This window comes from Gigantopelta aegis, chromosome 1, assembly GCF_016097555.1.
Source record: "Gigantopelta aegis isolate Gae_Host chromosome 1, Gae_host_genome, whole genome shotgun sequence".
Taxonomy (NCBI): Eukaryota; Metazoa; Mollusca; class Gastropoda; order Neomphalida; family Peltospiridae; genus Gigantopelta; species Gigantopelta aegis.
This window is the reverse complement of record NC_054699.1, coordinates 14,175,352-14,237,273: the sequence shown is the minus strand read 5'-3', so window position 1 is coordinate 14,237,273 and position 61,922 is coordinate 14,175,352. Positions and strand designations below refer to the sequence as shown.

The 61,922-nt window shown below is 37.5% G+C and overlaps 1 protein-coding gene across 1 annotated transcript; it reads left to right on the top strand.

The window, feature by feature from the left end:
- Positions 1–2,422: 2,422 nt before the first annotated feature.
- LOC121368441 (macrophage mannose receptor 1-like) lies at positions 2,423–35,286 on the top strand. Its single transcript, XM_041493207.1, has 8 exons — positions 2,423–2,476; positions 9,030–9,120; positions 11,645–11,815; positions 13,521–13,683; positions 17,879–18,087; positions 24,244–24,408; positions 27,641–27,832; positions 34,988–35,286. Exons 1-8 carry the CDS (start codon positions 2,423–2,425, stop codon positions 35,197–35,199), a joined length of 1,257 nt encoding a protein of 418 aa, XP_041349141.1. The 3' UTR covers positions 35,200–35,286.
- Positions 35,287–61,922: the final 26,636 nt, after the last annotated feature.

Sequence of the window (61,922 nt, the reverse complement as noted above, 5' to 3'; positions counted from 1 at the left end):
TATCGTTATTATTGTTACATCTGACCAACGTTTTGGCAGCTTCCCGTTATCTTTCTCGGGGGATTGCAATTGTCAAAGCAACTACGTAATGAGAACTGCAATCCCCCGAGAAAGGCAGCGAGAAGCAGTTGAAAAGTTGGAAGTATTTTGTAACGTGTTTGATGAGATATATTTTTTTAAACCCGGTTTGGGAGTTCCGTACTGTATGTTGTTATTGTGGTTATTGTTATTGTTGATATTATATAATTGATATTTTTGTTTGCTGACACCAGAATGTTTTGAACTGAATCGTTGAACGATTCGAAACTTATATTTTATTGGAATTCGTCGTATCCAAATCACGCAGTTGGCCAATGATTTGAGATCCGATTGAGGTAATGACAATTTTAACTTTATTCCTTTGTTTAGATACACGTATAACTGTATGTATTTTTGAAAAAAATGCCTTAGTGTTAAATAAATGTATTTTTGATGGCGCCATGTTGTTTGGTCTCTCTCTCTCTAGTCTATATGTAGTATATACATGTACCCCCCGCTCTCTCTCTCTCTCTCTCTCTCTCTCTCTCTCTCTCTCTCTCTCTCTCTCTCTCTCTCTCTCTCTCTCTCTCTCTCTCTCTCGCTCCCTCCCTCCCTCCCTCCCTATCTCTCCTCTCCAGTTTGGGCTTCTTACAAATATTAAGACGACCAGAAACACATTGAATATACAGACACTGATATTCTAAACAAGAGCATATATTTAATATGTAAGTTTAATGGTACACATATTTTATTAGTCGGAAACATCTTACAATGCCGCAAACTCAGGAATGTCCCTTTAATTCCAATGCCACAAATGTCTGATAATCTTGAATGAATACATAACGAAGATATGGCTCAGGACAAAGATGCACCTTTATGTACAGTAAACCACGAGAAGTAGGTTACAGTGACCTAGTAATGATATGCGACACAACTCCATCCCGAATTGTGTGGTTTGATGATCCTGCATGGATGGATACCTAAAACAATACAAATTGACAGACGGACGGACGGTTGGACATACGGACAACGCCACTTCATAATACGACCTGTAAAATATTGGCGTTACTAAAGGGGGCACTATTTGAAATGTGTTCACACTTACTCGAGTTAAACTGGTTTGACTATACTGGGAATGTCGAGCGTTCACTGTGCAACGGCTATACCCAAAATAATAGAAAAGAATAGATGTTTAAGGACACCCCTAGTAGTCTGGTCGTTGAAGGCGAAAAAGTGGTGGAACTTGGGGGAAAATAGTACAGAACTGATTTTCGTATTATTAGAAGTGCTGGGTTTTGTAGAACATCGTATCCAAAATCTGCTAAAATCCGCTTTGGGGAATGTTGTTTTATAAACGTTTATATATTAAGACATTTTAGGAAATATAAATAAAAATATCCAAAGTGACTTTACGTGTGACGTCATTTGACCAGTGCGCAGCGATTGAAAATACAATGGTAACTAAATGTATCATCGTCCCTTCTGGGGCATAGGCCACTGATTACAGTTTTTCAGAGTTGTCTGTCCTGGGCTCTGGTTTCAAGCTGCCTCCAGGTGTATCCTGTCTTCTTGGTGTCCACCTGGAGGTCCGTTCGACATGTGTTCTTTGGGCGGTCTCTTTTTTCTTCTGCCGTGTGGGTTCCATGTCAGAGCCTGCCTGGTGATATTCGATGTATGACCAACCATCCCCATCGTCTTGTTTAGAATATGTACACACACACACACACACACACACACACACACACACACACACACACACACACACACACACATACACACACACACACATATATATATATATATATATATATATATCATGTATTTCTGATTACTAGTATTGTAATTAAATATGGACCTACTCTTTTTCTCTCCCAATTGACAAACTGAAACAACGTTTGAAATGGCACTTAAATTATTCGACAATATAATTCTTTTAAACATTTGGAAACATAGTAGGCCTGTTATACTATTACAATCTGTTCATAGTGGGAACACAGCACATTTGATGGATAAAACACAGGTTTTGCATCTATAGTATTAGTAAACATAATATAGGATATACAGTACTATTGATTGAGCTAGAATATGGCAAGGTTTAAGTTCATTGCATTGACGACACAGTACCGACACGTTAAAACATAATATTATGCACATAGATTTTCAGCTGTGTTCAGAAAGAAAAGAAAGAAATAACAAAAGTCTTCATTCCAGAGTCTATTCATCTACGGTGACACCCATGGGAAGGTAAACCTTAACGTCTATTTAAATAAATATAGTCCTAAATTAGCAAATTGGCTATTGAGAAAGTTTTAGTATTTGGTCTAAGAAAACAAATACAACATACAGCCGACATAGTTGCGTTGTTTATGATGGGTATGGGTATGAGAAGGTATGTCAATAATAGATGACGAGTACCCGAGTAGAATTAGAAAAAGGTGTAGCTATCGAGAGCATGGAGGTAAATCTAGTATCCGATTATATATGATAGGTGATATCATGAACAGTTTATGATATGCTAAATCCATGGAGGGAGTATCATCAAGCAAAGAATCGTTTGAGCCCCAGAATCTTCCACCAACCGAAAGTTTACTGGCTCATCTACTGGGGTAAACACACAAGCAATGGCTTGGACCCTAAGCGATGGTGTCAAAAATGTCAATTACGAGAGAATTGGATGCAGTATCAGAGGGTTTGCTGGTGTGTTAGAAATAATGTGTGCTCTTATCGCAAAATTGTGTAACAGTTTACGATTATGCCATTCGTGACTAAGGTGGTGCAAGATCTCTGGACATATTGTTTACTTAATAAATTATTTGGAGTCGACATAGTTTCTGCAGATTGTAGACAGTACGAAGGATATGACTCCGAATCTGTCAAAGAATATATATTGTATAAACTATTTGTATGTTTGGACACATCAAACATAAAATATTGGCTGTAAATTCAGTTGAAGAATAATAAGACTTCAACATATATAGATTTGGGGGCACAACTCAAAAAACAAACAACAACCACAACAAAGAAACACAAAAACAAATAACGACCACATAGTATTCCAAAGTACACCAACCAGACACGGATATCAATTTCGTAATGGGTGTGGGGTAACACTAATATAATGTAGTTACGTTTGGTGGCGTTAAAGAAGTCTTCTCATTTTATATAAAAGACAAAATTAATTTTTTACCCCCTGTCCAAATCCCGCACCTGTTAACATTTCCCCCAAAACACAAATATAGTATACATGTTTCTGCACCCACTAAAATGAAATTAAACTCATTATATGTTCATCCATTGATCTCTGTAACACTTTGAAGGCCAGGGATAAGATATACACTTGAATCCGCGCCTGGTGAAGTAAATTATTTTATAACTATAAATAAGTTATTTTCTAGATACATTCAGCCATATATTAACGGATTATGATGCTAAACACACAGTTTTTAATACTTGTGCTTAAGATTCCAATCCGCATAAATTAAGTGTGGATTTAGTTAGGTCCAGCCTAAAAGGTTGGGGGGGGGGGGGGGGCAGGCGACCTGTTACCCCTAAATATATTCATGTGTCACTTTCTTCAGGTTTAAAAAAGAAATCATCAGGTTTGCGCTTTTCTGCGTTGGTCCATGCGCCCTTATTGCCTTCGCCCTCCCCCCTCCCCAAATATATCCTGGATACGCCCCTTCGGCCAGGTCATGCCTGTCCACCCCATTGATGACGAATTGAATTTTAACAACATTGTCTCTCGCTCATATTTAGTACCAATATTCCAGTTAACAGATGTTCTGGGGCCTCATTTCATGCCCGGTTACCCCTTCCATAAACCATGACTCCGCCCCTGAAAACAAGTAGGGAAGCATAAAACAAATGGAACTACATTTCTACACGGATAATAATTAATATCATGATTCCGACTAGTGTATTGAGTTCCACGTATATAGCCTTTGTATTCATTCAATGTGGTAAAATGTGTTGAGTGCGTCGTTAAATAAAACATTTCTTTCTTTCTTTCATTCAATGTGGTAGTCTCCTAAGACTGAGCAACGTCCTTAATAGTATACACAATTACACTGGAATAGTACTATATAGGGCAAAAAACCAATCACTTCTAAACAAAATTCACCCAAGCGGATTTTGGAGATGTTGTTCTACCAGAACATACGCTTCGATTGATATAAAAATAATTTCTATACCATTTTTTCTCCCGGGTCAAACCCTTCATCGACCAGACTATAGCTATACCAACATAAGATGAAAGTGTAGTGATCCAAGACATACAAACAGAAAGGGACTACGAGTCTATTAGGCCGTTGCTAACACACTTACTGCTATTTTGACTCTGTCGTGACTGTCACTTCCACCTTATACTAGATTAACTAAAACAGAATCGGCTAACATTTGGTAATTCTGTCACGTAATCATCTGAGGAAACCCACTACATTTTTCTAAAGCAGCAAGGGATCTTTTATATGCACTTCCCCACAGGCAGGAAAGCACATACCACGGCCTTTGACCAGTGGAACGAGAAAAACCCAATCAGCTAAACGAGTCCACCGAGGCACAGTGTTTTAGCTATACCGGCATATTGAACGGATCGCGTTCACACTTAAATGTTAAACTGGTTTAATTTATACCAGTTTAGTTAAACTAGTTTAAAAATGTAAGCGTGAACGCAGCTTATATCCATTCATTGACTGCAGGGGCGGGACGTAGCTCAATGGTACAGAGCGCGCCTGATGCACGATCGATCTAGGGTCGATTTCCGTCGGTGGGCCCATTTGGCTATTTCTTGTTCCAGCCAGTTCACCACAGCTGGTGTAACAAAGGCCGTGGTATGTACTATCCTGTCAGAACTGTCTCTGGGATAGTGCATATAATTTAAGATCCTTTGCTGCTAATAAAAAAAAATAGCCCATGAAGTGGCTACAGCGGGTTTCCTCGCTCGTCCTTAACAGGAATTCCGACGCCATATAACGGTAAAGATCCCTTGCTGCCTGTCGTAAAAAAGAGTAGCCTTTGTGGCGACAGCGGGTTTCCTCTAAAAAACAGTGTCAGAATGACCATATGTTTGACGTCCAATAGCCGATGATAAGATAAAAAATCAATGTGCTCTAGTGGCGTCATTAAATAAAACACACTTTACTTTACTTTTATATAACGGTAAATAACATGTGTTGAGTGCGTCGTTAAATAAAACCTTTCGATCCTGATTAATAGTTAATTCGAGAAACATAACGAAACATTGATTAAAGTGTGTCTGCTGGTATCTATGTTGCGGTTTGTCAACACATCAGTAAAGCGCAACTATTCTCGAAGGTGAAGAGTTTTACAGTCTGATTTCAGAATCAATTCGACTGAAGATGTTTTTCTTTTTTAATTTTGTTTAAAAAAAATAAGCTTTATAAATAATTTTATTTAACATTAAGCATGATGCAGTTTGTCCGCAACAGCAGCAGTAGCAACAGCACCAGCACCAACAGGAAAAGAAAAACACGAGGAAAAAGCCAATAATTATAAGATGAAAACCGTGGATTTTGTGTCAGTTTTCTGTATGAATGTTTTGTTGCACATCAGTGCTTCTCAACCTACCTGTACACATCTGGAAAACTCGAGAATAAGGAATAAAGAAATAATGGACGTAGGCATAGACATTATAGAGCACAGCTCACTTGTAGATTGTGCGGCGGAATGCAAACTCCGTAACAAAGGCAAATCATTCAGCTTTCAGCGTTCTAATGGAAGATGTAAACTTTTTGGAATTACAATCGAACAAGCCGGGAGCTCAGTTGCAACACAGGTTGGAGCTGTCATACACAATATTGTGGCCTGGCCTTCTGTAAGTATAACTGGCTTCAACAAAAATAAGTAATATAGACTGGCCTTCAATAATTAGCAACATTTACCATAATAACAGTAATATAACTAATAAAGAGAATCGGCTTTCAGTAAAGACCACATCTACAACAGTAAGTAATATAGAAGAGAGAAAGAGAGAGAGAGAGAGAGAGAGAGAGAGAGAGAGAGAGAGAGAGAGAGAGAGAGAGAGAGAGAGAGAGAGAGAGAGAGAGAGAGAGAGAGAGAGCCTACGTTTTTCAAAGAGTACAAATAACCTTCAGTAAATATCAACATCAACAACAATTGCTTAGCTTGACCTTGCCAGAGGAAGGCAATGGCAAAGATGTGCAACGATTCTGGAGTTCCATTCGGAGTAAATTACCGAAACCACACACAAAGACGAGAACTGTGTCTGACAGACAGTCGCTGTGATCATGTCAGGTTACATTACTCTTAGACACAGAAGATTAATTGGCATCTCCGCCATCAGCTGTATCAGAAAATTCATTGGTATTAAAAAATGGAATACTTGTTTAATGGGAAAAAAGAGGAAACGAATATTTTTAAATGACACTTTAGCACATATTTTAAGAGAATGACTGTTTACTGTGTAACATAAGGTTATTTTGACACTTGATTGAGAGAGAGACGGAGAGAGAGAGAGAGAGAGAGAGAGAGAGAGAGAGAGAGAGAGAGAGAGAGAGAGAGAGAGAGAGAGAGAGAGAGAGAGAGAGATAGAGAGAGAGAGGCAACGTTTTCCTATGAATAACAATACCCTTCAGTAAATATGAACATCAACAACAATTGTTGTTAGTAAGTAATAACTTAAGTGAATAATAACTATAATATAAGTAATATTAACATCTCCAAGTATAACTTTATTAGCCGAAGTAATATTGAGGATGAGCTTAATTAAATATCAATATCTACAATAATAGCTTCATATACTTATTATAGATAATTTGACTTAAATGGTTAAATACATGTCTACATATACAGTCATTAGTGACACATATTTAATATATTCGAGTGGTCTGCAAAAAGCCCTATTTTTTTTAGCGAAGAGCATGTTTTTGTTCTTAATTTGTTTTTTTCTTGTTCTGTATTATTCCGGTCAATCTGATTTTTTCAGTATATCTCAATGGCTATTTGGTAAAATTGTGGTGGAACATACGGGCGCTTATTCTCTAATAGGCATGAAAAGTCTCATACGAATTTGCTTAATGTAATAATGTAAATAATGAATTTTGGCAACTAGGTAAATTTACTTTCTCATAAAAATATTGTATGGCTTAAAACTCCTGAAATTTGGCAGTGTGATAGAAATATGGCTTACATAATAGTTGACATAATACGATTTTGCGTATAACGACCACTGGAATTACGCACGCTACACAATATTTCAGCTTTTTGGCTGTTTTTCTTTTAATTCAGCGATTTCTTCAAAACGCTTGCAATGATGTGACTAACAGTTTGCTATCAGTCAGACTCTGGCCCTTTCACCGTGATTTCGAGCTGATTGTAATAAATGACCATTTTGGATTTCGGTGTTTTCCACTGAAAGAGATATATCTCCAAATTTAAATCGCTGCCATGGAGATCTTTAAAGGTAACGTGACCAGCTTGTCCTACCAAATAAACATAATAGCGTGAGTGAGGTAGTCCGACAAAAACAAACATGGCCGCCGGGGATAGGTTAATTAATGACGTCATAAATTTAAAAGTTGCTAAATTTTGCTTCTTTTTTTTTGTTCCTATCAGTAATATATGTTTCTCATTAAACAATTAGAGCAAATTCCAAATTTTTGATTTGTTATTGAGACTTGTTCAAAAGTAAAACGTATTGACGTAAATTGCAAAATGTATTTTATTTATCATTTCCCTCCCCTATATTTGAAGCCCTATAAGTATACTTTTGTTCAGAATACAACATTGGTATTTCCATTAATAGTATTCCAGGCATACAATACTCCACATGGATATTTCCATTAATAGTATTCCGGGCATACAACACTCCATATGGATATTTCCATTAATAGTATTCCGGGCATACAACACTCCATATGGATATTTCAATTAAGAGTATTCCGGGAATACAACACTCCATATGGATATTTCGTATTTGGTACCAAAGTTGAGAAAGACTGATTTGTTAGTGCCCTCCAAGACCACACATATAACTTATTATTATTATTATTATTATTATTATTATTATTATTATTATTATTATTTAAAATAAACTACCAGGGTTCCATTTACAGAATATGACATTAAATTTGTGTGTCTGTGCATAAGTGTACGAGGGATGGGGGCGGGGGGGGGGGGGGGCAACTGCCCCGCCCAAACCTAGAGAAAATCCGCAAAGTCGGGCAAAATGAGCTGTCCTGAACACTTTTCATCATGTATTTCCATCATTCTAACATAATATTAGGTGTAATTCGTGATGATTCGATTGAAACCCTATATAGCTGTTTGGCAGTAATGTTAAAATGAATACATGTTGTAATGGAGATTCGGGCTCTTTTGTTTAATTCGGGCAAAAATCGGCCTGCCCTCCTACAACAATAGGAGCTCGTACCCCCCCCCCCCTCTTTCTCTCTCTCTCTCTCTCTCTCTCTCTCTCTCTCTCTCTCTCTCTCTCTCTCTCCCTCCCTCTCCTCTCCCTCTCTCTCTCTCTCTCTCTCTCTCTCTCTCTCTCTCTCTCTCTCTCTCTCTCTCTCTCTCTCTCTCTCTCTTGCTCTCTCTCTGTCTCTCTTTCTCTCTCTCTCTTGCTCTCTCTCTGTTGTATGTGTATGTGTGCGTGTGCGTGTATGTGTTCAGGATATATTGATTTTTCTATTAATAATATATTGCGAATAAAGCACTCCGTATGGATGTTTCGTAGTTTGTACCATATTTGTGAAATTTCCCGACTGCCTTCTAAGACCACGCATGCAACTTATTTTAGAACAATATTTTTTTATAAAGGTTTAGTGGGATACTGAATTAAAAAAGCTACACTTCAAAACTGATCAGTCATTCCTCATCCTTAGCAACAGTGCAATCAGAGTAGATAATTGTCTTAAGGGTTTTGTGGGATGCTGAATTCGAAATTTCATATTTGGATAATATTAGATAACAGCTAAAAGACCGTTTCATCGCTGCTTTGTAGCTTTAATTTATGATTGTTTGTATTTTAGAGAATAGCCGGACCTTGTGCGAACCACAACTGTCTCAGCACTGACATTTGTGAACCGACCAGCCAGTCTTCAGTGCAATGCGTCACAGTCTGTAAGTACAATGACGGTTCCAAAACGTTTTAGAAAGGGAGAGATCTAGTGGACTATAATATGCTGCCTGAAATGCTGGTACGAAAATTGATAAAAGAACAGTTCTGAAAATCAAAACACAGAGAATACTACATGAATGGCCATTAGATGCCATTTACCATATTAGTGGCGTCGAAAGTGTGTGTGTGTGGGGGGGGGGGGGGGGGGGAGGCGCGCGCGCACACACGCACACACACGTGTGTGTTTCTGTGTGTGTGTGTTTCTGTGTGTGTGTGTATAAGCCATCGCTGTTTCTACTGGATCAAGAAAAGAAATTGTTTTCGTCTTTGAAACACATGAAAAGTGTTCTTGCTATTAGACATATTGATTTTCATCTTTCATTATTAAAAGTATTTTGTTATAAACTGAATTAGTTTCAAAATAATCATACGAAGATCACATATTAAGATATATCTATACAAGCCTCCGTCAAAATGGTGTATTGGCAATGTCATGACTACTACCATTAATCAGTGAGGTATTTACCAGCGTTACCTTTGTAAAATTGATTTATTTCTTGTGCAAAATATAAAGGGTACACACTTAATGCTTCACATTGGACACGTTCCCTTGAGACAGTTTCTGCTAATCACTTATTGATAATACGAGAATAAACTTGAATTCGCGTCATGCATAATCCCTAGCTACTGTCAATGACAACTTATCTTCAGTGTGAACTTTTTGCGTTTTGTAAATCAACTCCGGAATGGATTGAATGCGTGGTGGGTGCTGAAAGGTGTGTAACGTTTAACAAGTTCATCTACAATTTTTAAGGAGGAGGTTCAAATAAATTCAGTGTATTGATTTTCCAATAACTGGATGTTTTGGAAACATCGAAATTCAAATGGTGTTCTATGCACCTATTGTCCTCTTGGACAACATGTTGCCATGTTTGTAGGTACTTTTTTTCTTCTTTTTATATTTATTTATTTATTTGTTTTGGGGTGGGGGTGGGGCGGGCAGCAGATGTTTGGTCAAATTGAACGAAAATGCCCGAACCCGGATAACAATGTTTATCTCTACGCATTTACATGATGAAAAATATCAGACCAGCTGATTTATCCCGAATATCGCTATCGTTTTTGGATTTGCTCCAGAAGTTGGACTGGGTAACATATTAACGTGCCTATATTCAATTAAGGTTCAAGCACGTCTCTCCCGGGCACAATATCTGACTTCGGCAGTGAGTTGGTCTGGGGCAGAAGGAAGGGGGAGGGGGTGGGGGTGGAGTAGAGTTGAAAATGGGCAGACATTTGAAAATAGCAATTAGTAAAAGAGCTAATAGAATTTAAAAAAAAGAAGATAAAAAGTTACAAGCCGAATATTTATATAAATTAGAGCATCTTAGAAGGGCAGTCCAAAAATAAATAAGAGAATGAAGAGAGGATTGGACTATTTAATAATATTTAAAAAAAAGAAGTAATTTCGACATAACGTTTTTGAATGATGGTCAATAAATTTAAAGTCCGATATATATGTCCACGAGATTGGCCTCGTTAAGGCGGTTAGCGTGCACAGCTTGTAGGAAACCCCTAGATTGATAGTCATTAGACAATGAAGGTGTAGTGCTGTGCTGAAATACAGATCTTAAGAAGCCGGATCCGTCTGAACGAGAGAGACTCCAGCAGTTGCGCAAGCAATCTCGTACGTTTATGCCCCTAGATCTGCACCTGTAAATACTTGCAGAGTGAATTGGCGGTGCAATTAAGACATAAGTGAACACCTTCCTTCTCGTTGTTAGAGATGAATGTTCTTAAATCAATACTAGACAAACTTTTCACGCAACGAGTTGTAAAATGAATGGTATAAATCAGCCACGAATATGTTAAGTCTCTTTCCAACCAATATACAGTTATCGTGGGATTGTGGTGAAATGTTTTGTCAGTGCAAGTAGTTATAATTCATGCCGGGACGTTTGAAATCACACGAGGGGAAGCTTGCTGATAATGTTTTAGTTTGAACCGTTATGGACAAACCATGGAAACAGTGTACACTATTGTCAATAGTATTATAATAAAAAGTTAACGTTTGTTTTGTTTAACGACACCACTACAGCACATCGATTTATGAATCATCGGTTACTGGATGTCAATCATTTGGTAATTTTGACATATAGTCTTAGAGAGGAAACCAGCTACATGTTTCCATTGGTTGCAAGGGATCTTTTATATGCACCATCCCAAAGACAGGATAGCACATGCCATGACCTTTGATATATCAGTCGTGGTGCACTGGCTGGAACGAGACTAGCCCAGTGGTAACACCGACGGGGATTGATCCTTGACCGACCGCGCATGAAGCGAGCGCTTTACCACTGGGGGAAGGCCCGCTGTGTTATAGTAGTGGGAGATATATCTGATTTTAACTGGAATGCGTTTAGAAACATAGGTTTTTTAATAATAATTATTATTGACAGATAGAAGGAAGATAAGTGAAAATAAAGTTATTTATTTTGTCTTTATAAACTGTGTTATTTTATCCTCCAGACTGTCCATCCATTCCAAATGTTCTGCACGCTAAAGCCGACTTTATCACAACCTACGAGACGACAAAAGTAGGAAGTGAACTGTCTTACACGTGTGATATTAACTTCCACCCAGTAGGTAACAGAACCTGTATCCCAAACGGAACATGGTCTGACTTCAGATGTGAACCTGGTAAGTGTTCATGCATTCTTAATTTACTTTACTGTCTCAGGACTGATATATCAAATGGACGTGATATGTGTTGGCAAGTCTTCTGGATGATGCATATAAAAGATCCCTTGCTAAACAGGTAAAGTATGTTTTGTTTACCGACACCACTAGAGCGAATTGATTTATTAATGATCGGCTATTGGATATCAATCATTTGGTAATTTTGACATAGAGGAAACTCGCTACCTTTTTCATTAGATGCAAGGGATCTTAAACAGGATAACACATACCACGGCCTTTGATATACTAGTCATGGTGCACTGGCGGGGATCGAAGATCTATTGCTAGGTAACGAACACTTATTTATAAACACATACTAAAAGCATGTCTATGTAGGGCTATATAGTTGTCAAGGTGTTCTAGTTAAGACGCCTGTAATACCCGAAGCAACTATTAAAATACATGGTGTCTTTAATTGCTCGTAATGGGGGACGTAGCCCAGTGGTAAAGCGATCGCTTGGTGCGCCATCGGTCTGGGATCGATTCCTGTCGGTGGCCCGTGGGCTAGTTTTCGTCCCAGTCAGTGTGCCACAACTGGTATATCAAATGCCGTGGTATGCGCTATCCTATCTGTGAGATGGTGCATATAAAAGATCCCTTGCTACTAATGGAAAAATATAGCGGGTTTCTTCTCTATGGCTGTGTCAAAAATGACGATATGTTTGACACCCAATAGCCGATGATTAATAAATCAATGTGCTCAAGTGGTGTCGTTAAACAAAACAAACTTCTTAATTGCTTGTAAATTATTATTATGGCGTTGTACTAATTGGGCTAATAGGCAGCTCGCCAACGTAGTAGAAACCATCTTCATGATTAGGTACTAGACGTCAAAGTACCAATTAACTAATTGTAATTAAGGTACATAGGAATAAATAAATATATAAACTTTACTGTTATATAGCTGAAAGTATAGCACTGTGATAATATAATGACGTTAGCATCTGACAAACAGTCGGTTACTGGGTCAAAATATTTGCAAAATTCCGCGTTGAAATGAACGATGCAAAAACCATACAGTTGAAAATCTAATCCAATGTAAACTAGTCGAGTGACAAGTGATTAGCTTCAAGTATCATGTTATGCCATTTCATTTCAACTTGTTTTCGTGCTTATATCCAATTTAAGGTTCAAACACACTGTCCTGGGCACACACCTCAGTTATCTGGGCTGTCTGTCCAGGACAGTAGGTCAGTTGTTAGTTGTTAGTGGTTAGTCGTACACCTTACCCATTGAGTTATTAAATCTCGTTCTGGGTGGTAGCCAGTACCGGGCTGCGAACCCAGTACCTACCAGCCTTATGTCTGATGGCTTAACGACGACACCACCGAGGCCGGTCGTCAGCTTTTGGGAACCGGTACCGGGCTGCTAACCCAGTACCTACCAGCCTTATGTCCATTTGATGTCAAACGTTTGGTAATTCTGACATGTAGTCATCAGAAGAAACCCGCTACATTTTTTACATTAGCAGCAAGGGATTTTTTTTTATATGCACTTTGCTACAGACAGAAACGCACATACCATGGCCTTTGACCGGTCGTGGTGCACTGGTTGGTAAGTGAAAAATATCATTCGGTTGAATGGATTCACCGATGTGGTTCGATCCCGCGACACAAACACCAGATTCTATTTCTCTGGATAATTAGAAGATATGTTTTATTTGTAGATGTCTGTCCTGCTTTTTGTGACCCATCTCAAAACAAGTGTTACTCCATCTTTTATGATGAGAACAAAACATGGACTGATGCCCTAGCAACCTGCGCGGTCAATGGATCTCTGGTTGATATAAAAACACGCTCGGATTACAGTTTCTTAAACAAAACAGTGCGGTGAGTATGTCAACGGTACAATTTACTTGTTTAAGGTCTGTCATGTGGAGACTTTAAACTGGCCAAACTAGTTTTGGGGGATTCGGACGAAGTTTGGAGTTTCATATGGAGTTTCTGGTGGTGCAAAAACAAAATAGAAAAAGGGTCCACTTGGTTCATATTCGAACCCCCCCGGTTTAGATCACGCTTCGCCCCTGGAATGCATCTTTTTTTTTCTTCACATTACCTTATTCAAAGATACCATTTGGACCAAGATAATTATTTTGTCTTTCAGACTTACACTGGTGTCAGTGACGCTGATAACTACTGAGTTTGCATCCTATTACTGATGTAACTGAAAGTCCTGACCGTAGGCCCTTGGTTCCTATAAGGAGTAGTCTTAGGAACCGTAGTTATAACCAGTTTCATATATGAGTTTTTTATCTAGGACTTGTATTCTTACCAGGACTTAAATTCCTAGGAATCCAGGGGAACGTCTATCTCAACATCCACTAACAACCATATATCTCGTTCAGTACGTAAATTGATTCTTTCTCCTCACCCATTAGCAACTGCAACCCTTTCCAGTATGGCGAACAATTGAATTGTCTGTCACTAAAGCTCGCTAGAAGGATTGACTTTCTTGAGACGAGAGACCGGCCTCGGTGGCGTCGTGGCAGGCCATCGGTCTACAGGCTGGTAGGTACTGGGTTCGGATCCCAGTCGAGGCATGGGATTTTTAATCCAGATACCGACTCCAAACCCTGAGTGAGTGCTCCGCAAGGCTCAATGGGTAGGTGTAAACCACTTGCACCGACCAGTGATCCATAAATGGTTCAACAAATTCCATGGTTTGTGCTATCCTGCCTGTGGGAAGCGCAAATAAAAGATCCCTTGCTGCCTGTCGTAAAAAAGAGTAGCCTATGTGGCGACAGCGGGTTTCCTCTAAAAAAACAGTGTCAGAATGACCATATGTTTGACGTCCAATAGCCGATGATAAGATAAAAAATCAATGTGCACTAGTGGCGTCGTTAAATAAAACACACTTTACTTTACTTTTTCTTGAGACGAGAGTCAGAAAAACCACCTTCTAAAAGACGAGTCCCAGATATATTTTTTGGTTAAATGATACTGATAATGTTATTATAATTATTATAAAATTCACTACATTTTATTTTTTGGTACAATGACGTCACTCCTCTCAGCTGATATATGTTATGTCACTAAAAGGAATACAAGCTGTGTACGAGGAAATGTATGAGTATGGAGATATTTGGCTAACGAATATTAAGCAGGAATTAGATACGCTTGGGCTAAGTTATATGTGGAAATCGACCCATACCCATATCTGTTTTTATTACATAATTAAAGAAAGAATATTTGATGTATTTAAACAAAAATCCTACAGTTTAATAACAGCGTCGCCAAAAGGATCACTATATAAACACTTAATAAAGGAATATCAATTACAAACATATCTGACGAAGCCAATTGATTCACGTAATATAAAAGAAATAACAAAAATGAGAATTTGTGCACACAGGCTAAATATTGAAGCTGGTAGGTACAAAAATATCGAGAGAACAAAAAGAGTATGTACATTATGTAATATTAATGAGATTGAGGATGAGTTTCATTTTATTCTTCAGTGTCCACGATACGAAACTTTAAGAAATAGATTTATTAAGAAATACTACTCCAAGAACCCCAGTGCTTTTAAACTAATACAGCTATTGTCAACTAGAAACAATAAGGAGATAAATAGCCTTAGCAAATACTTACTACAGGCGAACAGAATGAGGGATATGCTATTACTACAAACAACTTAATATACTCTTCAAAAGAAGAAACGCAAAACCACATTGTCGTAACATTTGGAGAATTGATTTCATTATTGAATGGTGAGTCCTATAATTACCAAATGTTGCAGGATTGTTCACAATTCACTCTAGTCCATTGTAAGTGATAGGACACACCACCAAGGTCAAGGTCATCTGGAGTCAATACCGGGTGTGGCCTCCGCGTGTGTTGACAACTGCCTGGCACCGCCTGCCCATTGAAGCAACCAGAGTACGGATGACGTCCCGGGGGATGGTGGCCCACTCGGCCTGCAAGGCTGCTGCCAGCTCGGGCAGTGTCTGGGGCTGTGGTTGTCGCTGTCGGAGGCGTCGGTCCAACTCGTCCCATAGATGCTCAATTGGGTTCAAATCCGGTGATATCGATGGCCAAGGAAGGACATTAATGTTGTTGTTCTGTAGGAAAGCCGTTGTGAGACGTGCTGTGTGAGGCCTGGCGTTGTCATGTTGGAACACTGCGTTGGCGTTGGCCATAACTGGAACGATGTGTGGCCGGAGGATCTGGTCAATGTAGCCCTGTGCATTCAGGTTGCCCTGCACGTGGACCAGGTCAGTTCTGCCAGTGTGTGAGATGGCTGCCCACACCATGACACTACCCCCGCCGAATCTGTCCACTTCCTGCACGCAGTTTGCCGCATAACGTTCACCACGACGCCTATACACGCGACATCTTCCATCATGACATCGGAGCAGAAATCGGGACTCGTCACTGAACCACACCTGTCTCCATCGCAGTTGAGGCCATTGTCGATGAATCTGGCACCACTGCAGTCGGAGTCGACGGTGTTGTGGTGTTAAGATGACACCTCGAACTGGACGTCTGGCACGAATTCCTACCTCACGTAGGCGGTTCCGTACGGTCTGGTCGGATATCCTGCGCAAACCTGGTATTGCTGCGGCTGTGGAGGTGGCAATAGTCAATCGTTCCCGAAGGTGGCGTACCCGGATGTAGCGGTCCTGCCCGGGGGTAGTGACCCGTGGTCGACCGGATCTAGGGAGGTCACGTGTTGATCCATGTTGCTGGTAACGGTCCCACAGTCTGGAGATGGTGCTTGGGGACACATGGAATGCCCTGGCAACGGCCGTTCTGGATTCGCCTGCGTCTAGTCGGCCGATGGCATTGTTTCTCTGCGGTTCACTGAGACGTGGCATGTCCTGGATTGTCAACTGTCGGCCAGATACAGAGGCCAGGCAAGCGAACACCCTGCACTTTTATACTGTCGGTGTTCATGTTGCACGTGCAGACAACGCACGTGCAGTGGTGACATGGTTTGCACGTGGCTGCGTTTTTGCGAATATTCACATTTTGGAACTTTATTGTACAGTAGCTGCGTTTTATCGAATGTAACCGTGGGAATGTGTTTGGGACATGCAATGACCTTATATTCACAAAGCATGAACCGGTAGGAAACATAAAATCGGAGTTATAACCCATTTGTACCCTTTTGCGTTTCTTTTTTTGAAGAGTATATATCTATATTTGTGTAATCCATATTGCCGATTGTTTATATATAGATATAGATGGATTGTTTTATCGGTATATGTGTATGTATTTATGTAAGTCATTCTTCACCATTGTTCCGCACTATTGTACATAATATTGTATTTCATTGTTATAATGCTGATAAGTTGGAAAACTTAACGCAATAAAGAACTTGAACTTGAAGTTGAGCGTTACATAGTACGTGACGTCAGGTACTACCTTTACCTTTGACGTAATCTACAGATTGCAACGGCCGTCTAGCTACTAAACGACAAATTGACCAATGAAAAGGGCGCATTGCACTCGAGAGGACGTGTGCTAGACGGTTTTTCTAGCACGACTTTCTAGCACTATTCTACTGGTTGACTGAACAAGAAACTATCGTTCTCTCCTGTTTACATCAACCAAGCATTTGTCTCTCTCTTAGACCAAGCATATCTTTTCTTTCCTATTATACTAACCAAACACACCAGTTCGCCTATTATATTAATCAAACATACCTGTTCTCTCAATGGGTAGCTGTAAATCCACTACACCTAACATCTAACATCTACAACTGACCCGGAGCCCAGATAGCTGACTTGTGTGCCCAGGACATCGTGCTTGAACCTTAATTGGATATAAACACGAAAATAAATTGAAATGCATGAAATAAACAACCAAACAAACAACAGAAATCAAAATAAAACAAAACCCAACATCAATCCCCACAAACATCAGTAAAAATAAAAGAGAAAGGGGAAAAAAAGCCCCCAACAAAAACAAAACAAAACAACAAAAACAAAACCAAGCATACAAAAAACAATGAAACACCATCTAAGTTAGACCACCTCGTCATTTATTATTTATTTTGTGTTTGTTTTTTCTCTGTTTGTAGGAGAGGAGAGATATTTTGGATTGGCCTGAATAACATCAATGACGTCGACGCTTGGACGTGGACAGATGGAAGAACCGTCAGTTACTCAAACTGGGGGACGTCCTCTCCTGACCCTAGCAAACACTGCGTGACCTGGGACAGTACTAGCGGGAAATACCAGAGCAGAGATTGCAACGAGGGACACCTGTACATATGCCGAATTTATCCGGGTAAGTGCTAAAAGCACGATCATCACTGGCTCAGCCAGGGCTCTGATATTTAAAGATATCTTAACGCAACGATATCGAAAACAGCCATTATTAATTACGAGTACATTGCACAATGCGTTTTGTCATAATTAAAATTAATGCATATTATACTGAACTGTCAGTATAGAAGTTTACACACACGTTACTATCAGTATAGAAGTCTACATACACGTATATTGTCAAGATATGAACTGTAGTGCTGCAACGATAAACCCTTTAACCGATGTCACATATAATTTGCACTCACTTGCATTTACACTCTCCAGTCAACATTTTACGTAGGATAAGCACTCCCCAGTGTATATCACACATGCAATAAACACTTCACAGTCTATATTATATGTATAATATGCACTCCCCAAGGCACCAAAACATTCTTGGATGCCCTTGCAAATTTATAGAATAAAAATTATTAATAATAACTCATCTTGTATGGCGATGCCAGAATCTCTCTACCAACTCCTTGCATCCCTAACCTCCGATTAATAAAACATGAATGGATAAATACAGTCAAGGCTGGTCTAACAGCCACCTGTATATCTGTATATAACGGCCATCTGTACTAAACGGTCATTTTTGCCAGGTCAGTTGAATTGCCTTTATACAGGTTCGACTATATATATATATATATATATATATATATATACACGTACGCACGCACGCACGCACGCACACACACACATGGAAACGACATTGCTAATTAATTCCTTTTAACAGTAGTTCGTTGTACACATTAAAAGCAAGAAGTTGACGTCAGCAATATTGAATTTGTCTCATTAAAAACAGCTTACGTGTAGCATACACAACTTCGGATGAAAAGTTCATTTAATCACGTTTTTTTTAAAATATTATTTTTTGGTTGTTGAAGTTGTAATTTGTTTTTGTCTTCTTACTTAGCAGCAGCCTCTTAACTTTCATTATGGTTATTCCCTTTAACTATAGTTTGTCGAACAATAGCATCAGGTGTCAACTGCTCAGTGAAGATAATTGCTTAATCATTCAGACTGAAAAAAAAATTGATATATATATATATATATATATATATATATATATATATATACACATTTATATATATATATATATATATATACACATATATATATATATACACATTTATATATATATGCTATTTCATTGTTTTATTCGAACACGATTTATATATCAACGAGTTACGTGTGAAAACCATATTATCACGAATGGCGAAGCTATGAGTGAAAATATGGTTTTCACACATCACCAGGTCTGCCCACTGTTTCATGCACACCGCGTAGCTTGTAGGCCCCATGCATATAGTTGAGTTAAAGAGTACCCTTAGAAGGATGCCTCAGTAGCTCAAAAGGTATCATGGCAAGTCAGCAAAGTTGCGGGCGATTCGGCGCCATAGGCATGGGACAATTTGTAAGGCCAGAAAGGATTTAATTATCTATGTAACAGTCAACATCGACATACATACAATATATAGATATTCATACATCAATACATACTAGCCAGTGCCAGGTCTGCCCACTGTTTCATGCACGTAAGCGGGATCGACCGCGTAATTTGTAGACCCCATGCATATAGTTGAGTTAAAGAGCATCCTTTTTATGGATTCCTCAATAGCTCATAAGGTATGTTGGCAAGTCTGCAAAGTTGCGAGCGATTCGGTGCCATAGGTTCCAGTCCCAGCAACGGCATGGGAGAATTTGTGATGCCAGAAAGGATTTATTTATCCCCTGCGCCAGAGGGTTAATATAGATCTATGTATGTAACAGTCATCCTCGACATACATACAATATATAGATATTCATACATCAATACATATATACATATATATTATAATATACGATATATATTGTAAATGCGCCTGTAATCGCCTGTCTAAAGAGGCCAGCGGCCACCTAAATCGGATTAAAGGGAGATAACCTAGTTTTTATATGCATATTTTTCACTATTAGATCCGTTTTTGATCACTGAAATCAAACTTTACTTATATTTTATTGTTTAGATTATTAATTTCCGTACAACCGAAGTTTTTCTGGTCATCCTGATGTTTCTAATACCACATAATGCGTCTGAGAAGTAAACGTTATGGGAGTCGAGTTTTAGTCTACTTTTAACGGTATTTAACCGTTTCAACTTCACAGACTCTTGTTTCACTCCTTTGTAACGTTATCCAAATGTGTTATAGGTTTGTAACTTATCTAAACTTAGAGTCATTTTTTACGGGTTGAAACTAGTGTCTGCGCCTTTACGCGGCCACAGTAAATGTTTACTGTTATATAAAAGGGATATTTTAACAACAGCAATAAGTTTGTTTTGTTTAACGGGATCCTTAATATCATATATTAGGAATACAAATTGTACATAATACATTATTCGTATTCCTACTATACGATATTAACGATACCGAAACACGAGGGTAATAATCTCTTTATCATATAATATCATTTCATTTCAACTTATTTTCGTGCTTATATCCAATAAAGGTTCAATCACGCTGTCCTGAGCACACACCTCAGCTAATTTGATGACACTGAATATTCTAGGTAATATATATATATATATATATATATATATATATATATATATATATATATACCGTACACCTTTTGTTACACCTGTCGTTACGTCATGAAGCAGTAACGCCACAACAGGTGCAGTGGGTACGGGCTATTCCTTTTCGACTTAGCTTAGGTGGCTGTGTTAATCCATGTGGGTGGGAGTCGGCATTTGGATATACGTTCATTTCTCTTGTTCAGCGAGTTGGTCCCTATAGCGTTCAGTACTTCCAGCTTTTCCTCAATGCATAGATTGCACTGCCCCGTGCTTCTCTTAAAGGTGTTCAATTTCCTTATTACGCGCCACGTTATTGTGTACTCAGCGTTTTTTCTTTTTAGTTCCCAAATGTATTTCGACAACTCGGTTTCCTTTTCGTACTTGCTGTGCATGAAGGACTTCTTGTGGTTGGCATACCTTTCTTTGAAGGATCCCCCTGTGAGGCCTATGTATGTCTTGCTTGGTGTGTTAGTGGTATGCATTGCAGCTTCATATATAACTGATTTAGTGAAGCAGTTTCCCTCAAGTTGGCAATCGTCCTTATTTCTGCAGTTACATTTGTTCTCTGTTTGCTTGTTGCTGTCTTCGGCGATGATCTTTGCGTTGTGGTGTTGTATGATCGTTTTCATGTTCTTCATACAGCTGTAGCTTACTTTGACGTTGTTCTTGTTGAAGAGTTTGTGGTACTTGCTGCCGGTCGGGAAGTGCTTCTTTATTAGCTGTAGGAATGTTTCGCCCACTTTTGACTTTACGTTCCTGCTGTATGGCGGGTTGAACCATGTTATGTTCCTAGATCTATTTTTCGTTTTGGTGCTTGCTCCTGTTTTCATGTCTGATTGATGGAATGCTATCTTCTCTGTATAGTTGTTTGCTTCTAATGCTTTGTTGTAAGCGGGGGCGGCTTTGGCAAAAATGTCTTCGGTTGATGAGAGGAGAGAGATTCTCTTGCTGACAGTTCGTGGGATTTTCTTTGTGATTGCAGGTGGATGATTGGAGTTCTTGTCGATGTACATCGTTTGGTCGTTTGGTTTTCTGTAGGGTTTGTGTGTACCGTTGTTCAGGTTCAATGTTGTATCCAGGTAGTTGGTGATTTTTAAATTGGTCTTCACTGTTATTTTGAGGCTGAGTCCTTGGGAAATCTTTACAAGGCCTTTTCTAATTCGCTCTGATTCGTACCCCGAATGTCTGTTCAATACTGCTAGTCCATCATCCCTGTATAGCCCCAGGTTGCTGATGTTTGACTCATTCCGTATAGTTTGCAAGATAAGAAGCCCAACAAGCTCACATGTCTCGGCGCCGTCATATCCGCCCATGGTTACCCACGGTTTGCAACTATGGTCGAACAGGAGCGATTTTCTAGAGTGCATGATGGTTCTGTAATCAACATCTGTGACAATAGTGTGTTGATTTGCCCAATTTAGCGCTTTCTTGAGGAGGTTTTCTGATATCGATGGGTAGTAGTCCACTATGTCAAAAACTAGGAAAGTTAAGTTTTGCTTTTCCTGTAAGTTGTTGAACCATTCCAAAACGTGTTGGGTGCTTCTCCACTGGTTAACTGGGAGCAGTTTTTTCAAGTCGCTGTTGATACGCTCCAGCATATATATATATATATATATATATATATATATATATATATATATATATATATATATATATATATATATATATATATATATATATATATATATATATATATATACATACATACATACATACCATACATACATACATATATACCATACATATATACATACACACATACCATACATACCATACACACACACACACACACACACACACACACATATATATATATACATACATATACAAATCCACTAGGTTTTAGATTCAAGGAGAATGCAATGGTTAACTGATGTATATTTTTGCATATATCTTCTTCATGCAACAATGTGGTCTAAGAGATAGCACTTGAATTAGTATCAATCCAACGTTCTTTAAAGAGTCAATGGTTTCAGCATTCAAATACAGTAGTGGTGTGTATATTATATTTATAATAATAACTGGGGGAGTGCAAATAATTCAAGGGGAGTGTGTACTATACGTATAATAGTAGCTTGGGGAGTGCAAATTATACGTATACTAATGACTAGGTAGTGCATGTTCCGGAGAAGTGCACATTAAATGCCACACCGGTATACCGCAATGTTTTATTAAATTGATACGAACCACGGTGCGGTTTTGTATATCACGATATTTACACGTTAGTGTTTCTTTGTAGCGTACGTCATCAGAAATAGGCCCGTCTTTGAATAAGCCCCTCCTCGAGGAAGGATGTATTGTTCAGTACTCATTTCATTTGAACTATTTTTGTGCCTATATCCAATTAAGGTTCAAGCACGCTGTCCTGGGCACACCTCAGCTCTCTGGGTTGTCTGTCTAGGACAGTGGGTTAGTCGTTAGTTGTTAGTGATTAGCGAGAGAGAAGATGGTGTAGTGCTCTTACACCTACCCACTGAGCCGTTAAAACACGCTCTGGGTGGGAGCCGGTACCGGGCTGCGAACCATGTACCTACCAGCCTTATAGCTCATGGCGTATCCACGATACTACCAAGGCTGGTATTGTTCAGTAAAGAATCTCCTCGGGTCTTCCTGTGGATGGTACACCAGATAAAAGTTCACGGAATCAACCAAAGTGAAAGTTTTGTTTTGTTTTGTTTATTGACACCACTAGAACACAGTAATTTATTAATCATCGGCTAGTGGATGTCAAACATTTGGTAATTTTGACATAGTCTTAGAAAGGAAACCCGCTACATTTTTCCACGCAAGATATCTTTTATATGCACCATCCCGCAGACAGTGCAGCACATACTACGACCTTTGATAAGCCAACCATTGTGCACTGGCTGAAATTACAAATAGCCAATGTGTCCACCGACAGGGATCGTTCCTGAACTGACCGCTCATCAGTCGAACGTTTTACCAGTGGGCTACATCCCGCCCCTTGGAATCAACCCCAATATTGCCAAATACCCATTCGACATTGCATTGTGCAGAGATACGGTTTGATTATGGATAACGCTTTTGTCTGAAGGATGGTTGCCATATTTACAGAGGACATCAGTAGCCACGACGAAGACTTTTCTACAGGTTCCCTAAACATAGGGACGTGAGTACTATTTATAGCCACGAACTACTAGTATATTACAGAATTGTTGCTCAAAATTACTTTGAAATACATGGGCGGGGAGTAGCCCCTTGATAAAGCGCTCGCTTTTTGCGCAGTCGGTCTAGGAGCGATACCCGTCGGTGTGCCCATTTGAGCTATTTCTTGTTCTAGCCTGTGCACCACGACTGGTATATCACAGCGGTGATATGTGTCATCCTGTCTGTGAGCTTGTGCATATAAAACTATGTCAGAATTACCAAGAATTTGACATCCAATAGGCGATGATTCATAAAGCAATGTGCTCTAGTTGTATCGTTAAACAAAACAAACTTGGCACTTGAACTACACTGACGCTCTCAACTAGCTTAACCTTTTAATGTTCGTTCCTCGGTTCTCATTGAGTTCACATTTAAATTTTACTGAACTGTTCATTAGGCTTTGTTTTACAGATTGCCCCGCCCCACCCTCTGTGGCGAATGGCGCCCCAGCATACACAGGCCAGCCTAACACCACTGTTGGTACCGTGCTGTCCTACACGTGTAACACCTTTTATGAACCAGAAGGCGAGATGCGGTGTTTGGCTGGAGGAATTTGGTCGAATTTCACATGTTCAGGTAAAAGAAAACATGTTTTAATGCGATAAAAGTGATAAAGTTTTATACACACAGCCTTTATTTATTACATGCAAATAGCAGGTATTATATTTTAGAACATTGTAATTTGTAAGTTTCGTAAAGCCGTAGGCCCTAGTTTCAGAATTATGTACCTTTCCTGTTTTGTATAAAATGCATTTTGAATTTCTACAGATAAGGGTGATTTCGATTTACATTGGAATAGCTATAATGGTAGTATTAAACCAAATAACTTCCGGCTGGGTCAAAATTCGAGGTGCACCCAACTCTGGAAAGAGAAATGAACACCACCATTCCTGTGATTGGTGATAAATGAGAGTGTCTTGGTTACAAAAAACATAGTTTCATCTGTGCAAAAAATGTATGCAATTTTATTTCATCTAGTACCACTGTGTCAAGTAGCCTTGTGCTGGAAACATGTATGGGGTACCTGTAAAAAAACAGTACTCGAATTTTGTGCGGAACTAGGGTAGTCATAGACGCTACCCCTTATCTCAGAAATAATCAGCTTGACCCCCATTTTTGTTATTCACCTTAAGGATGAGGGGTGGTAGTATTTATATTCGTGGCATTTATGTCGATTGATACGTTGCAGGTAGGAGTTTTAGCGACATATGTTACTATTGTCGTCTATGGGATTTGATTTGGCAGTATGCAACCTATAATTTGGTAGCAATCTGTATATCACGTCAGCAAGTGAATCATGCCTATGTATACAATACATAAATAGATAATATTTATATATTGTATAGATATACTTGTTGAAATGCCATAAAGAGTCACTAAGACGCTAAACGAAAACAACACAATCTACACCAGGAAACGTAAATATTCAGTTTACAGTTTTAAAAAATAAATGCCACTAAGTTGAAATTTATAATTCTACAAACCATATTCACAATTATGGCCCAGTATTTAAATTAATATTATGCCTTAATTAAAAAACAAACAACAAACCCACACACGTTTGTTCATTCCCGTGTAACTAAATTATATATATATATATATATATATATATATATATATATATATATATATATATATATATATATATATATATATATATATATATTCTTAAAAAAAGTAGGGGAACCTGAAATATTAGTGTTAAAATCAACTATTAGGTAGTACTAAACAAATAACTTGCGGCTGGGTTAAAGTTCGAGGTGCACCGAACTTTTGATAGAGAAGTGAACGCCGCGAGTCCTGTGATTGGTGATAAATGTGAATGTGTTGGTTGTAAAAAAAAAATAGTTTCATCTAGGTAAAAACAATATGCAATTTTATTTCATCTAATACAACTGTGTCAAGTAGCCTTGTGCTTGAAACATGTATGGGTACCTGTTCGGAACTAGGGTAGTCATAGACGCTACCCGTTATCTCAGAAATGTACAGCTTGATCCCCATTTTTTCTGATTCACATTAAGGGTGAGGGGTGGTAGTATTTATATCCGTGGCGTTTATGTCGACGCTGCGGGTAGGAGTTTTATCGACATATGTTACTATTGTCGTCTATGGGATTTGTTTTGGTAGTATATACCCATTGGACCGAACACACGTTTTGACCACAGACATTCTAGTAAAGAACGTTCAGGTTTGTTTATCAACACACCGAAACGCATTCCATAGTTTACATATGCATCACGCAGTTGCCTCGTACACGTGCGTGTGGTGTCAATCTCGATTTTGACAATTTCCAGGAAGGTCCATTAATCACTATGGAACATTATGTCTGTCAGTCTTTTTCATTCTGTTGATCATACAGTTGTTATTGTTTTGTTTTTAGTTATTTTTACTGTTTGAATTAGCGATATACTGATAAAAAAACGTCAACTTTAAAATTTCACTTCCGACCCCAATCGTCCTTCAAGATCTTTGGTGGTCATAGAACCTACTGTGATATTGAACTACCGGTTGTAATGTTTGCCCAACTAATTTGAAGAGTATTCTGTACATACATACATATATACATACATCTATATATACATACATACATACATGCATACACACACACACACACACACACACACACACACATATATATATATATATATATATATATATATATTCTTAAAAAAAGTAGGGGAACCTGAAATATTAGTGTTAAAATCAACTATTAGGTAGTACTAAACAAATAACTTGCGGCTGGGTTAAAGTTCGAGGTGCACCGAACTTTTGATAGAGAAGTGAACACCGCGAGTCCTGTGATTGGTGATAAATGTGAGTGTGTTGGTTGTAAAAAAAAAATAGTTTCATCTAGGTAAAAACAATATGCAATTTTATTTCATCTAATACAACTGTGTCAAGTAGCCTTGTGCTTGAAACATGTATGGGTACCTGTTCGGAACTAGGGTAGTCATAGACGCTACCCGTTATCTCAGAAATGTACAGCTTGATCCCAATTTTTTTCTGATTCACATTAAGGGTGAGGGGTGGTAGTATTTATATCCGTGGCGTTTATGTCGACGCTGCGGGTAGGAGTTTTATCCACATATGTTACTATTGTCGTCTATGGGATTTGTTTTGGTAGTATATACCCATTGGACCGAACACACGATTTGACCACAGACATCCTAGTAAAGAACGTTCAGGTTTGTTTATCAACACACCGAAACGCATTCCATAGTTTGCACATGCATCACGCAGTTGCCTCATACACGTGCGTGTGGTGTCATTCTCGATTTTGACAATTTCCAGGAAGGTCCATTAATCCATTAATACACACACACACACACACACACACACACACACACACACACACACACAGACACACACACATATATATATATATATATATATATTGTTGTTATTATTATTGATAATATTTACTCAACAACACGATTCAGTATAGAAGAAAATGAATTTGAAATTATTGCATTATAGAATTAGAAAACAGTGTATTTACTTGTTGAGCATAGTCTAACAATATTCTCAGGAATATCAGTTATAGTTTAAAGCAACACCCCGAAAACAAACACAAAACCCCCCACAACAACAACAACACAAAACCCACACAAAAAATCCAACACCAAACCATTACCCCAAAATGAATATTTAATGATATTCCAGCAGAAAAACACATCGACTATTGAAAAGTTGTTGATTGAATTAATTTCTAAAGTCACCTCAGCACAAGAAACACCACGGTTATTGATTGTAGGTGATGGCTTCATGATAAGAATAACCCAAATAACAAACAGAAATACTTTTGCAGGTGGCTGCCCAACGGACGACGGGTACAAGCTTCTTGAATCACCGGCATTATGCTTTAAGATTGTCCTTGACAAAAAAACATATGCTGCAGCACGTGGCGCCTGCATCCAATCAGGTAGCAGATTGATCGTCTTAGACACGCCGGAGAAAAATACAAAAATCATTAGCTATTTCACGTCCCATAATTTCGTAGGTAAGTGGAAAATTGAGAATTCACTCTTAATGGAGGTAGATGTTTATTTTAACAGCGTTACACATTTTAGATTGTAACACAATTTTATACCAAAATTAAGTTTTAAAAATTTCATAATGCGCTAAACAGAACCACAAAACAAACTCACAAAAAAACCCGCAAACAACTAACAATAAAAAAACCCACACCACCATAAAATCCCGCACACTGGCGTAGCAGTAGCGATGGTTTTTAGATAGTTTACACACCCGTTGGTGAGAACACCATTCGTTATTTTTGATAACACATAGTTGTTTACACACGTACGTGTGCTAACAATTACAAGACATACTACTGGATGCTCCTAGTTGATGACCAGGTCACCAGTGTCATCCATCCGATTCCACAATGGCCGCCAGACAAGCACACGCGAATTCGTCGCTCTGAGAGTTTATGAAGTTTACAGACAACAAAAACACGGTTCAGATACTATTTCTACTAGCATAACTGTCTGTAAGTATCAGAGACTTTGTATGCATAATACTATTAAGCCAAAATAAGTATATTGGTCGAGAAAATTAATCAAAACAAAATACACATTGTCGGACAATGGCCATTATGTGACGTTGACCAGCGAACTTATCCATTAACATGACTCAACCCTTAGCTTAATACTGGTCATGGGAAGAAAACAGAAGCAAGCGACGAAACGAAAGAAAACCTCAGACTCGGACAACAGTCAAAGTGAAAGTTTTAACACTACCCTGTCAACTATGGATAGCGAGGGTGCGAACTGCGAAAACATGGACGCCACGGATGGAGGTGAGACTGTTAGACAAAAATCAAAAGAGCAAACGTCTATGAAACTGTTTACGTCAGATAACCAAATTCAAAGTTTGCACAAAAAAGTTAATAGCATGATGGAGTTACTTGTGTCAAAAGATTTTTTTAATTCCCAAATACAGTCGTTAAAAGCAGACATTACTCAGTCATTGACAGCTAAAATTAATGAACTTGAAGGACGTATCTTTGACCTTGAAAACGAAAACAAAACTCTTAAAGCTGAAATTAAATCCTGCAAACAACAAGAAGAAAAAACAGACGACAGATTAAGACAAACAATTTTTAATATCGCACTAACGAATGACAAACTAAACGATCTTGAGCAGTGGACGAGGAAATCTAGCGTCAGGATTTTCGGTATTAAAGATACTGAGAAAAATGAATCCCATGTGGTAACCGAACAAAAAGTTGTCAAATTAGTACAAGAGAAATTAGGAATAGATATGAAAAACAGCATTGACATTGCACATCGTGTTGGAAGGTTTTCAGCCGAACGTGACAGAGGAATACTTGTAAAATTCCACTCTAGAAAGCACAAGCTAGATGACATACAGAACAGGAAAAAACAAAAAGGTTCCGGAATTTCAATTGCAGAGGACTTAACAACAGTAAACCATCAGCTTTTGACTAAAACCAAGGAGAGTGAACACGTTGAAACGGCTTGGTCATCCGGCGGTCGATTTATGGCCAAACTTAAAGACAACAGGATCATAAAAGTTACCCACCACACCGACCTCAGTTGTTTATTCCAACCGACATTCCACACCTGCGCATGGAGACCGGTTTGATCCACACGAGACTCGCCCGAAGTCTATAGTAATTCCTCTGGACGCTATAACTACCTGAACTAAATTTATTCTTATAAAAGTGTAAATACAAAACGTGTATATACTGTTGTTTAGAGCTGTAGGACAATATTAACTGAATCGGGGACGAAACGTCTTGTACCAACATTAAGACTAGCTATCGTTCAGCATTACGCTTACATTACTATTAGAGTACCGTAGCACTTTTCGCGGCAAAATCTAACAATGGTTTGTAAAAATTTACATTTTTTATTGTTTAACTTACTTGAATAAAACAAGATTGGTAGGTATATTAATTAATTAATATTAATGTCTTGAATGTGTCACAAATTACTGGTAGCCAAATAGTATTTAGTGAAATGTTGCATGTGAAAGCATACGAAAGAAATTTAAGTAGAGAATTGTGGATCCGTTTCTTTTGTTTTCGTACGATCGCAAGTGTTCTGTTATATGTTTAGGTTTTTACACACCGTGGCGAAGTTGCATGCATCGCCATAGAACCGATATCTGCCCCGTAGTAATTACTATATGATATTTGAAACATCTTTAAAATGAATACATAAACTAAACAGCAAGTAAGACAAATTTCATACATGGCTTCAATTTACACGATTGTCAAACAATTTTCATTGGTCAGCTGTTGACAAATACAGCCAATAGACAAACGTTTTAGTAATAGCACGAAACAGTCAATAATACCAAGTTCAGGTTGCAATGGAGAATGCAGAATGATAAACTCTCTTTAATAAACACGGGATTTAAAAATATAGAAATTTTAGATATATTCAGAAATGGTTGCTTCCCCAAACAATAATGATAGCGAACTTGGAAAAAATTCCGGATATTTGGCACAAATTCCGGAATTCCGGATATGGGTTAAAAATTCCGGCTTTTTTCATCTTTACATTTGCTATGCTATCATTATTATAATTTGAAATATTCAGCGATTTTAATTTCCTTGACAAGAAATTATGAAACATTTTCTAAGTGGTCTTTGAGTGTATATATATATATATATATATATATATATATATATATATATATATATATGTGTGTGTGTGTGTGTGTGTATATGTGTGTGTGTGTGTATGCGTGTGTGTGTGTGTGTGTGCTCCCACTTCGCCCGTGCCGCTCAAAACACCCATCTCTCAAAAAGAACGACAGAAATGTAAAAAAAACATAACTACTGATCAAGGGGAGATAACTCTAGGCACGGGGTATCATGGATTGTGAAAGCTCTATGTCATCAATTATATGACATCGTCACACCCCTATCACTCGGGAGTAACTTTTCAAAAAAAAAGAAAAAAGAAGTGTATTCTGGTGCTTCTTATTACTGGTTTTACTATTACTGATTACATCATATTGTTTTAAAATTGGCTCCCCCATGACCACTCCGAATTTTATGAAAATGATTCACAACGTTTGTATTTTTACTGCAGTCATATTAAACGAAGTTTCGAAGGGATTCAGTCATTGATTTAATGGGCCTTATTTCTCTAAGTATGGATTATAAATGGAAATTATATTCATTGGGATTACCAAGCCTTGCTATTGTATCATCCTAAATATTTTTGATTGAACAACGATCGAACGAATCCCATGATAGCCAAAGAGCACGCTTCGTGGGTTTTTTTATATTTTGGAAATCGTTTTGTGAAAAGTTTTAAAAGGTACGGCAAACCCGAGTAGTGATGATGCTATAATACAATAGCCGTGCAATGTACCCTTGGATTTTATATAAACAACAGCTGTGTATTGAGACTTAGCAAAAGAGGGACGGCTATAATATATACATGGCAAATAATTAAAATATATTATTTCATGACAAAATAACGGTGAATACGCTGAAATAAAATAATAATATTATTATTATTGTTTTATTTTAGGTTTTTAGGTTTTTTTGGAGCTAGGGAGTTTAAACTGAGCCGAGCGAAGTGTACAGGGGTGTGGTGTCAATATATTATTTTATGTTATTTTATTTTTTTATTTTTTTATTTTTTGGATGGGAGGAGGAGGGGAGCGGCATGGGTTATTTTGTATTTAAAGTTGGTTTGTTTCTTTTTGGTTTCGTATTTGTGTCACCGTATACAGTATCACACAGGGATTATAGCAGGGGGTGGGGCGTCTAGACTGTGGCGAGCGAAGTTTGCAGTTGGGAGAGGTCGAGACATGCTCCACCAACAGCAGAACACTGGCGCAATCGTTTTTGCTAAAATATACAGTATAATTTTCAGCGTTACACGACCGTCGTATATATAACCATTTCGTATATAAACACCGTCTAGTTCACAGTATTCTTTAGAAGTGTAATAATTCCTATCCTAAGCTAGCCGTAATTACTCATGGGGTTATGAAATATTTTGAATAATATGAATTTGAGAAGATGGAAAAGGAAGATGTTTGATCTCAATGTTGAGACTTTTCCGTGTACGACTAATGATAAATTTACCAGTAAATGCAAAGAACTGACTAGTCAGGATTGTCGACGTTTAAAATGCTTCTGTTACTAAACTAAATTAATGTATAAGCTTATTATCATACAGTACGTGTTTTTATTATTTTTTAATAACTTATTTTTATTGTTTTTGTTTCGATTTACCCTACTTCGCAAAGGACGGTCAAGCGTTCTCGTTACACGAGCTTAGCAAATCGTTTTGAAACTGCAACTATTCTGGGGATTCCCATCACGTGACTAAAAATAATACGTCACACCTCTGGCTCCAAATAACTTTTATTTTCCCCTGAATTATGGACCGTCGACATCATTCTATAATTATTATTATTTTTATTTTACAAAATATCAGTAATAAGTGGGATATGGTGGTCATGTAGATGGTTAAATAAAGTAGTAACAAATCAAATGAATATATTTTCTAATTATGAATTATGTCAGTGCCTATAAAGGTTTGATACTTTGCTACTTTGTTATTGGGAATACCAAATGAGTGGCCGTTTGACTTCATTTATTTTACAACGAGTTGCTTTAAAAGGTAACATAAATGATATCTAACGGACAATAATGTAGTTTGCTATTTCTTACATATCCACACAAATCTATTGTGCAGTGACTATAGATAATGATTTTGTCGTTCATATGAAATAAATTTCAAACGTCTTTTCAAACTAAAAACTATTTACGGCACTTACGCTTGTGCATCACAGAAAAATCGTTTCAGGTCGTTTCAGGTCAACTTACGCATCACATCGATTTAAGGTGTGTATTTTCCCCCATTGGATGGTATGGCAACGGCGATCTAGTCATAACCTAGGTGCGTTCAGTCGTGTATCTTTAAATTGTTATCACACGCATGTGTGTTAAAACAATAACAAATTATGTTCTCACCAACGGTTGAATACAAAATGCTTTGTTCTCTGTCTGTATAAGTGAAAACAACCATTATGAGAGTATGTGACGTTATCACGCTCATATCACACCTTGGCGTCAGTGTAAAATGTAGAGCAAATGTATTCTGGCATTACGTTGTTGTTGTTTATTTTATTTTATTATTATTTTTTTTTTTTTAAATATTTTATTGTCCCCAGAATATAATGGCATTGTCAGGGTTAGGGTGCCCTGAGCTTACTGTCTCACAGTATGGTATACATATTTTTATATACATACATATAAATGACGAAATATATACACACGAATAGATATAATCAACACACTTTATGTATATTGTTTGTGTTGTTGATGTTGTGTTTGTTCTATTTTTTTATTTTTTTTATTTGTTATAATTATTATTATCTGGCGTCAAAAAGGTGTTACACTTGAACTGTTTTTATCCTACTGGTTTTAAAGGCTGAACTCCTCTTTTTATGTTTAGTTTTCTCCTGACTATGTCAACATTTAGTTGACGAAACGTTGAGATTTTACACTTGTGGTTCTAAGCAGAGATTTTACTTTTATTCAAAAAGGAAAGAAAAAGAAAAAGGAGATGTTATGTACGGAATTAACATTATGGCATTACGTTCTCATGCAAGATTTGAAATAAGATATTATTTATCAACACAAGTACGTACGTATTTATGTATGTGTGTATGTGTGTATGTGTGTATGTCTGTATGTCTGTATGTGTGTATGTGTGTATGTGTGTGTGTGTGTGTGTGTGTGTATGTATGTATGTATGTATGCATGTATATATATATATATATATATATATATATATATATATATATATATATATATATATATATATATATATATACTCACAGAAAAAGTTCCTGTGCAGCATTAAAATTTCAGTAGGACTTATATTTTTAAAATTTAAAAATATTGTGATTTACATAGATGTACTATTTATCTGTTAAAAAAAGTACAGTGATCCTTTCCTGCCTTCTGAACCTGAAGTACTGTCTTCACAATGCTTGGTGCGCCGTCGGTGATGATGTAACAGAACAACGTACTGATGTACGGTCATGGAAGATCCCTAGTGCCCCTAAACTGTCGAGAACATCTCCACAGATATTGCATAGTGTTCATCAGAACACCAATGAATACCAAAATTACTAGCAACAGCGTTTGTGCCGTTCTAATCTCAATCAATACCCATCGTTCGAAGGAGTCCATTTTCTGGGAGGCGTGGAATCACACTGACGACGATCAGATACCAACAAAAATATTTTTCTGAGTGATGAGAATCCATACAATAGTTTTAAAGTCCAGTGATAAGAAAAATGACGTCAAACAGGAGCACGTGACCAAGAATGCTAGTAACGCAACGTGTGATGACAAAGTATGAATATCGACGGGAGTGATTACACGTTCCGTTACTGACATTTTTATAACCAGATTTCAAGTAAATTATATTCTATATGCAATCATTTGGTGCACAGGAACTTTTTTCCGTGAATATATATATATATATATATATATATATATATATATATCTGTGTGTGTGTGTGTGTGTGTGTGTGTGTGTGTGTGTGTGTGTGTGTGTGTGTGTGTGTGTGTGTGCATGCATCCATCATCAACAACTACAGTAAAAGAAGACAACACTCACCAACGTATATATTTTTATCTCTATATTTTAAATATAGTTTGTAGCAATTCTAAAAAAAATTTTTTTTAAATAAAATATGTTTACATTATTCAAATTACAATTTACAATTTATTTTTATAACGAGATGTATTTCTCGAGATCGTAACGTTTTGTAATATATCAATGTCGATGTTTCTCTAAATTAATTTCGTAGGTACGAATTCATTATTTATTCTACTCTTTTGAAATGATTCGGTCAAAGGTCATTCCGAATGTATGTATCCGTACAATGCTTTAAATTTAAAACTAGTTTAAGGAAAGATAGTGTTTACCCCCCCCCCCCCATTAAAAAACAGTAATAAAAACAAAAAAATACAACAAACAAAAAGAAATTTAAAAAATCCCAACAAGAACAAAAATAATTAAGGAAAAGCAGGTAATGTGTGTTTATTTTATTGAGGGGTGGGGGGTAACAAACACAGTTAATCCCTTTAACCTTTAAAATAATGTTCTTACATTTTGCTTGAATATTTTCTGTTCAGGTTATTACCTGATTGGCCTGACCGACTTACAGACAGAAGGAGTGTTTGTCTGGGAGAACGGAGATGTCGCTGAATTCACAAAGTGGGAGCCCGATGAACCAAACGATGGTAACGGTGACGAAGACTGCGTGGCGCTCAAATTGGCGTCGCAGTCATGGGTCGACACATTGTGCAGAGGATCAAAGAAATACATCTGCGAGAAAAAACCCTGATCATGATAGCAACAGCCATGCCTTGTTTAAATCATCTTCGAGAAACAACCCTGATAATAACCATGCCTTGTTTAATACATCTGTGAGAAACCACTTTACACATTATTATTATTATTAATATTATTATCATTATTATTATTATTATTATGATAATAATACTTATTATTATTATTGATGCTATTAATATTATTATTAAAATACATTGTTATTATTTTTATCATTGCTATTTTAGTTATAGTTATTATTATTATTATTATACTCTACTGACGGGCAAAATAAAGTATACCGACGATTTCTTAAATATGTCTTTATATCAGATTGACCGGCCTCGGTGGCGTCATGGCAGGCCATCGGTCTACAGGCTGGTAGGTACTGGGTTCGGATCCCAGTCGAGACATGGGATTTTTAATCCAGATACCGACTCCAAACCCTGAGTGAGTGCTCCGCAAGGCTCAATGGGTAGGTGTAAACCACTTGCACCGACCATTGATCCATAACTGGTTCAACAAAGGCCATGGTTTGTGCTATCCTGCCTGTGGGAAGCGCAAATAAAAGATCCCTTGCTGCCAATCGGAAGAGTAGCCCATGCAGTGGCGACAGCGGGTTTCCTCTCAAAATCTGTGTGGTCTTTAACCATATGTCTGACGCCATATAACCGTAAATAAAATGTGTTGAGTGCGTCGTTAAATAAAACATTTCTTTCTTTATATCAGATTGATAGTCACAGTGCATAGAATACAAAATCGATAATATTAACATAGTATGTGCAAACACCACTCCCTGTTCTGGCTTTGGCCATTTTTGCCCCAATCAATTGGTGAAAATCGATTTTAACGTTTTGCACGGACTTTTTAATTCGCATGTGCAAAATGTGTATAAAAACGCAGAAGTATGAATATGCAGAGACCACTTGTTCCACAAAATCACCAAAAATATGCAACGTCTAACCGCAGAACAGAGGGAACGCGCCATTGGTATGGTGCAGGTGGGGACATTGTATACAAATATTGCACGACGACGATTTGCTTGCACCAAAACAACGACAGTGAGACTAATGAGACGATTTAGACAGACAGGGGCAACAACTGACCTACCACGCAGTGGACGACCACGTGTTACAACACCGCGGGAAGACCGTTATCTGAGAACGTTACATCTACGGAATAGGTTCTTGGCAGTGACGTCATCTGCATCTAATGCTTTGGGTCGTGTGATAAGTCGACGTACTGTGTCATGACGACTACGAGCAGGTGGAATCCGTGCCTACAGACCATACAAAGGAACAGGTCTGTCACTTGTCCGGAGGCTAAAAGTATTTCGATGGTGATTTCAACAGTGTCAGAGGGTGCTGTTTATAAATGAAAGCAGGTTCTCTCTCTTCAGGTCCGACGGCAGAGTCCGAGTTTACAGGCGTAGAGGAGGAAAAACACAACACGAGCCGGTGTTCACGAATTTGAATCTTTTGCCGGAGGAAGTGTAATGGTGTGTGGAGGGATTAGTGGTTACCAGAAGACGGAACATTCGTCATTGAGGATAATCTAAACTGCGTTATATATCGTGATGAAATCCTGCGTCCTGTGGTTCTTCCATTTCTTCAACAACAGCAACATGGAACCATGTTTCAACACAACAAAGCCAGGCCCCATACTGCTCGGATAGTACAGAACTTCATACATGCTAACAACATCGATGTTTTACCTTGGCCAGCTCGATCTACAGACATGTCCACGATTAAGCACGTGTGGGATCAACTTGACACACGAATCAAACGATGGCCCAAGCCCACAGGAAACAGACAACAACTTCCACAGGTTCTGACAGAAGAATGGAGAAGAATACCCAATGACGTCTTCAGGTGATCGAACTGTTCCATGAAACGTCTTGTCGTGGTGTGTATTGATGCTCAGGGTAGCCATACCCGTTATTAGACATACATTGGACGAGTTGACCGTGTTTATTCCAGAACATTGTGTCAATTAACAAATTGACCCCACATTTCTATCAAACATTATCATGCATCTGTATGTATTTTTCAACTGTTATAGTACATGTGATAACCTAAAAATGTATACAAGTTTTCATTACATGTAAATGTTATAACAAAAATGTTTTCGTTATTTCCTTTTCCTTTTATAAATTGACAATATACTTTCTTTTGCCCGTCGGTATATATTTCACACACACACACACACACACACACACACACACACACACACACACACACACACACACACACACACACACACATGTATATACAGAGAGAGAGAGAGAGAGAGAGAGAGAGAGAGAGAGAGAGAGAGAGAGAGAGAGAGAGAGAGAGAGAGAGAGAGAGAGAGAGAGAGAGAGAGCGTTTTTGTGTACATACTTATACATACACATATTTGAACGCATACATATGCACTGGAACTGGAAGGAACTATGATAATTAGTTCGTTATAGTAGCAGTTCCTTGTACACATGTGTAGAAGTTGGTCTTTTTCATTTCAAAAGTTGGCCATATTGGATTTTTATCACTTAAAACACCTTACATATAGAAAACTCAAAATTTTAACACATTTTATTACCAAGAATGAACAAGCCAATGCATAAATGTAACTTGAAATAAAAGTTGCATGTGTTTTAATGGCAATGTCTGTTAAGCGAAACCAGGACAAATTGCATCAGAAGGTTTTTTAATTTATCTTATTCTGGTGTTATCCCTACATAACATATACAAACTAGGACAAAATCGGATCAACGGAAATGACCTAATTTACTAAAAACAAAATGGCGGCCATTTTTGCACTTATTCTCGACTTTTCCCAAACGATCGACTTAGACTCTATATATGTATCACAAATAGTAGAAAACCGATAGCTAGGAGTTCGGAAGTGTTATTGCAAAACTTCTGCAACACTGAGATATCATACAGAATGTAATTTAATGAGAAAAATCAACTTTTAAGAGAAAAAATAAGCATAAATTTGTTTGCGGTATCCAGATAATCTCTTTCGTTATTATATGAATACCGCCAGAGTGTTACAACACATAATGTAGTTGTGAGACTTTTGAATCACGACATAGTTTGCACATATATAGGCTTTTAGTGCATTGCAATATATGAATTTTCATTTTCCGGTCCACTTTGTTGAAGCTAGTTCAGCACTGAAATGATTTGAGTTTTGTCAAATGGGATTATGATAATAATTTTATCAATGCATACATGTTTATGATGGAAGTTGAACATTACCTTTTAGCACTATATGGTTACGGATTCATCCAGTGTGATGTCAGTATCCACGGAATCCGTAGAAGAGTTGCTACATGATGTAAATGCAATATGTCCACGAATTGAAACAAAAAGAAAGAATTTTGTTTTGATTTAACGACGCACTCAACACATTTTATTTACGGTTATATGGCGTCAGACATATGGTTAAGGATATTGGGAGAGGAAACCCGCTGTCGCCACTTCGTGGGCTACTCTTTTCGATTAGCAGCAAGGGATTTTTTATATGCACCATCCCACAGACAGGGTAGTACATACCACGGCCTTTGATATACCAGTCTTGGTGCACTGGCTTGAACGAGAAATAGCCCAATGGGCCCACTGACGGGGATCGATCCCACACCGACCGCGCATCGAGCGAGCGCTGTACCACTGGGCTACGTCCCGCCCCTTCCACGAATTGTGTCAGCCCACTTGTCATTACCAGTTCGTTCATGGCATGCTTTGACAATAAGTGTTTGGAAATTCCAAGTCCTTACCATGAGGACGTCTTCATTTGTATTGTCATGAGTTATTCGCACCCCAAAAAGAAAACAGTGGTCCGGAAATGTGAATTCAGGCTCGCGAAAGAGAAGAGTTCTGGTCGCAGGTATATCATCTTGAAGTTTTCTTTTCAATGCAGACTTAATAGTTTTCTTATTGCAGTAATTCAAACGACAACTAACATGCAATTTTTGTCCTTATTGAACATGTATAGACGTGTTACCTCGAGCTTCACTAGCCTTGTTTATATCAGCAGCTCCTTTATCACCGATGTTCAGCGTCTGTGTGCCATTTTCAAGTTCTTCCCTGCATATGACACAACTCAGTTGAAAATCGTCCATAATAAACGTACAATTTTAAGGCAAAATCAGCTTATCCATTGATGATTTTATCAAATTTAATAAATGAAAACCGCACTATTCATTGTCAATTTAATGACCCGATGACGCAAAATGACGACACATGCGTCATTACGTCATATATACGTCACGGTGTCTTTTTAAAAAGTAAACTTAGTTCATAGGTATAATATTGCTATCTACTGATACGCATATATGTGGTCTAAAACGAACCGTTAAGAAGATATAAGACCTCAAAATTTATTTTGGCGGCCATATTGGATTTATGGAGATAGCTATATATATATATATATATATACATCCACCCACACACACATGTGTTTGTGTGTGTGTGTGTGTGTGTGTGTGTCTATCTATATATCTGTGTATATGTATATGTATATGTATATATATATATATATATATGTATATGTATATATATATATATATATATATATAATGTATCAAAATGTGAACGTTTAATAATTATTAATGTTGTTTGATAACGAAGTCTGCATTACGGGCCTTCACGGTTACTTAACAGACCACATACTAGCGGCTCAGAGATCGTTTTTCAGGGAAAATATTAAAATATTCTTTGTCATTATTACTCTTACTATTTAAGAAATATTATAGAATTTTTATGTAATCGAATGATGTATCAGTCACTACCTGTCGTTACCGTGTTTACCATTTCTAGCGAGTTGAAGCTGTGAAAATAGCATAAATTTATTTGCATGGAAGCCGCCATATTTGAACTTTACATATGAACGATTTTCAGCCTGTTGCTATATTAATTAGGTTGTAAACGGACTATTTTGTAGATAATTTAGGATATTATTTAAATATGCTAGTATATGATAGTTATTAGAAAAATAGTGGTTTCCTTAAATATTAATCTATTGTATTTATTAACTACTCATTTCCGGCATTTAGGACTTAGTGCTATTTTTAACTTGACATTAGTTACCTTATATAGTATGCGCTATTTATAACGTGACCTTTATTACCGTATATGGAATATTCCTATTTTTATCCGACCTTTTTACCTAAACAAGGCGGTGGTACGGGATATAAAAGCGTGACGTCATGACGGTTGGTAGATATTGAAAAAGCTTTTGATATGGTATGGCGTTAAGGTCTACTAAATAAATTACAGAGTAATGGTATTAAAGGTAATATGTTTAATTTTATCAACAATTTCATCCATAATAGATCAATCTCAATTAGAGTGAACGGTCACTATTCAGATGGAACTGAAATAATTAATGGCATACCACGAGGTTCGGTCCTCTCGCCAACCTTATTCAACATTTTTATTAATGACATAACTAAAGCACTTAATGCTAAAGGAAAAACAAAAACGACCACGCCATTAAACACAGCACTATTTGCCGATGATTGCGCCATCTGGCGCACAGGCAACACAACCACTAATTTATTTCGCCTAATGCAAGCTGATATGAATAGATTTAACAAATGGGTGCTGGACTGGGGCATTAAACTATCATAAACTAAAACTGTCTATATGTTTTTTTAATAAAGTCAATAAATCAGATAATCACCAACTTAAATCAGGTGACAAAATAATTCCAAGAGTAAACAAATTTAAATTTCTAGGTGTAACTTTTGACCATATCAATGACATAATCAGAAACTAAAAAAATACTCTAAACGTGTTAAGAGCCATCTCAGGTACCAGTTGGGGAGCGCAAACAGAGGCAATGCTTATGGTTTACAAAGCATGCATACTCTCCAGAATCGATTATGGATCCCAAGCCTACAGTTGCGCCGCCCCCAAACTGTTACATAAATTAGATGTTATTCAAAACCAAGCTCTTAGAATCATCAAATACCAGAGGACAGAGCTTAGAAGTTGAGTTTAACATTATGCCACTGAAATATCGTCGCAATCTTCAACATCTTAATTATCATCTAAAAACCCACTCTCTTAACCTAGATCACCCAGTTCAGGAACTCACTCCTATCATAGCTAAACCAGGACTAGTATTCAAAACCAATCAAAATCTTAATGATTCTTTCGCCACTAAAGCTAGTAAAATAGAAATAGAAGTAGGTGTCGATAACACGCCAGTGGCACTATACCATAGCAATCAGCCAGTCGAGTGCCACACACCATATCTAATTAAAAAAGCTACGGATTCAACTCCATTTCCACCATTTACGAAAATCCTTTTCGAAACCGCAGCTAATGAAAATTACCCTGACCACATCCATCTCTATACAGATGGCTCTAAAAATCCAGATATCGGTGAGGTTGGCTTCACAGTAGTTGAAAAAATAATAATCTAAACATTCTAAACTAGTTAAATACTCCAGGCTGTCAGATAACTTATCAGTATATACAGCAGAACTGACAGCCATACCTGAAGCTCTCATTTGGATTAAAACTAAAAAATACTCAAAAAGCGTTATCTTCTTAGACAGTCTCAGCTCTACCAATCACTTCAAATAAATAAATCCACTAGACCAGATATTATTGCAGCTATCCACAGTATACTCCACGAACTAAACCAACTTAACCTAACAGTAGTCTTTGAATGGTTCCCAGCTCACGTAGGATAATTGGCAATGAAGTAGCTGACTACGGAGCCAAAACTGCACTATCAATCACTAGCAATATTACCATACTGCCATTAGGAATCACAAAACTCGTGTCAAAAGCAAGGAAACACTACATTAATAAATGGCAAAAAAGCTGGGACCAATCACCAAACACATGGCACTACAATATCAAACCAATAGTTAACTCAGTAAGACCTAAACAAACACTCAAACACTCATGTGGATAAAATTATCACAAAACTGCGTATAGGTAAATCAATGCAACTAAACAGCTGTTCATCCGTAATTACCAATAAAAGTACCGACTGTGTATGTGGCACTCCAGAAGATATGAAACACTATCTCCTGGACTGCACGCTACACCACAGTCATAGAAAACTAATGCTAGAATCACTAACCGAAGCCAACCATAAATCAAAAATCACCCCTAATTCACTACTCAACCCGGGTAAGCGCCATAAGCACCAAATCTTTAAAGCAGTATACCAGTTCGTCGAGTCCACCAAACCTAAACTCTAAGTGTCACGCGCAACGTGCCTCACCAGCGTTCAGCTGACGCGGACCCCCCAACCTAAACTCTAAGTGTCACGCGGAACTTGCCTCACCAGCGTTCAGCCGACTAATGGCAAGCTTCGGAATGCTTGTGGAGTTCTGCGTCGCGTACACCGGGTCACGGGCAACCGCGACTTTGGTTTACAGCGACGCGAACTCCAGAAAGAAGAAAAGAAGAGGAGGAAGGAACGTGCGCCAGGGGCGGCTCAGGAGGGACCAAAGCTGGCGGCTCAACTGCCAGCGGCGGTCCCGTCTGCGTCGCCGCACCCCACTACAACTTCGCCGAAGAGGAGGACGATGCCACCAGCGGAGACCATCTTGAACGCTACGGCAGGCCTACTGAACACCGCCATGGCTAAGTTGCCGCCACCGCCTCCTGCGTCGACTTCCACGCCTGCTCCGGTGCAGCGGTCAACTTTACCGACCGCTCCCGTTGAGCAGGCAAGGGACCCTGTTGTTGTTGCGGCGGCGAAGCGCAAGGCCACTACACCTGCCATCCAGCCAGACACGGACAAGCCGCCGAGCCGACAACGTACCCCCGCAGCCCAGCCGGAAGACGCATGGAAGCTTCAAGTCAAGAAGATCAAGCCAGCATTCCGGCATTGCGTGCATGGGGACACCACTGACCCCGGCAAGCTGATAGGGAAGTTCCTCAACCAGGCCTGGAGACCACTGCAGGATGGTACCGAGTACGAACTACACCATCTCTGGACCAAGGAAGGCCACTCGGGACTCGTTGTGACCCACCGGCGCCGAGACTGCTACCGACAAGCGATCCTGCTACGAGAGATGGATAGCCAGACCATCCACAGGATCCTCAAGGCTATCTTCGGCGCCGGCTACCACCAGGTCATACCAGCTATTATGGACAGAAAGCACGAAGTCCCGAACTTGACCACCGGACCCCTCATCAGCTCGCCGTAGGCGTCAACCTTTTTCAGGACACATAGATCGGACTTTAAACTTTTAGACTTCCTTTCAAAATTTTATGTCGAAATTACTTCTTTTTTTTTTTTAAATATTATTAAATAGTCCGATCCTCTCTTCTTTCTCTTATTTATTTTTGGACTGTCCATCTAAAATGCTCCAAATTATATAAATATTCGGCCGAGCAGTCAATTCTTTTTATTTTTGACTCGTAACTTTTTATATATTCTTTTTATTATTCTACTAACTTTTTTTTTTACTAATTGCTATTTTCAAAATTCTGCCCATTTTCAACACTACACTACCCCCCCCCCCCCCCCCCCCCCCCCCTCCCGAGTCAGGCCACCGATCTTGTCGGAGGTCACTCAGGATGAGCGTGTTCGAGGCCCTAATTATCTATCTAATTTCTTTTTGACCGCCCGATCTAATCTAGCGACCAAATTTCATGAGTAGAATTTTTTATTATTATTATTATTAATTAGAGATGCGCATCAAAATTTTAAAGGCCCACTATTTAATTTTTGGATGTAAATTTCAAAATTGACCCTATTTGTTAGGTTATCCCTGTCCCGAGTCGGATCCCCGATCCTATCGGAGGCCGGACTCGGGATAGGCGTGTTCAAAACCCTAGTGGTATATGGACACGTTAAACCAGTTACTAAGCTAAGCTAAGCAACTTGCCTCACCAGCGTTCAGCCGACGCGGACACCCACCCCCCCTCCCCCCCCCCGGTTGATCGCAGGCGGGATGGGGAGCCGTAACACATTAATGGGCTCCTGACCCCCGTAGATTATTTAGGAAAGTCATAAAACGAGACTAAAACCAATCACTAGATAGTGCTCAACACCGCCCGCCTGTACGTCCTTTGGATGGAGGAGCGATCCTAAGCACTTGACCTCGACCATGCACTCCAAACCCGGGGAGAGAACGGTGAAATGATTAACAGAACATATACCTAGCCAAAATAATTGGCACATAACACCCCTCGCCTGTACGTCCCTTGGATGGAGGAGCGACCCTAAGCACTCGACCTCGACTATACACTCCACCCCGGGGGGCCTACGACGAGGGGTAACAACATGATACTTTAATTAATTAACCTAGATGTTTTTCAGACAAATATTCTTTATTTTTCTTGTAAATAAAAATTCAATGTACTAACTCGTGATTGGCAATTGGTATATAACACTTCTCTCCACGCCTCCGGATAACAGTCGTTGACGTACCGCCAACAAACGTTCAACTAAGTCCTTAGGGACGGTATCCGGCTCAATATCATTTCCGCCAAGGTGAATTATCACCAAAGACGGATTATAACTCGCCACTGCCCGGATCATCTCCTCCGGTATGCGATCAGATCGCATACCCCCCCCCCCCTCCCCCCACGGCCAAAGAACTGGCAGTCGGCGGAGACACAGATGTCGATTTGTGCCTTTGCACGTGCACCATGTACTACCGATAACAAGTTCTATTATAGCCATAGAAGGTGAGTCACTTAGGGTCCCAGAAGAAAAGACTGATAAGAAACCAGACAACCAGCTTCACAGACAACCGGATAGATAACAAGTAAGGTTACTTAGTAAGACATCATTCATGTTGCCAACATAGTTAAAACTTTAAGGGGGCGGGAATCGAAATTTGACTTAGTTCATGTATACAGTTATTGACATATTATTCTTTCTGTCTTTAGTCAACTCCCTACCTAAATAGATACTTTTTATTGGTAACCAAATTAAGAATGCTAAACAGTAGGCTTTTTAACCAATACTCACACTAAAAGGGTAAAACCCTTCAAACTAGATAGCTAGGCTAGTATAATTCCCACCTCTCCTTGTAATTCATTGTAATCCAAGGATAGGGTGTGTGTGTGTGGGGGGGGGGGGGGTGGCTTTGGATTGCCGTTGATTACTCTAGAATAGGGACTTAGGACAATAGGAACAACCTTAACACCAAACTAGAATTTATAAACAGACAGCATGCACAGCCGCAACAGTACATAGGGTGCATTGACTAATGATAACAATGCACCCGCCCCCATTTAATGGCCCAGCACGTACTCTAATAAGGAGCTGGGCAAAAGAATACCGGCTCCGAGCACACAATTGCACTGCACCCATTTCTAATACCTTATATATACCTTATATCATTTGCATTTAAGCTGTTATGGAATCCCCACATTTGCGACACCTTAATGCTGGTCTTAGTATTGCCAGTGGATGTGATTAACGAAACAAATGTTGCGTTATATTTATTAATCAATGTGCTCCAGTGCTGTCGTTGTACAACACAACTTTTAAACCTTACCGGCCTCGATGGAGTGGTGGTTAAGCAATCGAATTTAATGCTGGTAGACATTGGATTCGTTCCAGTGAACCGTCCCCCATCCTGCGCGAATTTTGACGACTCACTAGGGGACGTTTAAAGCCACCGCACCGTCGATTTCTCTCTCAATAACCACTTAACCATATGTCCGACGCCATATACCCGTAAATAAAATGTGTTGATTGCGTAGTTAAATAAAACATTTCCATCCTTCTTCTCAATAACCACTAATATAATAATTAAACACTAACATGCTATCCTGGACAGACATCCCAGATAGCTGAGGTTTGTACCCAGGACAACGTGCATAAATCTTATTTAAATATAAGCACAGAAATAAATTGAAACCATTTTCCCCCTAGCTTATCTGGGATGAAGTTTAGGTTCCACAGTGAGATTGATAACTTGCTTTGAAATATAATACAGTCGTATATTGCACATTTGTAATATCATGAGCGGATCCAGGCGGGGATCTTATGGGTCCACCCCTTATATGAGGACAAACATGAGGATACTTGTATATCAACACAGCAGAACCATATTACATTAATGTCACGTCCCTTATAAACATTGTAAAATTAATTAATGTTTAACAGCACCCCAGCACCTCCCCCCCCCATACCCGCCAACAACAACACACACACCCAGAAACAAAAACAGGATAAATGCCAAGTTTATTTACAGATATGAGGTTTTCTTTCTTCTGTATATGTATTATGAAATATGATTTTAAACAAAACGACTACGATTACCCATATGTATGTCAGCCATCGTGAACAATTTAATGTGCATCAATATACAAATGTTAGATTTCTCTATTGTGGGCTAGAGACTTCAAATCTGAATTTGTATCTGTGTATTAATTTTATAGTTATTTTGAGACACCGTTAAATATTGCAATTACTTTCTGAAATGGAATGATGGTGTACAACTTTCAGAGGCCTACTTTACATAAACATGGTTACGTTCAAATTTTATGATGGCACTAACAGCTTCCTGGATAAAAAGACTTCACTTCAGATTCAAAATGGGTAACTTTATTCCAGACAGTAACGAAATTAAAGACAGAAGATATGTTTAAATTTGGAGACAATTGTATTCAAAGAAAACAAAAACAAATAAAAAAATATATTCTGGAAAAATATATTACAGAGATGGATAAAGATTCAACAGAAACTTGGAAAAATAACGATGAAATAACGAGTACAAATATTTGATTAAATAGTTATATAATTAAAGATTAGAAACCTATATTTTACAATTAAAGATTAGAAACCTATATTGTACAAACATTATGTTGAAGTTTTAATATATATATATATATATATATATGTATATATATATATATATATATATATATATATACATACAAGATTTACGTATTACGAATGGACAGTTTATGAACTTCGACACATGTAAAGTAAAGTATAACATTAAATCAAATTTCGTACAATATGCAACTTTAATAAAGGTATTCAAGTTTGTTTATAGACAGCCAACTATTTGTACCCATGAATAATCCAATGTTCTCTTTTAATTTAAGAATATTATTGAAAGATGAAAAACGAATTAAAGGAGTATATACACTGTTGAACAAGAACAATGCAGTTCCTACTTCACAAATTAAATAGTGTGAATTAGGTTACGTGTTTTCTTTACAGAAGTGGAAACAATTATTTATTTTGTATAAAATTAAATATATAGACACAAATACTTGCAATTTTTACGAATGTGCAAATTAATGAAGTTTGGAAAACCATTGAACTGTGGACACAGATCAAAGGTACACATATTATATTTGACAAAAATACACTTTTGTTTGGAATTGCAGATAACAAAGATATTTTTAAATTGGCCAATTATTAATGTAAAATATTTGAAACCTTTAAAAATATACTATATGACAATTTGCATAATGAAAAATACATTGTCTATAAAAAGTGTCTTTTTCAAGAATTTGATGAAACCTGAGGACCTTGCTAACCTTTTTTAAAAACAAATAACAAATGGTTCTAGTATCGAAAGATTGTTTCTGTTATTCTGTTCTCTTCTTCTTCCTCTTGTCTTTCAGACCCTTCTTGTTTTTACCAACTAGGTTTACTTGATTAACTTTAAACTAAAGGTGTTAGTGTGTGCATTGGTGTAAACACATGCATTTTGTTAAAATAGTACATCTGTATGTATAATTTGTCCCAACCCTTACATTACAGATGTGTTCTGAGACAATAAAGAAACATATAAGCACAAAAAACTACAAAAAAAAAACCCAACATCAACTACATGGTTACATTCCTTAACTGTTTAACGTAGTGATATCTCCCCCATATTGTACCTTCAATATGCTTTTTAATTAATAAACATTTCAAACTACAAACTTGTTTTATTTTTTGTTTATCTACAACTGAATGGAGGCTTTCACTAGCAATGCACCACTAGATTTGGGGTACGTTCTAAAATCCTATACAAACAATGTAGCTTTAGTAATAGGGAAACGTTTTAAAACGTTGCCTTAAAATGTCTCGACAGACAGAGGAAAAAAGTTAAAAGCCTATACTAACAAGACATCTTTAGTAGTCATAAGAGAAGTTTAAAAACCCTGCACTACAGAGTGAATGTTACAAATCCTGCATTAACAATGCACCTTTGTTTTATAACCTTGCATTAACAATGTCCCATTATATATATATATATATATATATAAACCCTTCATTAACAATATCCCATTAGACAGCGGGAACACCAGTGTCAGGTCACCACACCCCATTTAAACTTCGAATACAATATAAATATTGAAATATTGCCTTGAGTTCCATGATTGTCTGCTTCGAGCTCTGTGTTTAATCAACCATGTTATGGTATTCGATTTTCAATTTTGTTTTTTGTATGACTAGTCCGCAAACAAATAACTTAATGTTCGAAATATAATCTATAACAAATAATTAATTATCAACGCATTATCATCACATACTGGTGATGAGGCATGGCAACTATCTTTCGGAATGGCTTGCCACACTTCGTTTGAAATTGTTCAAGATCTACGAGACTGACCAAGAAGATGCAATGTTGTTCCAAATTCAGTCAATGTGTGTTCTACGGGAAAAATATCGGGTGAATACAATAGCCAGTCTATTCTGTATATAACACGTAGCTGCTTCGCAATATTCCAAGTGGAATAAGGGTGGATATAATTTGCTTTCATTTGTAGTCTGTTTAAAAAAGTAACAATGTGCATGCTACGATTAAACTAAACTAAGCTATTGTATTGTTCGAATAGTGACTGAAAACATTTGATTGGCCTGTGGTCATTCGACGTATACATGCTGGTTATATGATGTTCCGCCTCTAAGAGGTGACTAAGAATATATCATATGAATGCAAATTAAAGGTTATAAACCTATACATTCTGGTTAATAGGGTATACATTGTGTGATGAGCGATTGAAAGAAACATATTTTGTGTCAGGAAGACTGAAATAAGACAGCTTGAGATGGTCGAAATGTCATCACAGGAAAGGTATTTTTGAATTTGTTTTTTTAACTGTTGTGAAACGTATTTATGATAAATTTCACCCTAACCAATTATTTATGAATAACATATGCATGTACCTATGAAGGCTACCGTGTGATATTTTAGAAGTTGTAATGTAAATTAATTTAATTAACAAGACTGACGTTTCTTGCAAAGTTACTAAAAAAAAACCTTTATACTTTCCCGTAATTATATTTTGTTTTTTTTCATTCGGGTGATCGGCTAACAAGTATCTAGTAGTTTTCGACTTTGGAGATAATTCTAAAGTGTTTGGCTATCTATCAGATTCAAAACATGAATGACCGAACATGATCCTAACCACAAATGACAGTCATATGAGTTTGATTCAGAAAGCAATAAAGCTGCCAAGACTAGACAGAGAGGTATAGATCTATATATCTATTGCACTTCAACAACAAACAATTAACGGTCATAGAAAGGATCCTTTCAAGACGGTGTCCATGACCCATGTTGAAACATATATGTTTTATCTGATTACGTAAGATATCAAACATCGCTCTTTAGTCTTTGGACAACAGACAACAATAAGAAACAAATATCTGAAGAAAACAGTTTGCACACAGATAATCCTGCATTGCATTTTAAGAACTCATACTGAGGAAGACTGCTTGGCCAATCTTGAATCACTTGTTTTCAAAACGAATGACCAACATAAAACTGATGTCATCGGACATGGTCATTGGGAAGAGCGCGACGTAGCCCAGTGGTAAAACTCTCACTTGATGCTCGATCGATTTGGGATCGATCCCCGTCGGGGGGCCCATTGGACTATTTCCCAGTCCAACCAGTACACCACGACTGGTATATCAAAGGCCGTAGTATGTGCTATCCTGTTTGTGGGATGGTGCATATGAAAGATCTCTTGCTACTAATGGAAAAATGTAGCAAGTTCCTCTTTAAGACTATATGTGAAAATTACCAAATGTCTGACATCCAATGATTAATAAATCAATATGATCTAGTGGTGTCGTTAAACGAAACAAACAAACTCTTTAGTCAGGATGTCTTACAATGAAAGCACACTCGGGAAAGTATCTTTAAAGGTTATCTACTGGTTTTAAAAATCTTCTGTTGGTCCTAACAAATTGTTTAATACTGAAAGTCAATTAATTGTTTTATTTTTGTTACCCAGCTACGTGATCATATCTGTAATAAAGATCACTAAAAAGGACACATATAAGAACTACCAAGCGTAGCCATATTTAATGGTTATACAGTAAATTGGATTCATCATCCAGAGACCTATTAGTAGATTAAGAGGATGTTTAATATTTAATTAAGTTCAAAGCCACATATATATATTCTGATGTTTGCTGACATCTTCTTTCACTTAGCTACAATTAGAACACATGCAAGCCATTGAAAACAGTTCTTAAAAAGTTAATGCGTTTCTAATTTCAAAATGGCGTTAGCATCTGTTGTCTTGTTGTTTTGTTTTTTTAACGAAATTGTGTTGAAAAACGTGTGAGGAATAAAACGATATTTAACAATGTTTGATGTAGTTTGCTCATACTGTGCGTCATTTTAAAGGAATAGGTCAAATAGGACTTTGGAAAAGTTGTTTTTAAACCGACAAACAATTAGAAGATGGGAATTGTGATTCTTGTTTCAGTTTTCTTGATGAATATTTTGTTATACGCTAATGATTCTGAACGTACTTGTACAAATTTGGACAACTTCAAAGTTCTAGGAAGGAATAGAGACATACTGGACGTGAGCATTGACGTCATTGAAGACACTACACTTGTAAAGTGTGCGGCAGAATGCAAGCTCCGTAACAAGTGTAAGTCATTCAGCTTTCAGCATTCCAGTGGAAAATGTAAACTTTTTGGAATTACAACCGAACAAGCCGGGAATTCGGTTGTTACTCAAACTGGAACTGATATAAGTAATATAGAGGGCTGGCCTTCAGTAAGTATCAATCAATAATAACTGTAATATAAGCACTATAGAGGACTGACATCCAGTAAAAGTAATGTAGAAAACTGACATTCAGTAAGCACCACTTCTAGAATAATAACTATAATATATGCAATCTAAAAGACTGGCCTCCAGTACATATAATACCTACAATAACAACAGCAGCAACAACAACAACAACAACTGTAATGCAATATATATAACTATGCCAGACAATATAACAGTTGAATACACAATTACTTGGACAGTAAGCAATATTGTCTGAATTCCCACTTCAGTCTTCACTGGCAACATATTAAACAGATAAGAAGAAATAAATCTCCATGGAGTGAACTGCTAAAAATATCTAAACTTTTCCAGAATAATTAGCAAAACATTAGTATGGGAATTGAGACACAAGAAATTAGGACCATTGTTTTAATGTTTAACATTAAATACGAGAATCAAATTTCCTAAAACACTAATGTAAATAAAGAATAAGTCTGATATTGATGGTTGTATTCACTTTTGTGATGCATCTTGTCGGGCTTTGATGGGATCTGCAGTTGAAGTCAGGGTCCGATATGAAACTTTAATTAGCTTTGTTATGTCTGGGTTATATTTCGAAAGTCACAAGTACGAATGTTTATTTACGTCAACATGGATAGCACTATTTGTGACATTGTACTAAAGACGTGGCCAGATGATCTGAATTATGCTGAATAACAACCATTGTAAAATGAAAGGTTTCTTTTGTTTAAAGACACGACTGGAGCAAATTGATTTATTAGTCATCGGATATTGGATGTAAATAATTGGGCAATTCTGACATAGAATGTTTTTTCATTAGTAGCAAGGGATCACACGAACAGGACAGCACATACCACGTTCATTGATATACCAGTCGTGGTAGCAACTATTGTAGTGCGTTCTGGTATGGTGCCTGTGTTACACTTTAAGTTACCATTTTGAAAGGACCTTTCTACAACAATAACAATACAGAGGACAGACATTTTGTAAATATCACACAATCAACAACAACGGTAATATAAGTAGTATAGAGAACTGTCGTTCATCAAGTATCAACACCTACAATAATGACTGCAATATAAACCATATTGATGTTTCGATTTGGGTAATTATCAATGTCTACAATAATAGCTGGTTAACAAATTTGTTGTTAGTTAATCAGCTATATTTGTTCTTCATTTGGGGTGATTATTAGGTTCGAATCCATACAATTCGCACTTGGTGTTTTATTATAATATTATAACAACCACAGTAACAACACCACCACCACCACCACCACCACCACCACCACCACCACCACTACTACTACTAGTATACTCTACTGGGCACTTGGAACGAATCTGGTCTCAATGTTTTTAAGGTGTTCAGTCATTTCCGATTTGTACATGTAAAATTAACACAAATGTTATAGAAACCAACCACTCACACACATGTAGTAATGGCAAGTTCTTGGCATGCTGCAAAGAGTAATGTATCATTAGGATCTACTCTAAAAGAAACCCCAAGTAACCCAGTGGTAAAGCGCTCGCTTGATGCGCTGTCGGTTTGGGATCGATCTCCGTCGGTGGGCCCATTGGGCTATTTCTCGTAGCAGCAGTGCACCACAACTGGTATACCAAAGACCGTGGTCTGCGCTATATTGTCTGTGGTATGGTGCTTATAAAGGATTCCTTGCTACTAATGGGGAAAATATATCGGGTTTCCTCGCTAAGACTATATGTCAAAATTACCAAATGTTTGACATCCACTAGCCAATGATTAATACATTAATGTGCTCTAGTGGTGTTGTTAACCAAAAGAAACTTTTAACTAAAAAAAACCCGCAACCCCAAAACAATTCAGGGACGTCATCAAGTCCCTAATCCTGGAGGTAATTAATTAATTAATATTATTATTTTTATTATTATTATTATTACTTGGTGTTTTAAAATGTAATTACTACTACTACTACTAATACTAATACTACTACTACTACTACTATTATTATTATTATTATTATCATCATCATGATCATACAATTATTTGTTTTTAATTTGTGATGTTTTAACAGAGAATAGCCGGCCCTTGTGAAAACCACGCCTGTTCCATCAACGAAGTTTGTGAACCGACGAGCAGATACTCAAAGAGATGTGTTAAATCATGTAAGTACAATGGCGCTTCCAAATATTTGTGAAAGGAAGGGGGTGACGTTGTATGTGTGTTGAGTAGACCTCTGGTACTAAACCTGATCTAAGAACTATAATTTCAACAAGCAAAACATAGAGAATGCCATATGACAGCTACATGACATCGATCTTACATGGAGTTATTTTAAAACGAGTTTACTGTTGAATACGTTTTTAAACAACGACCTGTAAGACAGCTGGTAACGTTGATTTAATGTTTTGTTTTCAGTTAAAACGTATTTACGGCCATAAAGCTTGAATAGTCAAAGTGCAAATGACTGAGTGAACGAAACAATTAATGACTGATCGAATGAATGAACAAACGAACGAACGGATTGTTGACATTCCAGCAAGAAAAATATCTTATTCTTATGTGTCAGTCTAAGGTATATATATATATATATATATATATATATATATATATGTAATTTCCTGCATTCTACAAGTAAAATTCATCTCTGTCTTAAAATTGACTACCAATAATATTTTTTATTCAGAATTATTATTATTATTATTATTATTATTATTATTATTATTTATTTTATTTTTTTTCGGGGGGGGGGGGGCTGTATATACACACAGACACCATAAGAGTCATTTTCGGTGAACCTTTTTTTCCTGTAGTGGTTGCATTAGTGATTAATATGTGCATTTAAAAAAAAAAATTGTATGAGAGAAGAAAATGTTTTATTTAACGACGCACTCAACATATTTTATTTACGGTTATATGGCGTCGTTGTTTTATCGGGGAGCTAGACAAAGATCGATGTGAAGGTATTTACCGCCAAACATAGAATTGTTGTTGTATTAGCGCGGGAATATGTCACTACCTTTGGAAAGCAATATTGATATCAATTGATCCATGACGGTAAGAGAGCGTGCTAACTGTCCAAATGTCAGTCTAGCTGTCTTACCATCACAGTATTTGAAATTCATTTTGTTTAGCGACATCACTGGAGCACATTAACTAATTCTACCATGATTTTGCAAAATACTTGATTCTGATTGGCCAGTCACCTTAAATCCTAGGTGGTTAATCATGGAGAACCACCTAATATTTAATTAGGCCGCTTTACTGACGTATGAATATAACGCGGTATTTACAAACATGTCAGCCGAACAAAAGGACGGGCAGATGGAAAAATGTACCACTACAAAATAGAATGTGTCCAGTGTGTAATAATTACGATATCGGAGATGAGTTTCATTATATATTTACATGTTTGTTTTTCAAGAATGAAAGAAAGCGTTACTTACCATCTTTCTATCAATCTAAACCAAATATATATAAATTTGATAAATTATTCAACTCTAAGAAAGCTGGTGTCCTTAGAAAACTTTCTATATTTTTTAATCTAATTATAAATACTTTCAAATCCTCTGGCTGATATTCTGTGTATTTTTTGTATTTATTAATATGTATTTATTGTATTTATGTACACCCACCATCTTGTTACAATTATATTGACTGCTGTATGTGTATATAACCTCATATGCCGTAGACTACGTCCTGAGTGCAAATAAAGTTCAGTTCAGACACCTTTGACATCGGTACGCTTCAGGAAGTTTTTTTTTTTTATATAATTCCAGACTGGTTTGAAGACGAAATGTATGTAGAGTTGCCAAAAACAAGAAAAGAATGAAAGTAAATACACAAACTACAGTTTTAACAAGAAGAAATGGAAAAAATAGCTGTATAATACTGTAGCCTAGTTTTAGCAGACGATCGAATTTTGTTAAGATCGACGAGTCACTTTTCACACCCTTGTTTTGGCTTCGTACACAGTAATTAAAACATATTCAACGGTAATATTTTTATATGATATATTTAACAAAAGATACTTTTTATTTCTTTCATCTTTTGAAACTTAAAATTAATATTTTCTACAGAATTATGAAAAATTAAAAAATACCAACCTGTAAACAGCGTTGTTTGCTTGTTATAGAAATTCGACAGGGGTCAAGGTTAGTAGACCAGTTTTTATTTTTATGTGGCTTAGCTTTGTAATAATATAGCTAATGACGTCAGTGTTCCAAAGACGTCACTTTGAATCTCCTTACGGCCACCGCAGACATTTGCAACTTTGTCACATGCAATTGAAATTGCATGATTGCCAAGCAACTTTTTTCTCGTTGGACTGATCCGCACACACATGCGTCAAGAAGCAATTTTAGTCGAGCAGTGATCATGTGACAGTCAATATGACGGTCCCCCCGCCCCCCCCCCCCCCCCCCCCCCCCCCCCCCCTCCCGTATTAGCACTGAATTCGTCCCGCAGGCTTTTTGGTCCTTTAGGATATAAGCACACAATTTGTGTAGAAAACCTATAATATAACCTGGTATTCCAAGCGCAGGTTCCATTCCTGCAAGACACATCTCCCTTTTAGCCGTGTTGCTATATGCAGGGGGTGCTGTGTCAAAAGACATGGCATTGTCTGCCATATCACCACAAATTCATCCTCTTTTTCTGTAGACCACATGCTGCTGGAGGCTGCCATTTTGAGTCATGTGATCACTATCTATCCTTCCATTGGCAGTTTAATTACATGCGTGCAATTATATGCAATAACATCAAACATGTTTGATCGGAGCAATTTCAGTTGCATGCAACAAAAATTGCATTGCAGACTAGCGCACTCGATGCAACGACGTACGATTTTTGTTGCATGCAACAAAAACTGCACCTTGTTGCAAAGGTCTGCGGTGGCCTTTACAATAACCATATACTGGGTACATGATGTTTCCGTTTTAAGAAGGCTAGAACAATTCCTCGCAGGACCCCCCCCCCACCCCCCCGCCCCCCCCCCCCCTCCTCCCCAGCAGCCCTTGTATATTCCCTATTTTCGTAAATTTGTTCAACTTCGGACTTACAAAATTAAACATACGTAACGGATTGAATGCTCTTTCTTTTTTTACTTTTAAAACTTTTAAATATTGAAATACTTTGGTATAAATCGATCTGTACATTTTTCCAAGCCTTTGAATATCTCACAAAATATAAGGGCTGGGATGTCTGGACTTTTTCAAATTGAGGACAGTAATGTTGTGATAAATAATTATTTTCAGAATTAAGGCTGCATTAAACTTTGCAGCTTGGTCGACTTTTGGGAGGGGTGTGGGGTGTTTATTAAATTTCAAACAAACATGCTATTTATTCTTGTTTGTGGATTTTCCTTTACCTCTGTTAATAAAATAGACAAAATAAAATATTTGTTCCATTGTTCTACGGTCGTATGTATTTATTTATTATGTTTTTATACTGTCTACAGGTGTTGACATTTGATCATTATCCACATAAACAAAGTGGAACTATCCTGCCTGTACACTCCTATTCCCTCCGCGTATTAAAAATAGTTCTAACTTTGAATACGTTTTAATCATGGTACAATGGAGATAAACATACTCTGATTTCTTTTTTCAGGTAGGATATCGTGGATTTAACGCCACTAAATGTTACATTTTAAACCTCACGCTGACGCGTTCGGTATTAAATCCACGATGACCTACCTCGAAAATGAAATCAGAGTATGTTTATCTTCTAATTAATTATCGGCATTAGGTGTCAAACATTTAGTAATTCAAAGGCAACCCGCTACATTTTTACTAATGCAGCAAGGGATCTTTTATATGCACCATCCCACAGACAGGATTGCACATACCACGGCCTTTGATATACCAGTCGTGGTGCACTGTCTGGAGCGTGAAATGGCCAAATGGAGTATTAGCGTGGGATTCTTTGCCTACACGGTGGTAAACAAGAATCCGGTGTTTTCGTTTTTGTTGAGAGTGGCGAATACAGCACATGCTCAGTATCTCGTGAATAGTTTTTAATTAGTTCCATAACAATCTGTGATCATGGCTTTTTGGTAGTTTTTTTTTTAGCAACACCACTAGAGCACATTGATTTATTAGTAATCGGCTATTGGATGTCAAACATTTGATAATTTTGACATATAGTCTTAGAGAGGAAACCCGCTAAATTTGTCGATTAGTAGCACCGTTCCACAAATATAATAGCAACTACCACGACCTTTTATATTCCAGTCGGAGGCCTATCGACAGGGATCGATCGCAGAGCTACCGCGCATTAAGCGAACACTTTACCACTGGTCTACGTCCCTCCTCCATGTTTTCAAATACGTTTTTCTCGCTCGAGCCAGTGCACCACGACTGGTACGTCCACGGCCGTGGTATGTGCTATCCTGTCTATGGGATGGTGCATATAAAGAATCCATTGCTACTAATCGAAAAGAGTAGCCCATGAAGTGGCGACAGCGGCTTTTCTCTCTTAATATCTGTGTGGTCCTTAATCATATGTCTGACGCCATATAACCGTAAATAGAATGTGTTGAGTGCGTCGTTAAATAAAACATTTCTTTCGGGTTTTTTCAAATATATTTTTCGTTTTATGTTCATAATTCGGTGCAATAGTTTGCTTCTTTGACACAGTTTTCGTTATCCCGTTTTCGTTATCCGAACTTAGCGTTATTTGACTTCTTTCATATTCAATATTAATATATGTCATTGTGTCTGTCACAAATGCTACTCTTCTATAACCGTCTACACTATCTTCATTAATAATTTTAGATTTTTAAATTGATGTTGACGTAGATCTATCTTTGTTTGGTATATTCTCATGTTATTACCAATACGTTCTTAGCCAACAGTTTCTAATTATATTCTCATGTTATTACCAATACGTTCTTAGCCAACCGTTTCTGTCTATATTATCATGTTATTACCAATAAGTTCTTAGCCAACAGTTTCTATCTATATTCTCATGTTATTACCAATACGTTCTTAGCCAATAGTTTCTAGTTATATTCTCATGTTATTACCAATACGTTCTTAGCCAACAGTTTCTGTCTATATTCTCATGTTATTACCAATACCTTCTTAGCCAACAGTTTCTGTCTATATTCTCATGTCATTACCAATACGTTTTTAGTCAACAGTTTCTGTCTATATGACATGCAGAAAATAAATGTACACATCACGGCGGGGCACCCTGAAGCGCGGGGAACGTAACGCGTGGTAAATAACCTGGGGAAAATAAATGTACACATCATCACGGGGTCCCTTGAAACGCGGGGTACCGTAGCACGTGCTACATGTGCTACTAGGATAAATCGGTTCTGTTACCAATAAGTGATTAGCCAACACTTTCTAACAATATTCTCATGTAAGTTATTAGTCAACACTTTCTAACTATATTCTCATGTAAGTTATTAGCCAACCGTTTCTCAAGAGAATGCAGTGGTACCAATATTTTCGCTTAACATTACGCATTAATTCTTACACATTGGCATCCTTATACAAATTAAATTTAATTATTTTTGATAGTCATAACAATACACGTAAAATAGTATAATAATATTTGTCGAATATTTATGAAACGCGCAGACCCCCCCCCCAAACTGAAAATAAAAACAAACAACAAAAACAATTATAAAAACAACACACACACATCCACATTTAGCACCTATAAATATTAAAACAACAAATACAAAAAGAGGAACAAAAAATCCCCACCCCTAAAACAATGCCCAATCAAAACAAAACAAAAACAGACAACAATAACAATAAACAGAATAGAAAGACAAAAAAAAAGAGGAAAAGCAATCTGAGATTAACGCACACACACACACACACACACACACACACACACACACACACACAACACAAACACATTAAAAATCATAAGTACAACAAAACAAAATCCCCCAAAACAAGCCACGCACACGCACACGCGCGCGCGCGCACACACACACACACACACACACACACACATATATATATATATATATATATATATATATATATATATATATATATATATATATATATGTATGTTTTCTTTTATAAATTAACGTAACTTTGAACACACTTTATCGCAAACTGCATTGTAAAAGTCTGCTTATATGCAGGTATATATAGTTGTAGAAAATAAATTTCACATGACCAGTGTCGATACCTATGATAAGGCAAGATAGTACGCGTGGAGTTGCCATGCAGACAAAATGTGAACAAGTTGCCTTATTGTTGATAATACTTTTAGACTAGTGGGGTCTTTCAGACTGTCCATCCCCATCAAATGTTACACATGCCTAGGCTAACTTTACCACCCCACAGGCAGATTATCACATGCCGATGGGACCAGCGATCGGGGTTCGATCAAAGACCAACCGCGCTGATGTTTGATTGGCTTCTCGATTTGCTGCTTGGTTTATATTTCAGACTGCCCAAGGCCTCTACCTGTTGACCATGCCCAGGCTGACTTCACCGCAACCTACGAGACGACTAAAGTAGGAAGTAAACTGTCCTACACTTGTGATGTCAACTTCCACCCAGTAGGTAACAGAACCTGCCTCCCTAATGCAACGTGGTCCGACTTCAGATGTGAACCTCGTAAGTCTACATTCATTGCTAATTTACTTTGTTGTCTTATTTATTATTTATTTGGAGATTAGCAGTTTAACTATGTAGGTTATCGGCTTTATCATCTGAAGGTAAAAATGGACGAAACACCAACACACCTATAACAAAACAAACTGATCCAGTTGCATTACTAGATCACTTTAAACAGTACGTGAAATAAATATCAGCAGAGTTGATATTATATAGTCTAAGGATACTGAAATAAAAACAAAATATATGTTGCCAGCTGATATTCCAATACTTATCCTTAAAAAGTCAAGATGGCCACCGTATTAATGTCTAGATTTTTAATTGAGGCATTCATAAACGATTGAGGAATCCTAAAAATAATAATAAATAATAATAATAATAATAATAATAATAATAATAATAATCAGTTTCAATCTAAGCTTTCTTATATAGAGACTTAGGACTACTCCTACGTCGTATGGGATGGATATAGCTTTTACTCTAATTGTATACAATATTACAAAGCAAAAGCAACATGGCCACCATGAACCTATTGACAAAGGAAAGGCAATACATCGGCTTCTAACTGAGACGTATTTATGATATTAGTCTTTATCCTTATTGCATATGACAAAATACACAGATAACATTTCTATAATGTTTCTAATGTTTCTAAATTTACCTAACAATTATTACGAACATAAGCAGCACACAGAGAGTGGATTGTTTGGGTCACTGTCATCAAAGGTTTCTGTGGTAAAGTCTATGCTGAAGGTATGCATACACCAGCATTGTTAATAGAGGATGTGTGGTATTTTGTGACGAATGGCCGTCACTCAGAGAACCTGTAGCATTATTATTCAGATATGAAACCATTACTCTTGGTGATCTACTTGAACATGTGGCCAAAGACGTCTCCAAGAATTTACGCAAGAGTTTATTGAAGAATTCCAAAGCAGGTATCAAGTTCATAAGCAAATTAAAGATAGACAGACGCATTCACACATCACGATGCATGGAGTCAATGTACTGCATTGTATTTTAGAAGATGAAGCTGTGAGACATTTCGAACTATGGTTAGTACTAACCCAAATAATTTCAAGCTGGGTCAACGTTTGAGGTGCACCGAACTTGTGATAGAAAATTTAACACCACAAGTCCTGTGATTGCTGATAAATGCTCTTTGGTTGTAAAACAATATTAGTTTCATCTGGGCCAAAAAAAAAAAAAAAATGGAATTTTATTTCATCTATACTCTTCAAAAAAAGTAGAGGAACTTGAAATGTTAATGTTAATATCAACTATTAGACCGAACATATGTTTTGACCACAGACATCCTAGTAAAGAACGTTCATGTCTGTTTATCAACACACCGAACCAAATTCCATAGTTTGCACATGCATCACGCAGTTACCCCGTACACGTGCGTGGGTTGTCATTCTCGAGTTTGACAACTTCCAGGAAGTTCGATTAATCACAGTGGAACATTATTTCTGTCAATAATTTTCATTCTGTTGATAATACAGTTGTTATTGTTTTGTTTTTAGTCATTTTTATTGTTTGAATTTGCGATTTACTGATAAAAAACGTCAACTTTCACATTTCACTTCTGACCCCAATCGTCCTTCAAGATCTTTGTTGGCCATGAAGCCTACTGTAATACTGAGCTACCGGTTGTAATGTTTGCCCAGTTAATTATCTATTATCATATAACCATTTCCCCACAGCTAATATACCTTACAATTTTGGCAATTGTAAATTCTTATTAGAGTTCCCCTACTTTTTTTTGAAGAGTATAGTACCACTGTGTCAAGTAGTATTGTGCTTGAAACATGTATGGGTACCTGTAAAAAAGTACTTGAGTTTTTTGCGGAACTAGGGTAGTCACAGACGCTACCCGTTATCTCTGAAATGAGCAGCTTGATCCCCAATTGTTGTCTAATTCACTTTAAGGGTTAGGGGTGTTAGTATTTATTTCCGTGGCATTTATGTCAATTGATACACTGCAGGTAGGAGTTTTAGCCACATATGTTACTACTGTCGTCTATGGGATTTGATTTGATAGAATATACCCTAGAACAGATATTACGTAATGCACTGTAGCCAATGGCGCTGTCTCTTGCACAAATGAATGGCATCTTGACATCAGGTGATAAATTTGTTATTTTGGATGCGATAATCTCTGGGATCACAATAACACAATATTCTTTACTAACA

Excerpts from the sequence above, each read along its gene's own strand:
- LOC121368441 (XM_041493207.1), top strand. The coding sequence starts at position 2,423 with ATGACGAGTACCCGAGTAGAATTAGAAAAAGGTGTAGCTATCGAGAGC. Across the intron at positions 2,477-9,029 it reads TAGCTATCGAGAGCATGGAG|AGAATAGCCGGACCTTGTGC; the intron begins GTAAATCTAGTA and ends TTTGTATTTTAG. Across the intron at positions 27,833-34,987 it reads CACGTCCCATAATTTCGTAG|GTTATTACCTGATTGGCCTG; the intron begins GTAAGTGGAAAA and ends TTTTCTGTTCAG.